General features: G+C 31.5%; 6 protein-coding genes and 1 long non-coding RNA gene across 17 annotated transcripts in view; 6 read left to right on the top strand and 1 right to left on the bottom strand.

Annotated features, from left to right (window-relative positions):
• The window catches only part of LOC123200655 (probable ADP-ribosylation factor GTPase-activating protein AGD14), a 7,988-nt gene extending 3,215 nt beyond the window's left edge, over positions 1-4,773 (bottom strand). For both annotated transcript variants that reach the window (XM_044615966.1, XM_044615967.1), the window contains exons 1-8: positions 4,525-4,773; positions 4,018-4,125; positions 2,543-2,604; positions 2,277-2,364; positions 2,064-2,125; positions 1,890-1,986; positions 1,267-1,728; positions 1-117 (exon numbers count right to left, since the gene is read on the bottom strand). The exon at positions 1-117 is cut by the window's left edge. In XM_044615966.1, the coding sequence (XP_044471901.1) occupies positions 1-117; positions 1,267-1,728; positions 1,890-1,986; positions 2,064-2,125; positions 2,277-2,364; positions 2,543-2,604; positions 4,018-4,116 (987 nt within the window). In that variant the 5' untranslated portion in view covers positions 4,117-4,125; positions 4,525-4,773. The remainder of the gene's footprint in view (positions 118-1,266; positions 1,729-1,889; positions 1,987-2,063; positions 2,126-2,276; positions 2,365-2,542; positions 2,605-4,017; positions 4,126-4,524) is intronic.
• A 7,427-nt stretch (positions 4,774-12,200) lies between these two features.
• Positions 12,201-14,102, top strand: LOC123201001 (protein SODIUM POTASSIUM ROOT DEFECTIVE 2-like). Of its 2 annotated transcripts, none has more exons than XM_044616442.1 (3): positions 12,201-12,849; positions 12,930-13,005; positions 13,106-13,512. In XM_044616442.1, exons 1-3 carry the CDS (start codon positions 12,643-12,645, stop codon positions 13,201-13,203), a joined length of 381 nt encoding a protein of 126 aa, XP_044472377.1. In that variant the 5' UTR covers positions 12,201-12,642; the 3' UTR covers positions 13,204-13,512. The 2 variants fall into 2 exon arrangements, with proteins under 2 accessions (XP_044472377.1, XP_044472376.1); XM_044616441.1 differs by lacking the exon at positions 13,106-13,512 and adding an exon at positions 13,652-14,102 and having other exon boundaries at positions 12,224-12,849.
• Positions 14,103-16,118: 2,016 nt separating this feature from the next.
• LOC123201027 lies at positions 16,119-19,591 on the top strand. Its single transcript, XR_006498698.1, has 2 exons — positions 16,119-16,744; positions 19,289-19,591. It is a non-coding gene; the product is annotated as an uncharacterized LOC123201027 (long non-coding RNA).
• Positions 19,592-23,132: 3,541 nt separating this feature from the next.
• Positions 23,133-30,993, top strand: LOC123200622 (VIN3-like protein 1). Of its 6 annotated transcripts, XM_044615908.1 has the most exons (8): positions 23,133-23,344; positions 24,307-24,374; positions 25,208-25,318; positions 26,212-26,273; positions 27,850-27,958; positions 27,991-28,484; positions 28,992-29,302; positions 29,403-30,993. In XM_044615908.1, exons 6-8 carry the CDS (start codon positions 28,030-28,032, stop codon positions 30,596-30,598), a joined length of 1,962 nt encoding a protein of 653 aa, XP_044471843.1. In that variant the 5' UTR covers positions 23,133-23,344; positions 24,307-24,374; positions 25,208-25,318; positions 26,212-26,273; positions 27,850-27,958; positions 27,991-28,029; the 3' UTR covers positions 30,599-30,993. The 6 variants fall into 6 exon arrangements, with proteins under 6 accessions (XP_044471843.1, XP_044471842.1, XP_044471844.1 ...); XM_044615907.1 differs by lacking the exon at positions 24,307-24,374 and having other exon boundaries at positions 27,850-28,484; XM_044615909.1 differs by lacking the exon at positions 25,208-25,318 and having other exon boundaries at positions 27,850-28,484.
• A 780-nt stretch (positions 30,994-31,773) lies between these two features.
• On the top strand, positions 31,774-38,537 carry LOC123200967 (fe-S cluster assembly factor HCF101, chloroplastic). 4 transcript variants are annotated; one of them, XR_006498694.1, is made up of 15 exons: positions 31,774-31,943; positions 32,045-32,179; positions 32,777-32,919; positions 33,007-33,057; positions 33,368-33,523; positions 33,931-34,074; positions 34,156-34,298; positions 34,515-34,584; positions 34,841-34,936; positions 35,147-35,236; positions 35,372-35,425; positions 35,856-35,979; positions 36,326-36,450; positions 36,802-36,911; positions 37,607-37,665. XR_006498694.1 is itself a non-coding variant. In XM_044616395.1 (15 exons), the coding sequence occupies exons 1-15, from the start codon at positions 31,853-31,855 to the stop codon at positions 38,174-38,176; spliced, it is 1,587 nt and encodes a 528-aa protein (XP_044472330.1). In that variant the 5' UTR covers positions 31,778-31,852; the 3' UTR covers positions 38,177-38,537. The 4 variants fall into 4 exon arrangements, 2 of the variants coding, with proteins under 2 accessions (XP_044472330.1, XP_044472329.1); XR_006498693.1 differs by having other exon boundaries at positions 36,802-36,915; XM_044616395.1 differs by lacking the exon at positions 36,802-36,911 and adding an exon at positions 38,102-38,537 and having other exon boundaries at positions 31,778-31,943; positions 36,326-36,417; positions 37,607-37,729.
• Positions 38,538-49,523: 10,986 nt separating this feature from the next.
• LOC123200191 (strigolactone esterase D14-like) lies at positions 49,524-51,398 on the top strand. Its single transcript, XM_044615337.1, has 2 exons — positions 49,524-49,985; positions 50,708-51,398. The coding sequence occupies exons 1-2, from the start codon at positions 49,603-49,605 to the stop codon at positions 51,165-51,167; spliced, it is 843 nt and encodes a 280-aa protein (XP_044471272.1). The 5' UTR covers positions 49,524-49,602; the 3' UTR covers positions 51,168-51,398.
• Positions 51,399-53,929: 2,531 nt separating this feature from the next.
• Positions 53,930-55,517, top strand: part of LOC123201177 (3-hydroxyisobutyryl-CoA hydrolase-like protein 3, mitochondrial) — a 5,940-nt gene continuing 4,352 nt past the window's right edge. Inside the window, exons 1-2 of the mRNA XM_044616652.1 lie at positions 53,930-54,184; positions 55,310-55,411. Of these exons, the coding sequence (XP_044472587.1) occupies positions 53,986-54,184; positions 55,310-55,411 (301 nt within the window). The 5' untranslated portion in view covers positions 53,930-53,985. The remainder of the gene's footprint in view (positions 54,185-55,309; positions 55,412-55,517) is intronic.

The following is a 55,517-nucleotide window of genomic DNA, read 5'->3' as shown; positions in this document are numbered from 1 at the left end:
AGCAGTCGGAGGAGGTTCAGGATCAGCATCAAAATCAATTAAACTCCCAGTACTCTGCAATTTGATTTCAGCCGCATTCTCATTGGCAGAACCCAAACTGCTAGAAGATGCAGTTCTCTGAAATCAGAGATGACAATATGGTAAGTTGATATCTCTTTCTTATCAGTTCTTCCAGAAAATTTGGAAGAGAAAAGCAAAAGAAAGTGTAAGAGAAGGTGAAAAAAATTCAAATTGAAATTTATGCAGATCTCTAGATTAGTAAAAATTAAGGTATAGAATGTGAATCCTCAAATTCATAAATCTGTCAAAAGACAAATACACATTATGTTCAATTGAAATCACATGAGAGTGAGATAGAGAGAGCCATACAGGATTTATCTGACTAAAAAACATCAAATAAAAACAATAAAGGATAGCAAAGCAGTATATAAACAATATCCAATTTTTATTTATTAGCACAAGTAATCTGATGATAAATTCAAAAATTCACCGTGGAGAGAAAAAAGCTCCCAATATTTGTTGCGTAGAAGATTTGGGGGTGAATCTTGCTATATGAGATCACATAACAGTGCTAGTGACTCAATCAAAGCAACATAACAGCTGAAATATGAACAATTGAAACACAAATTGCCACAAAATAGCACATAAAAGTGATCAGTGTGCAATCCTACCTGAATGTCTATGTTGCGCACTAGTAAGTTTGCAAATACAAGTTACAATTTTCTAAAGATTACGATAAAGTAATACTGGAAGCATTGAAAAATACTGTCATTGCTAGCAAGGTATAAGTTATATTAAATAATTAGAATACATTTATTGGAAAGGGGAAAATAAAAAAATTAAAATATATTGAAGGAAAAATAAATCAAAATATCATTTATGCTGAACCTTTGTTTTCCTTAAAAATTCTCAATTTATTTCCATCCATAGCCATATCACCTTCCACACAAGGAATCTGTGTAAAATGGGGGAAAAAGAAGGAACCTTAATACCACAGATGACAAGAAGCAGTGCTGCACACTTTTACAAAAGGTCATTTCTAGTTTATCACATTGATCACTTCAACAATTAAATAGAAGGTCACAACCAGCTTGATGTCTCAAAAGAATTACTAGTAACTAACTCATGAATAACCACCCATACAGCCAACTACTGGTGGGTTGTTGACATTTCTTTATTAGATTGAGAAACAAGAAGTAGAATCTACAGAATCACTCATGTTAACAAACATGAATCTTATGGAGCTCAAATTAAAAGAAGACCCACCTGTGTATGTGTAGAGCCATCAGCAGCCCTGCCACCATTAGCTTTAGGAGGTTCAGTTATACGAAGAGGCAATACATTTTCTCCTAAAATTTCCCTAACAGGCCGAACCATGGGGGGGCTAGACGACTCTAGATCTTTAGTTCGCTCAGGTGACCTGCCTTCCAGCTTTGAATCTCCACCAGATATTCTACGATCTTCAAATTTCTTGCCATTTCCAAACCTATCATCTCTATGCCAATCATTGACAATCTCTGGACGAGCAGGACTATTTCTCCTGTAATCACCATACTGTCGACTCTCTTGCTCATATCCAGGACTTCGTCTTTCATCATAACCATATCTAAAATTCCTATCATCACTTCCACCACCAGGACTAGACCTGTCATTGTAACGACGCTCAAATGTATCTTCATATGGTGGGCTTCGGGATACTCCTTTCTCGTAGAAGTCTTCCTTGTCACCCTGCATCACATGCCATTATTCATACAAAAACTGAAGACAAATCCATCTTACAATAGAAATAACCAAAACATGGTGAATTCATTTTCAGTTTAATTACACTTACCACATAATACCAGATAATATCTAGAGAGAAATCAAAAAGAGAAAAATTAACATCTTACCATCTTTGCCCTGGGAGGCTTGTCATAATTCCTCTCACCACTGTATCTTCTATCCACATATACATGCTTGATGAATTCTCGAAGTCTCTCAACATTACTGCCAATAAATTACTAAATAAGAAATGGGATAGTTGTGAATACAAATAATTAAACATAATATAAATGAGTAATAACCTGCTATCAGGAGCAGACTGACGCTGTGGATCCCATTCTTTAAAGTAAATTTCTTTTGCACGCTATGTATACCATACATATGATTTCAAAATAAGAAAATGGAAGGATTAGCAATAAATCACTTAGGAACTGGCAGAAGTTAAAATATATATATATATATATATATATATATATATATATATATATATATGAACAAGAAGAAAAGTGCGGTACCTGATTTCCTCCTTCCTGAAGAGCAGCAACTTCTTGCGAAGTAAATTTAGCCATTGATATTGATTTCACTCGGTGTGTGAACTCCCGACTGGAAATATTCAAAGTAGTTAAGCTGGGAAAAAATTATTTAACCCTCTCTCTAGAGACACGGTGATATACGTGTATATTCAAGGAAATAATTTTATTTTACCAATGCATATTAAAGAAACTTACAAACAGAAAAAATTTATATCCCAGATAGTAAGAAAAGCATAGTCCAAACTTACTGTATGCCACTGCAATTGGTGCAAACAAATGTCCAGAAATTTGTGCAAACATATTGTGGTCCCTGCTAGGCAGAAAAGAAAGTTTGCAAATATCATAAGAGGTCACAGAGTTTGCTTCTTCAAATAGGAAGAACAGTTTCACAACAAACTCAGATCCTGTGATATTATATTATAGTAAATGTACATTCAAATTTCAGATATAAGGAGCAGACAGAAAGATCATTAAGTTGATCCTTCAATATATATAAGAAATCTCCAAGGAAAAACTTATTAGAGGTTTAGTTTCATTAGTCAAAATTTGAATTGTGAGATTGAGATGGTATTACTATGAAGTTCGGAGTCCAAACTTTACTCATTCCAGTATGTCGCCACCATTAGTTGGGCCTCAAGAGTTTATATGATGACTTTAAAAACCATTATGTTGCAACACACAAATGCTTCATAGTCTCCCACTCACCAGTAGAATTCTATAGCATCTTATATACTATTAAGCATCAGTCTATATAAAGCCTAACTTGAGAAGTAGTTAAGAATAGTTTGTCAAAGGCGTGGCAAGGCTTACTCAAGGCAATGTAGCCATTGTCTAGAATACGGTCAAGGCAATCAATGGTTTATAGGCAATTGCCTTTAGCGCTTTTTCAATGCTTTTGGGAAGCTTTATGGACTGGAAAAGCTTGCTTTCTTATCACCTAGGCTTTCTCCGACAAGATTTGAGGGTTTCCGGCGATTTTTGGATAGTTTGTGGCATAACCTCAGGCTTTTCGGCAGGTTTTGGACAATTTTCGAATAGAAATGAGGGTTATTGAAAATTTTTTTGGTCTCTAATGAGGTTTAAGATTGTCAGAGATATCATTGACGATTACGAGGTTGTCGAGAGGTAGACAACAAGTTCTACAATTGCCAAAGAGGTTGTTGGCAAATTCTAAGTTTGTCGAAGAGGCTACTGGAAAGATTTAAGATCATCGAATAGGTCGTTAGTCACTGAACTCTTATAGATGGTTGTCAAAGAGGTTTGGGTATGCTAAATAGTTGTCGATTTGATTTAAGACTGCCAGTGAAGTTGCTGGTCAATTTTTTAATGTTGATATAGTAATAAGTTATTTTAAATCTAACAGAATTGGGAAAATTTTAATGGATTTTTTTGATAGCCTTAAGTTAAAAAGTCAAGCCTTTGCCTCGCCTTTTTCACCTAAGCAGTAAAACCTCTCATTGTCTTTTGGTGTTTTTCAACTTTGACAAATATGTTATTAAGATTGTAAAACTCCGTTGGTTCATTTCCCCCAAATACATAGCGTTCCCATGCTAAGCCTAAATAAGTTATGACAGAATTCCTTTCATTACCAGAACAAAAACATTTACTCACCATCTAATTCCGTATATATCCTAATTTCTACAATGATGCTATCATGAAAGGTACAAATCCAGTACTTCATTTAATTAATCAAAACCAAGGATGCAATGGAGAGAAGACATACCAAACTGTTACAATTAATACATCTGCGATTATCAGGAAGTTTAAGGAGACCCCGAATTATTCGCTCATTTTTCTCCTCTTCCTTCACTCGATTCGCCATTCCAGCTTCCTGTAATATAAAACCAATGATATAAACAAAATGGATGAAATTTTCTCCAGAATTGCATAAAAAGATTCGGTCTACTTCAATTTTCTCCAAACGACACCCAACAACATAACAAATTGCCGAACAATCCATCGTCGGATTGCTCAACAGCATGATCAAGCAAAGAATATCTTATAGTGTTTTTATTTCAACATACATAAAAGGAACTGTTTAAATTAGAATAGAAGAGAAAAAGAATCGTAAACTAAAACAAAACATTATTTTTTGTTCCACACAAACACAAAAAAAAAAAGCATGAATTAAAGAAAACACATAACAAAATTGGACTTTACAGAGCAACGGATCTGACAAATCAAAGCTTGTAAAAGCGCAGTAAAGCGTTAAGAAAAGAAGAAAACGAACCTGAATCGGAAGGTGCAAAAGGAAGAAAGCTGGTTGAATTTCGGTTGCTTCTTTTCAGCTGGTGATGATCGTTCCCGATAGAGATCCAGAACTTAGACTTACTTTCTTCAAATAAATAAACTTCAGTCGACACGGCGAAAGAGAAGAAAGGAGTTTCAGATCTTTCAAGGCTTCCTTTGGTAACTATGGCTCCTTTTCTGTACAGCTAAGAGAGTTAACAAAGTCTGTTTTTCCTACGTTTTTTTTTTTTACAGAGAATATAGGGAAAGTAAATAGATATTATTTCCACTGTGTTTTCGGCTTCCACTTGCTGTTGCAATTACCGTTCTGTGTCCTTTCTTTGACTTGTATTTGGTCTACCGCCACACCCAATCAACTGATTCTTTCTCTGCCTTTTCTGAAAGATTTGACTGAAAGTTAATTATCAGGAGCCTACCGTTTTTAAACCTGGGATAAAATTTACACTATTTTTTATCATTTCAAAACCTTTTGCCATAATAAAAGGATCATTGCTATATACATATAGCAATAGAGTATAAGCATGTCAAAATGAAGGCATAAAAGTCCGAAGAAAGTATTTAAAATCCCCGAATGAAAAGGTTTGTGTTTGAGAGTAATTCATAATTCATTAAATTTAAAATTTTACTTGTTTGATGAGAGTCATTAGTATCCATTAGTTATCTAAAACATTTTACATTAGTATTATTATTTGTGTTTGACACGAAGGGAATTAGGTTGAAAAGGTTGTCTATTCGAAAGTTTTTGTCTCATCTTGACGCCAAGCTCGTGCAGGTATATATGTGTTTATTTTAAAAGTTAACTCTTATGTATAATCAAAATTTTATCAAATACTTTCGAAAGAATAGAGTTGTGAATGGTTAATGAAGTAAATTTTTGAAAGAATATCAAAAAAGTCATAGCCTTTCGAAGCTAATTTTAAGAAGTTTGATTGTAATATGACAACATTGCGGGTAAAACCTAAATAGAAAAAATGTTTTGGTTGGGCAAATTGTATGTAAATTACACTTTATATGTGTATAAAATTATAAAATAAAATAAAAAATTCTAACATGTAAGCATATATCAAATATGCGAAAAGAAATTGATTTAGGAATAGTCAAATAACTTCAGTTATATTTATCAATAAAATTATAGGTACCTATTTTAAACATATAAATGAATATACATTTAACATGTAATATCATATAAATGAATTATTTTAAATTAAGTATAAAATAACACTCAATCATATGATAATGTATATAAATGTGTATCAATTTATATACTCAAAATGAGTCACATAATATTGCTCATAAGTTTTTTATAGACATTGCTTGAGTAAAGACGATATAAAGTTTATTTAATTTAACTAGTAATAGAATGAAATCATTTTTCTTGATTGTAATTACAGATGAAAATAAACCCATGAATATAAGCAAAATATTTAAGATATATTCGAATAATTTTTTATTACAAGATTGTCGAATAAGAAAAGATTGTCCACAAAATAAAATATCTTGAAAATTAATGGTTATAAACTGTTATTATTAAGTAAAACTAATATATATAAATAGTTACTTTGTTTTGGTAGCAGTATTAAAAGAAAATTAAAATATAATTTTATTGAGACATTCTAATATTTTAAACTAGATCAAATCAAAGACAAACGATGGAAGAGAAAGGTGAAAATAAAATTATAATAAATGAAAAAATGGTAGAATCGAAAAGTCCAATAGTACTCGCTAGAGTCTATTCACCCACTCTTGATTAACAAAATGTTAGGTGAAGGGAAGGTGGTTATTTAAAGGTGATTGTTTTTAAATTTGACATTTTTATCTCAATCTCGTATGAATCATTTCGCATCTCGATTGTATGATAACAACACTTAATAATCGAAGAATTATCAATTGGTCAATTACCATCAAGTGGTCGTGTGGACAGTGGTCATATGGATGGTGAAAAGATGGTGGTGATGGTATAGATAAATGATGCTGGGTGATGGAAGAATAATTTTACTTTAAAGTTGCAGCATTTTTACCCTAATAATTTTTATTTTTAAAAAATTATAATTAAAATTAACCAAACAACCTTTTTTAATACAAAAGATTCTCTACATTGTTTATTATAATAATATTTTATTATCCAACCTATTCGTCAGCATAATGTCATTAATTATCATAAACAAAAGTTACCCTAAAAGCTGTCTTTTGAAAGAATAGAAATATCTATTAAAATAATAAACCTATAATCAGTTTACAGGTGTCTTGTAAAGTTGTAACCAAATCATTTTATTCAACAATCAGGCCTATTCATGTTTCAGGCTCCAATCAACACTCTATGGAGTGTCTTAGTATCTGGTCAAAGTCGCCCTACAACGTGGGACCCAAGAACAACTCACGACTCTATTTCCGATCTGATGAGCTGGCAAATGCTCGGGAGAGGAAGCCGAGAGGGTTATTACCCCCACTCCCAGTTTTATTCTAATTTTAAAATTTAAAAAATCTAGATATTGTTATTAAAATTTTTGATTAGAGATAAATATAAAATTATTATTTTATTTGTAAATTCTAAAATTTATAATTTTTTTATATTTTATAAACTAATATTTTATTTTATTCTCAAAATTTTAAAAATTTAAATTTTATTTTTAAAGTTTATTTTTCTTTTACGGCCAATACTTTCCATCAAATTTTCACATTTAGCCACATAAAATTGCCACCCATGATGACATTGTCTTTTGTCATATTATCTTTGTTACTTCTTTTTGATATAAATGATAATGAGTTATCTTTTATTAAAAAAGACTATTATTTTTTCTCGATCATTAACTGAATTTTTTAAACCATTTAAGATGAAACGTAAAAAAAGAAAAGTAAAAATAATATAAAGAAAAAATATTTAGTTTTAAAACTAAAAAAAATAAAATTTTAAAGTTTTAGTTTTAGAGTAAAATATTTTATCTCTAATTACAAATTTTAATAATAATTAATATAAAAACGGGTGTTTAGATTTTTTCTAGGATGGACTAACTCTTAGGCGGGAAATTGTCCTTTCCCTGGAGAGGAATTGGTTCTTGCTCGTTTACTTTCGGCGGCGAGTTCGGAATGAAAACGACAAAAATCAAACGATAACTCGCCGATCTATTTTCAGCCTATCGTAGATGCAAAGCCGAAGGTCTAAAACGAGAATAAAAAGGAGAATTAAAAAGCATACACGACGAAATCAAAACCCTATCTATACTTTTTTAATCGTGAAGTTTGACCGTGAATTCTTGACAGTTTAGCATTCTTGCTTGAAGGAGTCAAGATCAATGGTGGAGTTGGGAGAAGAGGACAAGGTAGAAGAAACAGAGTACGACAGCGGATCAAAAGAATCGGTGTTTGCTTTGGCAATGTGGAGAAGAAATGCCAGCGACGATGAATGATGATGATTATGTTAACAACGGTGGAGAGGCGAGAGTGAGGACTGAACATTGCAATTGAAAGGTTCGTGATAGTTACTAAGATGAATCGGATGGTCTACGTGGATACGGCGACGATGAGGAGTTGTCTTGTCATGCTTGGATGAACTGGAAGACCTTTCAGTCTTTCAGATGAGGGATGCGAAGTGTTTGAAGAAGAAGAGGAAAATGTTTGTAAGAAAAGAGAATGTGAATAGAGTTGTTATGAACACGAAGTTTCAGAGGAAGTGACGGTGAAGCAGAGCACAGAAGAGACAGCGGTACTTTCATTGCAATAGAATAAAATTCGAATTATGAGATTAGAACATAGAATATCTCTCATTTTTCTTACAAAAATATACAAGTGATAACAAAATCCAAGATTGTGTGAGAACCGTCAGATAAATAAAGAGATTGATCTTAATATGACATTGATTGGATTTGAATTCATGCTTTCTGTTTGAGGCTATATATATCCTAGATTGTTTTGTTCAAGCAGTTTTTGCAGAGGACCATTTTCAGGTGATTCCCTGCAGATTCGAGAAACGACGGTTATCTTGAAGATCACATTACATGTACAGTATAGATACTCGGTGAGAGCCTAAAACACATAACATATTGAAATGTGCAGAGATGTCTGGCGCTTACCTCTACTTCTCCTTTAATAAAGGTATGGACAAAAGAGAAAAATGAACAATTTATATACAGCTTCTTATTGTGCTGATATTTAGACTGCTTTGACGTGGTCTGTGTCAACTGTTGTTCCGATTTTTTGTTCTTGCTGCTATTGGTTATGACTTATGCATTGCTAAGTTTACTCATTCAGTCGTCCCTTTAGCTGGAAATTTACACCAGTTTCAATCCAATGGCAGAGTATTATAAGAACTGCATGAAGTGAACACACACTTGGTTTGCTAAACTGAGCAAAACCTCATGGATACATCATAATGTCAACAAAAATAATAGGTCAATAATCATTGTGGAGATCCTAATTATCGGTGAAATTTCTAACCATAAACTAACATAAAATCTTATTAATAAACGACGAATAGATAATTGAGACGTAGATCCCGTGTCCAAGGTAAAATTCAGTGCATTTTGGAGCTAGGAAACACAAAGGGTAAGAAAATCGGACATTCTAATTGTTGAATATGGTAACTTGAATTCAAGAACAGACGTTCTGAGTGAAAAATGAGTGTTCCAATAGTAGATCAAGTGTTCAAGTGTTGGAAACATGCGTTTCATATAAACATCTAACTTTTGGCAAAATAGGTTTGACTAGAGAAATGACTTTGTTCTTGGTTTGAATGACTATCACTTAAAATTCTAGAACGGTCGTTCCTTTGAGTTTATAAATTTCTTCTTTTTGCAAATCATAGTAGGTTTTGAGAGATACTTAAATGAGTGGGCAAGGTTTTTGGATTCTGCATTTGATATTCAAGAGAGTTTTCAACCTCTTGTTTTCCCTTGTAATTAAAACTTTGCGGTAGTGATTGTTCTATGTTTTGCCCATTTAACCCATCCAAGCCGGATCACCATATTTGGAACCGAACCAACTTTATCAAGTAGGATAAATTTTGAATCTAATGACCGACCTTACAACTATTGAACTAAATAAGTTATGAGTTAGATCTTGATATGTTGTCAGATGACAACCTGTTGCAAATCATGCTTGCTCACATGCGTGGCATGGCTCAGAGTCCCTTTGACTATACTTTTGTAGTCTCCTTAGCAGACAGAACCATATGTTTTTGTAGAGCAACCCGTTATATTATATATTTTTATATTTAAAATTTATTTTTTAAAATTATCTATTATTTTTTAATAGGTTGTACCGAGTGTTTGCGAGTCTAACACAATCTGCAATTTTGTAGGCCATATCCCTATGGGTTGTCCCAAAAAAGGTAACTTGGACAACATATAATTCGTGTTTGGAGAGCTAAAAATCAGTTGACTTGACCTAATTTCTAGTCTAGTTGAACGTGGTCCTAATAGGGCTAGATTCGATCATAGTCGAGCTCGAGCTCAGCTCAATTTACATAGCTTGAGTTTAGCTCGAGCTTTTAGCTTAACTCATTATTAAAATAATATCATTTTAATGCATATTAGTCGAAACAATATCGTTTTATATCAACAATTTTAAATTTGTGAGCTTGACGAGCTAAACACTCTGATACTTGAACTCAAAAATGTTGAACTTTTAGACTCGAACTCACTTGAATTGAGTTTGTTTTATGCTCGTTTGAACTACGTTTAAGCTCAAACTCAAATAAACTCAATTCGAATCTAACCCTAGTCCTGAGGGTTGTCATTACATATTCTATGAATGTTATGAGTTTCCTTTACAGATAACAGACCAATATATTTTAAAAAGGAAATTCCTAAACAAATCTTAGATTAATCTAATTCTAAAGAGTTGGTGTCCGATTGTATTCTTATCTGAATATACATGTCATGATGCATGTTTTTATCGAGTTAGTTTAAAACCTGCTACAATTTTTTAAGTCCATCGGCGGCGGTGACCCTACTATTCGTTACATTCCAGAATGGCTATTAGCTGGCTGGCTGGCCATTCACTTGTGACTCTACCATATAAAATTGATCGCTTAACCACACCCGTCATAATTTATTTGCTCTGATTTTGAGAGGATTTGATGTCCATTAATTTTATTGTCTAGATTAGAATTTGTGGGTCTGATTACTGTATCAGTGTTGCCACAAAAAAATTATGTAATTAATTCTTGCCCTGCTTTTACCACCGGACAAATCCTTCAAAATTTGAATAATAGCTGTGGGTTCAAGAAGAGAATAGCGTAGAATGTGGGACGAGAACAGGAGATAACATGAAGGGATTAATTTTAGGTTGCGGTGCGCAGAGCGCTACAGCGAACCGCACTAAACTGAGAAGACGGAGCCTGTTGCTCTCTTGCTCCCCCGTAACGATCCAAAATATAAAGAAATCCTTCTCTTTTGCTGGCCTGTCAAACATATTGCTACTGAATCGCCTTTGCTTGTTGGCCTCTTCCACGTCAAAACTCATGTGACTTACACCTGCCGAACATATGGCTTTGTGTCTATCTCTTCATCCAAATTATTCTCTCTGCTATCTGGTATTAATTTGAGATTACAGTGTCCAAATCCATATAAACGACACACCATAAATTCATATTTTTTAATATAAGATATAAGTTTCATACTTTATATTTGAAATCTTAACATACTATAAACTATACAATCAAATATTCATACAGATTAATTGTACGCTATAATAACTCTAATATTAAATAACATAAATATTGAAAAAACTACAATATACCTGCCAATATTAAATTCAAATCTTATTCCTTATAATTATGATCTTCACACTCTAAAAAAAGGAACCATCAATCACATGGACCAACCTGTAGAGAATAGACCCATTTAACTTAAAGTTATTATAATTCTATTCAGTCCTCCAATAATTCATAACTATTCTGACCTCATGGCTGCCAATAATTCAAGGCCTTCTGTGTCATCTCCCACAATAATATTGAGGGCCAAGACAAAGTCTGTCACAGCTTCCACTCTCATAGTGTCTGAATTATTATAGTAAATTTTCTACTCTTGCATTACATTCAGATTCGATCATCCTTATATATTATTCCCTTCTGCATTCTTTGCCACACCATACCATATGACTAACTAATTCATGTGAGTGAAGAAAGTCAAGTGGCGATCGCGAAAGACTATAAAATATACATATAACAGAGCACTTAATGCAACTTCATATATAATTAACATTAAGATCGGCAAGGAATAGCAATAGAGCAATTCTATGTATACACACTTTATATGATTCAGTGTTACTTTATCTTTATTTCAAAATCACCCAATTACCTGATAATACATATTTATATACTCAATTATGTACTTAAAAATATGTACATATAATTTTATTGATAGCATTAAACATTGTTAATGATTCAAAATAGACATATATAATAAGACTTGCTTATCCAGATCCATCAACCAATATATATATATATTTACACACATATTCTTTCTTCCCTGTCATTTAAGACTCAGTCATAGGTTGACACAAGTCATAAAATTTTTTTTAATGATGGGGGAACCTCACTTGATTTCGCTAGATAAATAAATCTTAGGATACAGTGACTAAACCAATAATTACTATATTGAATAAATTAAGAGTGATTTATCGTGTTTGATTACTAGCATAAACTTTTTCATGGATTGATGTTTCTAATTCCTCCTTTTGTAATTAATATCTTTGCTTTACTTGCTTTTTAATTGGCGTAGGGGTTCTCCTATGACTAGGTAACAGTAGTCACATGAGAGGATCACTCACTCTCTTCTAAATTCTCTCACATGAAATTCCTCTTCTGAAGCTTTTAGAGAAGTTAAGGGGTTCATCACAAGAGGATATCCTGTTGTGATTACGGTTAACACTAGTGCCTTTGCCCAATAACCGATTGATCTACACATAAAAATAGGTTTAGTGTCCTCTTTTCTTCTTCAGTATCTTGAAGCTTTCATTGGGTTCTCTAAGCCTTTTTGCTTTCCCAAAAAAAGTTGACCATTTTAGCTTCTCTCTCCCCTATTTTTACACTGCATCACACAGATGGGCATGTTGTAGTTTCCCAAGTAGAAGAGGGCTTGTTTATATTACATTTGTTGACATGGGGAAGCTCAGTTTTGGCAAGATGTTAGATTGTCTTTGTCTCACTACAAGTTCATCATGTTCTTGTTTCTGCCTCAACACCTTGGAGAGTGGAGATGATATATTTGAGAAAAAGCCATTCACCATGAGTGAAGGAGCCCAGTTGCTGAGGTTAAAAGATGTTGTTTCTGATAACCAGACACTGGCTTTTCAATTAAAGCCTAAGGTATGCAAATATTTTCTCCTCAAAAAATTAAGTTTGTATTTGTTTGATGTTTTGTTAATGGATCATTAAGATGAATGCAGATGGTGGTGCTGAGGGTGTCCATGCACTGCCATGGATGTGCAAGAAAAGTTGAGAAACATATATCCAAAATGGAAGGTACATATCTTTAAACTAATCTATGAAGTGGCTTTCTTTTTTCTTTTAAATTTTGAGTTAAGGGGGATCCAACATGTTTTCTGGGTATATGGTTTTCTAGGTAAAGTTCTTCAACTGTTGAAGATGATGCTTAAACATATATCAGAGCTAGTAATGACAACAGGGTGGAATGGAGCGGTTAGGAGCCAAATACTTTAATTTTTGTCTCCGTTCTTGCCCCATCACTGACTTTCTCCATAAAAAAATTTTCTCTCCTTATTCATGTGGGAAAAATTAATTACACTTTTCTCTCTCCATCCTCCTAGAAAAACAATCAAGTGTCAATATTGATTTGTAATAATCTAAAACTTTTGTAAGTTTAATTCAATATGTAAGATTTTAAACAATATGTAAGGTAAGAGACGAACAGAGGAGGCGATGAGTAGGGAAGACTGTTGGGATTTTAGTTATTCTCATTCCTGTCTTTATTGAAAAATTCTCTCCCGGTTCAAAGAAGGGAGCGCCAAAGACTTGGTCTTAGAGCTTGTTGAATGCATACTAATTTTTCTTATCTGTTTTGCTACAATAATTTACAGATCCTGTTGAAGTTTGATTATCTTGCTACGAGTGTAATCGTCTGTATGTTTGATATGTGGCTTAAAATCAGGGGTGACATCATACAAAGTAGACCTGGAAAGCAAGAGGGTGGTGGTGATTGGGGACATAATTCCTTATGAAGTGCTGGAGAGTGTCTCCAAGGTCAAAAATGCAGAGATTTGGAATTCTTAATCAACCCTTTTGATGAAGAATTTCTTGCTCCTGCCCTGCTTGCTCACTTGCCACCAAAATTCATTTTAAAAAGATGTGTCCTTTTTCACTATAATTTATAAAATAATATTATAGGTATCTATTTTAAATATATAAATATTTATACACTTATATTTGTTATCACTTAATTATATATTATTTTATCTTTAATTCAGAATCATTCAATCGTATGAGGACATATATAAGTGTATATATTTATGTATCTAAAATAGATACATATAGTTTTATTATAATTTGTAAGCAACTATTATCATACACTGTACATGGCATGTTCTCATAAATCCACCGTATCTCTTGTGCAGATGAAAATTAAACTTTTACTCTTCCGATTGATTGGGCCAATAATTGGATTTAAAATTTTACCTGGTTGATATAATATGTTCGATTATAAAAAAACGATTCAGCTTAGATAGAGTGTTTTGTTACAAAAAAATAATCAATCCAAATTCAAATATATCAACCTTATCATTCTCATCATACTTTTGTGTAAAGTTGGATTTGAATCGAGCTAGATTTCAAACTTGGCTCGAATGACCAAGCTCAAACGAGCTCGAGCTCGAGCTCGAGCGTGAAATTTCAATATTTTTTAGCTCTAGCTTTAAAGTGTTTAACTCGTCAAACTCGTGAACTAAAAATTTTAATACAAAACGATGTCATTTTGATCAATATATATTAAAACGATGTTGTTTTAATAACAAATTAAAAGTTCGAACTCAAGCTTGACTTTTTTTAAACAAGTTGAAGCTCAAGCCCAAGTTCAATTTTATACAAATTAAAACGAGTTCAAGCTCATACGAACTTAAATTTAATTCGATTCAAATCTAACCTTATTCATGCTATGAACACATCAAAACTTGATAACGATATTAGTATCTAGCTCGAATTTAACTCGGCCAATTTTTCGTTATCAAAATGACGTCGTTTTAATATATATTGATCAAAACGACGTTGTTTTATATTAAAAATTTTAATTAGAAAATCTGACGAATAATTCGAATTTGGCTAAAGTCGACTCGTTTCAGGTTCGATCGAATCAAGCTTGAGTTGACTAGATTCGAATCTAACCCTATTAGTATCTTATCTACATATCGGACATATACTTTTCATTTGGCAGAACGTATAAATGGGAAAAAAAAAAAAAAAAGCAAATAACCAATTGGTCTTTTCGTATGAAACGTGAGAAATAGTTATTTAAACTAAAAATTTATTTAGCATAATGGTTTGAGCTTTGGTTGAAGACCTAACAATTGAGGCCAATGTGGCTTAGGGAATATAAGTTGGGCTAACCCGCCAGATCAACAATTCTGATCCGCCTTGCAGCAAAACAGTGGGGAATCAGAAAGAGAAAGGAAGGGCATTGTCTCCAGCAGACAATTCAATAATTCACATTCAATATTGAATAATTCAAAATTTTACTTCATACCGTATTTTTAATTAAACTCTCTTTGGTACCACTCAAAATACTCCATGCCATTATTGAACCATTTGTCCTAAGTGATGCAGCTAAAGACGTCCTGTAAGTGAGGCCTTCTATTGTTACATCATCTCATTCTCAGCTTTTATTCATTATTGTCCAATCCACCCTCTCTTGTCACAACAATTTGAAATTAGGTAATTATATATATATATATATATATATATATATATATATATATATATATATATATATAAAAATTAAAGATAAAAGAATATTTAATTATATTATGACATATTATTATTTATATATATAATTTAAGTGTTTGAAATTTGCTATCCAAAGATCTCAGTTCATGGGCTCGGTAGTTTGTAAATGAATAAAATTATGTGTATATATTTTTAATTTATAATTTTGTTATATAAATGATATATCATCATACAATTAAATAATTTTGAATTAAAAATAAAGTAATATCAAATAATACAATATCACATATTTTGTATACTTAAATAATCTATTGAAAAATATATATACATACTATTACTCTTTGTATATACGATAACAATAAACTATATATATAATTTTTATATATAATTAATTATATATAATTATATGATTAAATGTTAATATATTTTTTATTTTTATTTATTTAATCACATAATATATAAATACTTGCACATACACACCACACATATACGTGCACATGCATATCCACGCACACCGATACGCCCAATAGTTAAAAATGTCTAACATCTACCAGGAAGGACACAATGGGTAGGGAATTTTTGTTTAAAATGTCTATATCAGGAAGGGCACTAACGTTAGGGATTTTCTTGTTAATTTTAAGGTTTTATATATATATATATATATTTGTTAATTTCGTAAACCATAGTTTACGAAAGTAGGGCGGAAAGAACGTTGCGACTTGCGTGGCGCTAATAGTATTGTCGCGAAGTCAATATATTCTTTTTCATTATCCTAGGCATATTCTTCTTCTCCTCAATTCAACATATACAATTCTCTCACGTAACTAAGCAAAATTCATCGAAAAAACCCGACAATGGCCAAAGCTCTGTTGCTCTTATCTCTCCTTCTCCTCCTCTCAACCCGTCTCTCGTATTCGAGCCTCCATCCTCCAACCCTCGCACATGCGGAGTTAACAAACTACGGCTTCCCAATCGGGCTGCTTCCCTCATCGGTTCAAACCTACACTTTGAACCAGACCTCTGGCGAGTTCTCCGTGCAGCTCGGTGGCGCATGTAGATTGACTCTCCCGCCGGACAACTATTTGGCTAACTATTCTAATAAAATTAGGGGGAAGATCGAGCATGGTCGGATCGCGGAACTGGATGGTATACGGGTCTGGGCTTTCTTCAAGTGGTGGTCCATCACGGGGATCCGGTCCAGCGGGGATAATTTGGTGTTTGAAGTTGGAATGGCCTCCGCTAAGTTTGCCAGTAAAAATTTTGACGAGACTCCCGAATGCGACGGCCAGAAATCAGCCTCTTAATTTAGGTTATGATTTTTTCTTTCTTTGTGGTTTCATTTAAGTAATTATCAGCAAGGCTGGCGCTACGTGGTATGAATTGTTGCTTAGACTTCTATAAAATTTTATGCTTTATTAGAGAGTATTATTTGCCTTTCTTACTTTCCAATTATGCATCTGTTGATGATTTAGGTACTGTTACTAGTTTTTCTATTAATACTAAAGTTCTGGGTTGAGCTCCTCAGTGCCACCCACTCTAAGAAAAGGCAGAAGGTTGAAGACAGAGATGAGCTTAATGAATTAAACTCTTGTTTGATTTGGATAGTTGATATATGAGATTTTCATTAACTCTTGTTTGAATTTTATATACAAGATTCTTAATATGGAGAATTTACTTATGAGTAAAGCTATCTATACCAGTTTTTTAGAAGATAATTAGGTGTAGAAATAAGTGATGATTGGGTTTTATTTATCTTTTATTTAAAATTATTTAATTATATAATGATATATTATTTATATATTTTATTAAGTATTAAAAAATATGAATCCATAATTTTATTAAGTAATTTGTTGTCTTGGCTACTGAGGGATGGTAAAATACTATGTGGGTAAGAGTTGAGCAAGAGTAGCTGTTGTGAAAAACGAGAACTTGGTAGCCGTACCCTATATAGGCTGGAACTGTGTTGGAGTCTCAAGAATGAGTAAATTCTTAGTGTCAGGGAAGATCAATTGGTCCACATAATGGCTCTTTAGAAGATCTTTTCTTTATGCTTTAAAAGTTCTACTGCAGCATGCTTATCAAAACTACTTAAGAGGAAACTATTCTGTTGAATCCCGCTAGAAATCCCATCCTCTATAGTGTTAACTATGATGTGTTCGACTGCTTTACGTTGTGATATAAGCTTTTGGTATTGTTGGTAGTGTTAGACCCAAATTGAGTTGGCTTAAACTTGAAACCGGTTTAGGGTGATTAGGTCCGGTTCGAATTTATTTACTTTGAATATAAATTGAGTTCGAATTAAGAAATTTGATTTGATTCGTTTTAAAACTGAATTGAACTCAAATTAGAGAGAGTTGGACTTGGTTTAACTTGCGAGCTGAATAGATGATACGATTCAATTTGAACTTGACCCGTGACTCGATTCATTAGGTTTGAAAAATCACATTTTCCCCCTTGTTAGGTTTGGCCTTTTTTGACGATTTTTCTCCAGCCCCCTCTTCTTCTGACAACCATCCTGCCTTTCTCCTCTTCTCTGACGAAGACGTCAAAGAAGGGGAGAAGGGCAGGATGGTCAATGGAGGGAGAGAGAGCCAGAAAAAAATAGTTAGAAAACACAAAACCTAACAAGGGGGAAAATGTGATTTTTTAAAGTTTAATTCCGTGAGAGAAATTGTTACTTTTCTAAATCTAGGGAGAAATAAATAATGTTATTATTTTTAATATATTATTTGTTAAATAATGATTTTACCCTTAAAGTTAACTATTTCTATTACATTTAATAGTTTACGAGTGAGAGTTTGAATGTTTAATAGTTAGTGGATAAAAGGTTAGGTTTGCATCAAACCATGGGTGGGATGTCTTTCGGCTTATTTTTTATTCAAAATCACATCATATGTATTCAACTACAACTATGTATTTAAAAGTATGAATACATAGTTTTGTTGTCTTGGCTGCTGAGGGATGGTAAAATACTATGTGGGTAAGAGTTGAGTAAGAGTAGTTGTTGTGAAATATGAGAACTCGGTAGCCGTAACCAATATAGGCTGGAACTGGTTGGAGTCTCAAGAATGAGTAAATTCTTAGTGTCAGTAAAGATCAATTGGTCTGCATAATGGCTCTTTAGAAGATCTTTACTTTATGCTTTAAAGGTTCTACTGCAGCATTCTTATCAAAACTACTTAAGGGGAAACTATTTTGTCGAATCCACTAGAAATCCCATCCTCGATAGTGCTTCCTATGTTGTGTTCGACTGCTTTGCATTGTGATATAAGCTTTTGGTATTGCAGGTAGTGTTGGACCCAAGTTAGCTTGGGTTCAAAACCCAACTCAATTTGATTCGACTTAGTTTAAATTCGTTTTCTTCAATATAAACCTAGTTCAAGTTAAGAGATTTGGTTTATTTTAAAACTAAGCCTAATTCAAATTGGATATATGACTCGATTCAATTTGAATTTAACTTCAGACTTGATTTAAATTATGTTAAATAATTGTTAAACGATGTCGTTTTATCAATAAGTCACAAATTCAAATCGTGAATCTGAGGCATATATTCTAGTCTTGAATTTGAATTAAAAATTCGAGTCAAACTCGAACTGAACCATTTTCATTTGAATCGAACTTGAACTATCCTTAATGTCGGCTCTACGAATTCAAATTGAACTAAAGCTAAAGGGTGTTCGGGTTTGGCTCAATTCCTAACCAATTGCAATTTGCGGGTTGCCAATGTCTATGTGCTACATTACCTTCATTAAGATTTGTGCGTGTGTGATCTTACTCAGTAATGTGCACTGTTGATTTTGAATGTCATCTACACTTGATATGCAAATTTATTAGTTTTTTCCTTTCCTTGCAGAGCTTCCCATCTGCTGAAGAACTTATCTTAGAGAATCTTGGCAAGGGGGCAGTAAACTATTACACGTTTCATGTCATTTGAACCACGGAAAACTCTTTTTTTTTCCTGTTTGCATTTGCATATATAGCTAGAACTTTGACTATGTTTAAATCCTGTGTTGCACAAGGAAATGCTGTTGGATTTAATGTAAATTTGTAATGTTAATGCAGGTCAAATCTTATAGAAATAAGAGACATTCAATGTGAATGAGACTAAATGTATGACATTGAAATAAAATTTAAAGTTTGACATTTGATATTTCAACTAAGAGCGAATGTTCTACAGTTAATGAGATTCTAATTTTTTCAATTTTTGAATAAATCATTTTTAAATAGAGCGATTTGAGATCTCTTGAATGGGATAGGTGGAAGAATCGTTTTCCAAGTTTTTTAACAAAACATTGAATGATCATGTTTTATTAGAAATAAACGAAGATTGAAGTTTCGAACCCTAGCCAAAACCAAATCCAAGACAAAATATTGATACCACCAACATTTCTACCATCAACATGAAGACATTAAAAAATCTCACATCTCATTTGCCCAAAATCTAGAACTGCAAATCACTACAAAAAACATCAAAATTTCTTCAAAAATCTTTCAAATACATGTGAGAACAAGTCAACCATACAAAATTTTCCCATTTCTTCACAACAACAAAAAATTGAAATCCTCCAAAATTTGGATGTCCATGATATTTTTGTGGTATCGCCTTCTACTTGGCGATAACTCCCCCTTCTAGGCTGATAATTTTGACTGGTATGATTGAGAGAAATCAGCAAGAAGAATGAAAAACAGGAGAGAAGAGTGTTTATATAGAGGGCAAAATGGTGAAATATACTCTGTTAGCAAATCTCATCTTACTAACTATCTCCACATGCGTAAAATATGACACAAGATAGCAAGATTATAAAATATATATATACACAAAAGATACCCATGTTTTAGTTTTTTAAATTATAAAATTATAAACCGATTTCAAATCTACAATTATTCAGACCAAAAAGTGATAGATTTGATAGAAATTACAAGCCATCATCTTTTCTCTATTGAGTCAGAAAAGTATTGTACTTGCAAATGGGTGGCGTGGGGCTTTGAATCGGTTCAGCTTTACCTTCGAAAGGCATGGTGATGGTGCTCTGCCAAAAGATTCTAATGGCTGTTTTGTTCAACCACCATGGAACAACTTTCTTGGCCCTATATTTATAGCGGCAGGTAACATAAAAATTTACTTTATGCTTTCAATATCAGCCTTCTCCTTAACAAATTCCAAAGCCTCTGTTAACTTAAATTGTCAGCAACCATTGTCTGCCCCAGTCTATTTCGGAAATTGACAGAATTAATGAAATTGTTAAAATCTCGATTTCATCTCTGTTTTTGCATGATACCCCAGTTGGGTCTGGCTTCATTTTGGGGGAAAACTTACTTTATTTGTAATGTCATGATAAAAACATCTTAATTTTACTGTTGTAATTGATTTGACAGCATAACATTTAATCAACTTTATCATAATATTTTTTATATATATACACATTTTTTACACATAATTTAGTACATAGATAATATATTATTATATTATTAAATATTATTTTATATTTAATTTAAAATCATTTAATTATATAATAATACATTATCTATATATCTAAATTATATATCAAAATATATACGTATAGTTTTTATTGTATATAAAATTGAGACATTTATTTTATCAGCGAAGAGACAATTTTCCACTCAAGATTAATTAAAATTATATATTTTTATTTTTTAAATATCAAATTTTCAGTCATTATTTATTTTTATTAATGAATTATGTTAAGTGAAAGAATAGAATGTCATTTTATATGTATTTTTTCTTTTTTCTTTAATTTTTCTCATTTTTCTATTTTCTGTTTTCTCCTTTATTATTTATTATATTTGTTTTCCTCATTTTTTCTATATTTCCCTTTAAAAATTTAAGGTGAAGTGTAATTTCTAGAAATATTAAGGGTATTTATGAAAAAATTTAAGAGATTTTTAGAAATTTGAAAAAAAAATCAACGGTGTTTTGAAGTGTTTAAAATTTTTCCTTGATAGTTTCAAATAATTATACCTTAAAGAAATGATTAACTGCAACAATTTAAAATTAAGAGTCTAAATGATACATTTTTAAAGTGATAATTTGATATTTATATTAAATATTTAAGGTATATTTGTAATTTTTAAAATAGTTATTTAAAAAAATTAATAAATTTACTAATAAAAATGAATAATAAATAAATATTTAAAATTTTGAAACTTGAAAGTAAGAATTTGTTATTTTATCAACTTGTTGTGTGGAAAATAGTCATTTGACTTACTTTATATTATTACGTCAGAATTTTGTTATCTTATCAACCCTAGGTGGAAATCAGGAGTTAGTTGGAAGTGTATTACTGCAGTAAACAAACTTCCCGTGAATGGTTAAAGCAAAGCAACTGAAAGGCAAATGGTGCCATGTGATCACCATTTATGTACATTCAAAAGCAGTTACATGCGGTTGTTGCAAGGCGCAAAGCAAAAGGACATCGCAATGAAAGCCGCAGTATAGTAGGTTGCGTGTTTAAGCTGGTTAGCCTCTCCATCGGAGGTATGCTGACAAGTTCAAACAGGTAAAACTTCTGATTTAATAATTAAACACATAATCGTTATATAATATTATCAAAAAAATTTAGATATTTATTTTTGTATTCGAATTCCACTTTTTCTATGACCCGACCCCTTAAATTTCATATTAACTCACAAATAAAACTTCATAGAAATTAAGTATACAACTTATTAGATATTAAAGAGTTTCAACTCAGATAAGAATAATATAAGTAAGTGGTATATAAATATAGTAGATTTAATCGCAATGCAAGTTAATTGGGTTTGTATCGTAATATATTTCTATATAAGGTGATATTAATTACTCATATCAGAGTCTAAAATCCTAATGTAGGGTAAAGTGAACCTAATCGTCTAAAGTGATTTTAGATATTTTTATCATAACTTAAAACCCTAATAGGTAGAGTAGACGTAACAATCTAAAATAATCATAGATACTAAGTGACAATAACAGATAAGATGAGTATAATAATCTAAAGTGATCCCAGATATTAAATAGTACTAATTGATGGATTTAACAATTTAAAATACTCATAGATATTAAATGACAATAAATAATAAAATGAATTTAACAATTTAAAGTGTTACTAAATGACACTAATAGACATGATGGGTCTCTAACCTAAAATAATCTTCAATGCTGTGTGACAATGCACCCAATTAAACAACGAACCGAACAGTTAATTACAGTTGCATTTTAATATGGTAGATTTTCTACACAAGCCTGTGGAAAAAACAGTTTCTAGAAAAAGGTGCGAATGAGTCGTAAAAAGTACCAACCTTATGGCTGCTTGCTTAGACTGATTCCGTCAATTACTTTGAAGATTCTACTGACACGTATTACACCAGTGCTTTTCTACGAATCCCACCATATTAAACCTCAGTTAATTTCTTAATTATTTTAATACTCAATTAAATCTTGTAGTCAACAGTCACAAACAAAACTATATTCCCCATCAAAATCAATTTTCCCGATCCGACGGTTGAGATAAGATCATCAGATTCATATTCCCATGCAATGACAGAAAACCATAAACCAGATAAAATAATCATTCAGCATCACCACCACCGGCAGTGTAATATCGCGTGTATCTCACGGACCAGTTATAGAACTCTACATTGCAATTTGCACTTTTTCCTGTTATGCAGAACCAACCCTACTTATGCATTATCCAATTCACCAATCGCGTCGTAATCGCGCGTGGTTCTCCCTCCACGCTCCTCCTAACTTGAATGAAAACGTGAACGCTCGGACAAGCTTTCTCTCACAAACAATTACAAACCAACTAACAACAACGAAGGAGTTTCTCTCAGTTTTGGATTCGTGACTTACGGAAGCTAAAGTTCTTAGGGTCTTGTTCTGTTAAAACCCTAGATTCTTCCCCATTCTTAACAGGTATTTCGTCTCTTAGATTTATTTTTCTTTTCACTGCTTTTTCGGAATAAAGAATCACGTTTTCTGTTTATCTCTTTTTTAGGCGTTCAGATCCGTTTTTCCTTTAGTTTCCGCCTCAGTTTGCTTTTGTTTCTGAATTGCGTTACTGTCTCTTATCTGCAATAGAAAAATTATTCGCTTAATGGCATGTAATTTTTCTTATATTGTTTTATTTTGTTTTCCTGATATATACCTTTTTCTGTATGTTTACCGTTAAATTCACACAATGTATGAACATTTGCTTCTAAGTTATTATTAGGAAGGCTGTATCCTGTTGCTTTTGGTTGTGATTGTGCTTTATCAAGTGTGGTTTAATTTCGATTATTTCAAGTGTACAAGTTTATAAGTGAGTTTCAATGGTGTTTTAAGATGTGTGAAAAGAATTTTATTTTTCATTTATAATTGTTAAGTTTGCTGGTCGTGTTTCCTGTTGAATGATTTTACTGTTTTTTAGGAAGAAAACCAAAAGTTTTTTTTTGCTAGATTGAGCCTTTTTTTTTCTGAAAACATGACAATAATGTTGTCTTCAAGTATTAATCGTTTATTTTACAGCTAAACATTGTAATTTGGTGTCGTTGTTGCCTCATCTTGTTTCATTGAAGCTGCATTGTGGCTGAAGTAAATGAAAAAAAAAAAAAGAACAAAAAGTTCTTTATGCACACAGTGAAACGGTTCAAACTTACATGCTATAATTTTGTTTAATTCATCCACAAGATGAGTAGAAACAGAATTTCAATTTCTGTGTTTATTTAGGTAAAGATCAAAAACTTTAGCTTAATTAACAAAACTTGACTGCATTCTGGTGAACACTGTAATTGGCAGCACTTTAATATAGGAACTCCTTTACTTGTGTAGATTACTCTATTTATGTTCTATCCGAAGTAGGGATATGCTTAGGATTCAATACTTATTCATTGTCACAGGGGAGCCTATTAACTAGCTGTATTCAAGTTTTAAACAGTGAAATTAGAAGAAAAGTTTCTTGCTAAAGGTACTCTTCATCATTACAATGTGGTTCTTGTTGCTTTTATATGCTTTATCCAATAGTGGGTAGAAAAAATATATTATATTTTTAATATGGTTTTGAACTCCTTGTACCCACAACCAGGAGTTGCTGTGCGTTGTACGACTCATGATGTTCCATTAGTGCTTTTTATTTGTTTTTCTCCTGGGTTGGTAAACTAAGATGATTGATGCAGAAATAAATGTGTAGCTACCAAAAGTTTGTGTAAAGCTTTGTTTTTTTCCTGTTCTAATCAATTTGGAACAGTATGAGTTGTTGATTAATTGGTGTAGTTTCACTATGATCTTGTCATTCAAGTCACATAATGACTTTTGCTCAGAGATATTTTTTTACTTTTTACATCTTTACAATATTTTTGTCAAAGTTTTAGTTTATGTGTACTAATTAGTATGAAATTAGATTTATGTTAACTAGATGACTTAGATTGAGCGTCGACAGCCAGGCTAAAAGCTGAAGATGACAAATGTAGCACAGATGAAAACTTATAATGAAGAATATGTGAAATGCAAAGCTGAATTTAATTTAGTGAGCATTCTGTTGACTCATGCTTGGATGGATTAAGTTTTGCTAAAAAGATGCTTGGAAAACCTAATTGGAAGGAAGGCAATCTCCTAGTTGTGAGAAATACTCATACATTACTAGTCTCTAATAGAAAGATTGCAAATTTTCTTAAATATCCATACAAACACTGTAAACAAGATGGGGAGCGTTGGGTTTTTTTAATTCAATTACGTAGACTATTTGTCATAGTGAAATAATTTATTTAATAAATTGTCTAATACTTTAGCCATTGCTTGCAGAAATTTTATTCGTAGCAGAATTCTTTTATGCCAGCTAATTATGACTACAACAATGAAGCTTTCCCTCTTGATAAGTGAAAGAAGAACTTGAATATCATCTGATAGATACAGGTCTTTGGAGCTATATCAGATTACTGCACGATCCATTAAACTGTTCCTTCTCTCCTAATTTTTTCACTTTTTTATAACTGCTGTAGTTCCATAATTTGATTTGATTTTCCTTTCAGAGATGTCCTATTTTTATTAAGTAACAATAAGTTGTCCTTTTAAGAAATAATAAAATTAATCTTTAGCTTTGAGTCAGATTTCTTGTAATTTTAACAAACAAATGCAGCAAGAATTCTATGTTTCAGGAAGAATAAGTAACAATAAGATTTTTTCTTTAGAAATAATAAAATAATCATGAGCTTTGAATCAGATTTCTTGTAATTTTAACAAACAAATACAGCAACAAGTCTATGTTATAGGAAATTATTTTTTAATTTCAGGAAGAAATGATAAAATATTACATCAAATTGGAACTCTATTTCTCCTAGGAGATTTTGTGGATATATAGTCTTAAATATTTAAAGAAATCAAGTATAGAAAACCATGTAAGTGACTACTAAGTGAAAAATGGATATTTCCCTAAACAGGCATTATCAGGTGGGATTGTGTACTAATTTGAAGCAGTTATGTGCTAAAGGAATGTCTTCAGCTCTAAAAAACATGTACCTCAACCTTTTTATGTATTGATTTTTAATATTAATTGTATATTAACCGAAGGCGTCTTAATATTCGTTGTGTTGATGCCATTGCACCTTATGGTAGGCTGGCAAATGGCCAGTTTTCTTTTATTTTACTTTGCGGCTAATTGCCAAATGGATATTACAACCAGCTGCTAGTTTTACCACTTACCATCTATGAACTGGTGAATCAAATCTGCCAGATACGGTCAACATCTGGCGTGATTATATATTCATTAGATGTATATAACCCTAAAAATTTTTATTTCCTGACCTCAGGCTGCTCTGCTAAGCTTCTCAACTGCGGCGCAACATTTGTTACTGCAGTGTCAACATTTTGGGTCATTTTCTATTCTTTTCTTTTTTTGTTATTTCATTTTTAGGATCTGTTAATATCTTCCTTATTTCATTTCATCTATTATCTGTTTGTTTTGTAGAATCTTGGTATATAACTTCTTTCATTAGATGCTCTTTATATGCAGGGCTTCTTCTAAGTTTTGACTAAGTTCATATGATGATTTTATAGAATATTTGTATCTTGGATGACATTAATTTGCTCGAGATGATCAGCTTCTTTTGATTTATGGTAGTTCAATGGACATGACAATAATCTGATTGATTTTTCAGTTTAAAGTTCTGACTTAGTTCATACTACTTGTTATGCTATTGATTGGGTACCTATTGACTTGAATAATTATGCTAAATGTGCTTAACAGAAATTGTGCTGACTATAGGAACAAGTTCCCCCCGTTTATCCAATTTTGCGTCATTGTTGATTTCAGTTGTTAAGCTTTCTACTATTTGAGTCTTGTATCTTCATTTCGCATGATTTGCATCCAATAGAATATGATTCTTTGTTTCTGATTAAATTATTGCTGTTTCTTCCTTTCTACCTGTATTTTTGTGTTTCTTTTTCCTTTTTCTGTCTAGATTTGTAGCTTAAGAAGCCATTAACTGGGTGAAGGGTGAGGCTAAGTTGCTCTATCTTATAATTGCTGTGACTTCACCATATTGCATTACTTTGAAATTTCCAGAGCTGCTTTGCTCAATTAGGCAATCTTGTGCCATGAGTTTTCTGGGGTTTGTGTAGCATCTCCACTCAGCTATAGACGTGGTCAATGGTGTAAATATTGTATATTTCCATTTCAGGATTTTTAGATATTTAACTTTTATTATGGAAAAAGCTGTTTAATAGGTATTGGGTTAAATGTGTTAGTCTCCACCTGTCTCTGTTGATTTAAACATAAATGATGTAGAAGCTCTCTCTCTAATCTCTCTATTCTCTCGCTCCCAGGTACACAACAACATGCAAACAAACACCTCTCTTAATTTGAGGAATCTTCCCTATTTTATTGTGATTCTTATTCATAAATGAATGCTTTCTATTTATTATTATCCTGATGCAAATTTGAAACCCTGTAACAGTTTCACTTTGCTTTGTTGTTCTAGTATATGTGACTGTAGGAAACTGATGTGGATGTCTCCTATAGATCTATAACTAGGTAGCTGGATTGATTTGTGGGATACAACTTACATTTATAAAAACTCTAGTTATATTTTAGAAATTCCCATAAGTCGAAAGTTATGTAAGAACTTGTGGTGGAACCAAATGTTGCAAAATAGATATGATTTCTTGAATAATATCTGTAGTGGATATGAAGTTACAATGGTGTTTGAGTGTAAAGATGAGGAAGATAAGCTTAGAAAGTGCCTTACTGATGTAGACTTTTGATCATGATGCTGGACAGCAATAGATGCTCTAATGATTTTGGTGCCAAAAATACTGTTTTGTGTTTCACCAACTTGTATGTGTTGGCTTTAAGCATGGAATTGAGCTTTGTTTAGTTCAAGCTTCCCTTAAATACCTGTTTCTGCCCATGAATTTCAGAACCTAATTTGGTTTGTTGTTCTGTACAGGTTTTGGTGTTAACAGCCTTTATTCCAGTGTGCAGAGCCCCTGAAAAAATTGAACATTCAGATGATGTTTCAAGAAGTCAAGAGCTCCTCCAGGAGTTTCTGAAATCTGGACCGAAGAAGGAACTTCTTCGAAGTTGCTTTGACAAGGACAGGAAAAACTCAGCTTCACCGAAAAGGAAAATGTCTGAACTTCCTAAGACTAATAACAAGACAATTAAGAAGCATGATTCGAAAAAAGTTTCTTCTAGTCCCACCAATCAGCCTTCTAGGAAGCAACAGAGAAAGGGGGAGAACCCCATACGACTACCTCCTCCTTCTGAGCAGTCTTCAGACTTTGGATGTTCAAACACATGGATGTGTAAAAATTCTGCTTGTAGAGCTGTTCGGTCCATTGATGACACATTTTGCAAGAGGTGTTCATGTTGTATCTGTCACTTATTTGATGACAATAAGGACCCTAGTCTGTGGTTGGTTTGTACATCTGACTCTGGTCAAGAGGACTCATGTGGACTGTCTTGCCACATTGAGTGTGCCCTTCAAAGTGAGAAGGTCGGGGTTGTTGATCTTGGGCAATTGATGCAGTTAGATGGCAGTTATTGTTGTGCTGCTTGTGGTAAAGTTTCAGGAATACTTGGGTAAGTTATTATTGCTCTCCTTGAGTAAAGGATGCAATTATAGCACAGACTTTGACATTTCCACTGTTTCATTTTCCTGTCTTATTAATTGAGTTCTCTTTTCTTGAAGTAGTTGCCTGATTTGGTGAGCTACCTCTTAAATTATGCTAATATGGAATTAATGTGATTGAGAGTGTAGAATCTTTCTGTTGATTGTTTATTCCCTAAACATGTCATCTACTGTTTTTCTATAAAGATTTACCATGTGAAGGAAAAGGTCTTCACTGTTTGTTAGCTTGATTATGTTTTAGTTGCAGCCTTTTTTTTTGTTTTATAAATTTTACAGTCTTTGTGAACAAAATCCTGGTTAAAATGGATGGCTCTTGCTGATCCTGCTAAGACATGGAACCAGAAAAATATTTAGAAATTAGAAACGGGAGGAAGTTGTGGGCTCCTTGTGTTCCTGAAATAGGTCTTTTGAATCTTGGACTGAAGTGAGTTTTGTGTTGTGATTTATTGGTATGGCAGATGTTGGAAGAAGCAGCTAATTGTCGCTAAGGATGCTCGTCGAGTTGATGTACTATGTTATAGGATTTATTTAAGCTATAGGCTCCTGGATGGGACTTCAAGATTCAAAGAACTGCATAATATTATAAAAGATGCAAAGTCCAAGCTAGAAACAGAGGTGGGCCCAGTGGATGGAATTTCTGCCAAGATGGCACGTGGCATTGTCAGCAGACTCTCTGTTGGTGGAGATGTGCAGAAACTATGTTGTCTTGCTATTGAGAAAGCAGATGAATGGCTAGCATCTATTTCTAATGTCAATCCAAATTGCAGAGGTACAACCCATAGTAGCCCTTTTCTTGACATATAATTTTTGTTAATGAAATGTTTGCAATTTTAGCAAAGGAATAATTAAATTTCCTCATTTCCTCGCAGAGGATTCACTTCCTTCTGCTTGCAGGTTTTTATTTGAGGAAGTGACATCTTCATCTGTTGTAATTATTTTGATTGAACTGTCCACCATCTTATCTGATGAAATTAAAGGCTACAAACTCTGGTATTGCAAGAGCAGAGAAGAGGTGCACACAAAAGAGCCTATTTGTGTTTTTCCAAGGGCTCAGAGAAGGATTCTGATATCCAATCTTCAGCCCTGCACAGAATACAGTTTCCGGATTGTTTCTTATACAGATGCTGGTGACATGGGTCATTCAGAGGTTAAGTGTTTCACTAAGAGTGTGGAGATAATTCACAAGAACCCTAATTCAAAAATAACTGTGAATCGTAGGAACTTAAATAACCCTGTTGAAGGAAGTTGTTCTAATGCTGAGAGAGAATCCAAAATGACAATGGGAGTGAGTTCTGGGTTCAAGGTTCAAGACCTTGGAAAGATCTTGCGTCTTGCCTGCGCTCAAGAGCAAGGATGCCTTGAAGGGTTCTGCAGTGCTGACATAGAGAAGTGTTGTGGAGCAAACAAAGTGGTCAATCCTGAAAGTCCAGAAGAAGATCCACTGCCGTCTATTTCACGTGGGCTTGACTTAAATGTTGTTTCGGTGCCTGATTTGAATGAAGAACTAACCCCTCCATTTGAGTCCTCAAGAGATGAAGATAATGGATGCACTGTTGGGCAAGCTGTGGAGGCAGATGATGATGCTGCTTCTCATGACATAGAGAAAAACCGTTTTGTGGGATCACATGGTAGTGGTGACTCCCAAACGACCTGGACCCATAGGCCAGCTGGAGAAGTGCCTGCTGTTGAATCCCGGGCAGAGTTGTGTAAAAAAAGATCGGCGCCTTCAAATGAAGAGCCACATGACTGTGATAGCACTCTGATTAACGGATCTCCATTCCGCATTTCCAATGGTTCAGGTTGCTTAGATGAGAACTTCGAGTCCTGTGTCAAGATAATTCGATGGCTGGAATGTGAAGGTCATATTAACCAAGATTTTAGGTTGAAATTACTAACATGGTTTAGTTTAAGATCAACGGAGCAAGAACGTAGGGTGGTTAATACTTTTATTAAAACTTTGATTGATGATCCAAGTAGCTTAGCTGGACAGTTGGTCGACTCTTTTTCAGATATGGTGTCGAGCAAGAGGCCTCGGAATGGGTTCTGTAGTAAGCTGTGGCATTAGTTTAGGACAGGGCATTCTAATATGCAGGATAACTTTCTACTACATGATTATTTTTTCCCTGCAAGGAAAAAAAAAAATTTACCTCTGATTGTTTCACTGTTCTTTGTACAGGCATTTTTTCATAATCACTGTCAGAAGTGATTAATTTGTCTTATGGACAAAGTTTGTCCAGCCAAAACGATTTGGGTTGCTGATCGCAGAGACAGGGGAGGCCTTTTGAAGTTAAGAAATTACATTCTGGAATTCATTTTCAATTTTCTAATTTGTCGGAAATATATTTGCAGTAATATTTGTCTGGATACCTTTTTGTTGCCTTCTCTAATGCAAAGAAGGTACAAGAAACAGATGTTATTACTTTGTTCCATTCCATTCCGTTTAGCAGTTTCCCTTTTTTAGTTGCCTGTCACTCGGATATATTTTGATGAAGTTCACTTGAATAATTTAATATAAAGATAAATTTATTATCTTTATAATTTTTTAAAAGTAAGGTTTCTTTGGTCTATTAATGGAGTGCCCTTATATCAACTCTTTTTTATTCTTTTAATTAATAGGTTTTGCAAATGAATTTATACAAAAAGGAAGATATAATATATTTGAATAACTTAAATTAAAAGAGATGATATATTATTATATTATAATTGGATAATTTAAAGTCAAAAGTATATAACAATGTTTAGTTTGTACTTATAGTTACCTTCATAGTAATAATGTTACTCTATAGTAATTCAGTAATATTTGATTATTACTTAATTTTTATTTTGTTATAATCCTATCTTTATTTATTTATTAATTTTTTAAGATAAAAATATTTTTATTTTTGATTAATATAAAAAATATTGTAGAATAATTACATTTAAAAATATTTAAATAAAATAATATCTTAATTTTTATTTAATCAAACAAAAAAATTATTTATATTTATTAATTTTTATTTAATATAATAATAATAATAATTTATATTTTGTAAGTAATTGAATTCATGTCAATATTTTATTTTTAAAATAAAAAATTACCTGAAATAAACCATTTCTCAATGTTGAGTCATTAAGGTATATATGATACATGGATTTTTTATAATTTAGTTTGTGAGGTTTACTTTTAAAATATAATGTTTATCAAGCATTTTTGTCAAGAAATAAAAAAAATGTCAAACAAGTCAAAACGACACGTTTTGGTAAAGCGGCTTCGTAGTTCGCGCGATGTTATCTCACAAGAGCTCTGGGAACGTGAGGTTCACAGACTTCTTGCAAAACTATGCTCTGCCTCACTCTTACCATGCAAATTCTTCATTCTCCGTTCTGGTCACATCTCTCCTTTCAAACCTCAAAATCAGCATCAATACCTGGTAATTTTTTCTACTGACTGCTTTCGTTACTTTGCTTTTCATCTTTATTGATTCTACACCTCACTTGGTTTCATTTTTCTTGAATTTTGATATCTTTGTAGCTTTACCTTCACCTGAGAAATGTCTTCAATTACCAGCTAGCAAGTTCTGTTTTCAGCCTCCAAAAATGGAAAGATCTTATTGGAGATCACGTAAACCTTCCATTTTGAGCTATGGAACTACTGCTTCTGTCGAAGGTGAGCTTTTATCTTATCTAAGTTACCGAACAAAGAAAGCTTGTTACTTTGTTCGCTGAAATAAGTTAAAGATGTTTAGACTCTGAACTGTTGATGTACTTCATAATTATCGGCGATGTCTGAGCCTAAATTCTTGGAAAGTTAATCGCAGTGATTAGCCCCTGACTGATTGTTTTTATTATTATATGTTTACATTTTCCAGAATCATATATGTGCATCAGGAGAAATGTTAAGTTTTCATGTTGTTAAAATCTCTTTATAGTTACGTGGTCTATATTGCGCTGGACTAGAATTTTAGATGTGTTTAAGCATGTCTTCTTCCGTGAAGATCAAACTTTCTGGAGGCTAATAGGTTATGCAAAAGAGCTTCTAGATTGCTTTACCACGTATAGAAGTCTTTGGTACACATTAAAAATATTTTCTTCACATCTATATCAACTAAAATGTCGCATTTTAGCCCACACAAAAAGGTGTATGTACTGAGGAAGATGTCTGTTTTGCCTGCCTTAGTTCTGTCTTTGGATAGAATAAGTAATTTCATGTTTTTTTTTTCTGCTTTCTTCTACATATCTTACCTTTTTCTATCCTTATCTTTAGCTGGTGGCTCTGAAGTGTTAACCGGAACAGCTGAGAATGATGTACTGAAAGCCTTGTCTCAAATTATTGATCCAGATTTTGGAACTGATATTGTCTCATGTGGATTTGTTAAGGATCTGCACATAGATGAAGCTTTGGGGGAGGTCATATAGAGCATAAATGTGAAAAATTCCATAACGTACATTTCTAGGATCATGATCTTACCTAAGCATTTTTACTCTGCTTGTCAGGTCTCATTCCGGTTAGAGCTCACAACTCCTGCTTGTCCAATCAAGGACATGGTAAATGATACAATAGCCATTGTTTTGATCAAGAAGTGACATAAGTATGGAGTGGTAGACTGTTTGATTTGTGGTTTGACGATTATTTAGTACTAGAACCGTGGGATGACTCAAAAAAGTGTACAATAGTATTCTCTTTTCTTTCTTCCTCATCCTTCTTGTGGATCATTTTCATGGACATGGTGCAAACTATTTTTTACTGGCCCATGTTTTTTTTGAACTATATGTTCTTTTTATTTAAATAGAGTATGTTGATTGTGTTAATCAACTTATAATGTAGAGGATCTAACATGATTTGATTACAAGTCAGTTTGAGCAGAAAGCAAATGAGGTAGTGGCTGCACTTCCATGGGTCAAGAAAGTCAATGTCACAATGTCAGCACAACCAGCCAGGCCTATATATGCAGATCAACTTCCAGCAGGGTTGCAGAATATTTCTAGTATTGTGGCAGTTTCAAGTTGCAAGGTAGACTTTCTTAAACTTCTTGTTTTGCTTCCTCCATGTGTAACTGTATTGAAGCTTACTATTTATTTGCATGCTTGATAATTTGAGGTTATCCAATAGTTAATTGTTCAAGGTTCAATTGTGTACCGAGAAGATATTTATCATACACTACTGATACAATTTTTCTTTTCCTAGTTTGAATAAAGGTGAAAGGACAATATTATAAGTTATGGACTTCAAGGGAAAGGAACTGCTCATATTCTTATGAAATTTTTTTCATTTTGCAATGTCCATTTCTTACTCTCAAAAGATATTTCCTATGAGAATACTATATCAGCCTTTCCACATTTAAGGAGTTTTTAGATATCTTGCTTTATTTCTTTTCAATCAACACAATTTATTTATTTATTTATTTAAATAACATGCAGGGAGGTGTTGGGAAATCCACCGTAGCAGTAAACCTTGCTTACACTTTGGCTGGTATGGGTGCAAGGGTTGGTATCTTTGATGCTGATGTCTATGGTCCAAGTTTACCAACAATGGTCTCCCCAGAAAACCGACTACTAGAGATGGTAGGATTTGAAATTTTAAACATATTTTAACTGCAGTATGATGAAGTGATGCAATTATGACTTTCTACAAACTTCTTTCAGAATCCAGAGAAGAGAACCATTATCCCACCTGAATACCTGGGAGTCAAGTTGGTATCTTTTGGATTTGCTGGGCAAGGCCGTGCAATAATGAGAGGTCCAATGGTTTCTGGTGTTATCAGTCAACTTCTAACAACCACTGAATGGTATGTTTACTTCAGAGTGTCAATTAGTACTTGCACACAAATATAAAGGCTAGAAAATTATATTTATTACATTTAGGTATGAAGAAGAGTAACAGATCTGAAGGAATCCACATTATGTTTTATGCACTGTATGTGTCCATTTGATTAAGGTCAAAAGTTAGCGTCAAGGCTACTTATGAAATTTCATGGCTACATAACATGAACCTGGTTATACAGGGGAGAGCTGGATTACCTTGTTATTGACATGCCACCTGGAACCGGCGACATCCAACTTACTTTATGTCAGGTTCTGATTTTTAATGAACTTACTTTTTGTTGTCTTAGGTGATTTGATATTGTATTCATTACTCTGATTTTGAAATTTTTATCTTTCCTCAGTCTTCCATTTATCAATCCGTACTTATATTTATTGCTCTTTTTGAAGAATGTTTGTACAGCTAGGATAGTTTTTCAGAAACTCCTTACTGCGTAGCTTCTCTTCTACCCAAAATTTATTAATCTCAATATTCTAGAATTTGTATTGGACATGATGGAAATCTCAGGTTGTTCCATTAACTGCTGCTGTTATTGTTACTACCCCTCAAAAGCTAGCATTCATTGATGTTGCAAAAGGAGTTCGAATGTTTTCAAAGCTTAAGGTGTGAATTTCTGCTACATAATAATTTTTCCTTTCCAAAATGATTGATTAATCTCATCTATGGACAAAATTCTTGACAATTTCAAATATGGATTAAGCCTGCAACTGAACCCTTCTTATGTAGTAGTGATTACTTGAATTTATATATCTCTATTTCAAACATTACTTATTTCTCATATATATTAATTCCATGACCTGGTCATGCAAGTAGGTGCCATGTGTAGCTGTAGTTGAGAATATGTGCCACTTTGATGCTGATGGGAAACGCTATTATCCGTTTGGTAGGGGCTCTGGTTCTCAGGCATGGACACTATCCAACAGTTAATTTTTGCTGATTTGAAGAAATAAAAAAATATTTAAATACTGGAATATTTTTGCAGTTTCACTACTATGTTTAATGAGAAATACTCTGATAAGTCAGCCCACATATTTGCAGGTTGTTCAGCAGTTTGGAATTCCTCATCTGTTTGATCTTCCCATTAGACCAACAGTATGTTGAACTGGGATTGCCTACAAATTTTTACTATTTCTTCTTTTATTTGAAGCATTCATTTTGTTTGGCCTTGTTGTAACTAGATTGTTCTACTTAAATGTATTTTTTTTAAGCAATAAAACTATGTACACATATAATGAGTACCAATTTGGTACCAAAAATGATAAGTCACTGTATGATTGTGTGATTTTGAATTTTTGATCAAATAACATCTAATTACATAGTAACACATAATTATTACTATTCAAATTGGTACTCATTATAAGTACATATAACATCACTTTTTTTAAATTATATTAATGAAGTAACCTCAAAGTTCAGGGTATACTCATGTTTTATTATCAATTTTATGCCTTGTGACATTGATATTCTTGAATCCATTTTGAATCTACAAATTAAGTCTTTTTGATTACATCAAATTTTGTAGCTATCTGCTTCTGGAGATAGTGGAATGCCTGAAGTGGTGGCCGATCCTCTAGGTGAAGTTGCAACAACATTTCAGGGCCTTGGAGTTTGTGTCGTACAGCAGTGTGCCAAGATTCGGCAACAAGGTATCTATCTCTTTTCCATTGCTCTTACGGTAATGATAGGAAAGCTTCCCACCATTCTGCACATATTACCTAGAACTTAAAATCTTACAATCACCTCTGGACCTGTATAAATTGTATGTAATGATATATTCTAAAGAAAAGTTTTCCCAAGTATAAAGTTTTGAAATTCAACTCTTTCTGCATGTACTATCTTTCTTTTTTCCATGCTATTTTCATGGAGGAAGTCCTTCAATATAAAGTTTTGAAATACAAATAGCATATTTTGATTTTCTAGAGTTTTTATTCAAAATCTTCGAGTTACTTTTGGTAGAAACAAATATTTTATTTTGTTGTTGTCTTTCTTTAGTGTCAACAGCTGTTTCCTATGATAAGTCAGTCAAGGCTATCAGAGTTAAAGTACCAAATTCAGATGAAGAGTTCTTTCTGCATCCTGCAACTGTAAGAAGAAATGATCGTTCTGCCCAAAGTGTGGTATATGTGGATTTATTTTGAGCGGTTCTTTCTATTTATTTGTATTTAATAGCCAGGCCTCTAATTCTTAATCTATAATACCCAAACTTAACTGTGGTTGGGGCTTATAAACAAGATAAGCTGACTTAGCTCACTGAAATGGTGTTACCATTCTGCTCAAGAATGGTCAATAGATTCCAATGTTATACTGCAATGTGCTTATAAGTGCCACTGATAAAACTATTTCTTTCAGGCACTATTATAAATGGTTTTAATTTTAACTCATATTTCCAAAGCAAAAACATGATACAAAGAACAGTCCTTTTTTTTGGTTCCTCATTCAGAATGATGGACAGTGTTCTTTCCTTACAGGCTTTTTTCATGTGAATTATTGGTAATTCTTTGAGAGAGAGATAGAAACATGGTGTAACATTTTTTACTGACTCGTACTTTGGGGATGTGCTTGTTGTACAAAAGTCTTGGTAGGTAATGAGAAATTTCTTCTCACAATAATATCATCTATAAAGATCCAATTGGATCTTGGAAGTGATTTATAAGACCAAGAAAAACCCATTCTATAACAAAGCAATGTCTTGCTTTAGTTTCTATTTTAGTTCTGCTATTTCAGTGATTTTCTTCTTTTTTTCCTCGATTTCTGGGGAAAATTATTTTTATGTGTTAATATTCTTATAACAAGAAGAAAAATATAATTTTTTTTTTTTAGTTGTTAAAAAGAACATATAGATTATTTTTTTATTAAGCGTAAAACATAGAGACTTCAAATGATGGTATTTTCATTCACATGAAGAATTAGAAAGTTTTGATTCCTTCAAAACGACTTGGCACTACAGCTGTGACAGTTTTTAAAGCAATCCAGAGATTCTGGAGAATAACTTTATGGATAAATGTAATATTTATAAAGTCTAGAAGGCATTTAATTTAGACTTTTCAGAGAAAGTAGTTGATATAGTAGATAGCAGAAGTTACCAAATTCTTTCTGGCTGCTCTGACTTATGTGACAAAATGACAAAATTATGTTACTTTCTAGGAACAAGAAAAAATTCAGATGAAGTTTTTCTCTGTATTGATTTTAATTATTGTGATGATGATCTCAGAATCTCCTCATATTGTCTAAATTTTCCTTTTTTCTCCTCTTCATTTTTCTGCTTTCAAACAGGATGAATGGACTGGTGATCAAAAGCTGCAGTATTCTGATGTTTCAGAAGACATTGAACCGGAAGAAATTCGACCTATGGGAAACTATGCCGTGTCAATTACTTGGCCTGATGGATTTAGCCAGGTGATATTCCTTACCTTTGATTTATAAGGAAGAAGTAAAAAACTTTAGGATGAGTTAAGTATATGATCATATTACTTTTACGCATGAGGAAAATTTCTGAAAGGGACAAATGTTATACAAGAGAATTGTCAAATTTACAGTAATGAAATTCAACACCTCTGTTTGACCAAATATTTGGTTGATTGTTAATGAATCTATGACCAAATTCAAAACTTATGACAGTAATGTTGACTCTATGCCACCTTGTATTGCCTAATTACTAACACAAATTTAAAAAAAAAAAGTGTTAACATATGAGCCAAAAACAACTTTTATTTTTAGCTATTCGAGTTGTTATTTTAATTTTGATTTTTTCTTGTCATTATGGTACAGATAGCACCCTATGATCAGCTCCAAATGATCGAGCGGTTGGTGGATGTTCCTCAATGTACTCCAGCAAAGGCATGAGATAATTCTTGTTGCAGTCAACTGTTGTGATTTGTGTGGATGGGGATGAGTACCTTGAGGTAAATAATTCTCAGCTTCTCATCTTTTTTGTCTCTACCACCATAGCATGATGACACCAAGTGATTTCTAATAGAAACTAGAATGTGACAGAAGCTTCAAATACTTACCTAAATTGTCAAAGGCTTAAGATTTAAGCTTCTCCCTCGTTTGTCCCGTTTCTTATATTCCTCATCGTTTTGATTTTGAGATATACATGTATAAGAAATCCTAGTGAAGGTTCTAACAAGTAAATGCAATGTTTTACTAGGTTGTAATTTTAATGACACAATAATCAATCAACAGTATCTAAGGTTTATCTCAATGCACGCTCGGTGTCTCTTAGTTGTATTCCTTGTTTATCTTATTGTTGATGAGAATTTTTGTCACCAACTAAAATACGTAATTATGAGTTTTAAGCAAAATAGACTACAATACTGACTATTAAAGTTAAATGAATGACTTTGTTATCAACTATATTGAGAATTAAATATAGTTCAAAGTATGTGAGTGAATAATAAAGATAAAAGAGGTTTTTATCCTGATTCAACCAATGAATTGAATGTCTATGTCCATGGTTGTGTGTTTTATTTTGAGAGAATAACAAGGTTATCTTGTGGGAAGCTTTGTATAGTTTTTTTTTTTTTTTTCCTGTTTCTTTTACCTTTGTTGAATCTTTATGTGTCTTGATGTGTCAACATTAAGCCAATTGATTGTTTAAAGCACTAACAAATTTATAAGGCGTGACTTATGCCATGATCAAAAGGAAAACGCAGGAAAAGGTGCAAAAATTACAAAAAAAAAATTCTACACACGACACTTGCTGCCAAATAGGAAAACCCGTTCCATTTCTCAGGAAGGTTATTCAAAAAGGCACCATTGTCTTGTGGTGTAAACTACACAAAATGAAATATTAGAATGGGACTAAACGTTAGGTCTATATATTACAATTTGTGGAAAGTTATAGAAAAAGGGAAATTGTGTACCTAAAAACCCAGTACTGAGCTTTCCTAATGATGAGGATAAATATACAACCAATGATGAAAAAAACTTAGTTCAAATGACAAAACCAGTAACATTTTGGTTTGTGCTATTAATGTTGCAAAGGTTAATTGGGTATCAACATGTGAATCAGTTAAGTATGAATAATCCTTCAAACTACTTATTAAGGAAAAAGTTAAAGTGGAAGAGTCGAAGATTGAAATGGTCATTAGCAAATATTAGTTGTTTGAGATGAAGAATATCACCAAAATAGAGAATATTTTCAAAATTTTGTAATGAAGTTAAGGGTTTAGAAAAGAAGTTCGAAACCATTGTACTTGTTAATAAAATCTTGAGGTCATCATAGAAAAATTGGAGTATGAAAGTCAAGACAATTGAAAAGTCAATTGATGCATCAGGGATGAATTGATTGAAAGTCTTTTGATATTTAAAATGAAAAGAAAACCAACAATAAGGTGAAAAAGGATATTGCTCTCAAGCTATTCAATAAAGAGAAAGAATGAGATTTTTCACTGGATGAAAGAGAGGTAAATTTTCTTACAATGAAGTTTACAAAATGAGAAATGTTATATGTATAAATAATGTATATAACTTTGTATACATATAATGATATATTATTACGTGATTGAATAGTTTTAAATTAAAAATAAAATAATACTCAATCATAAATTAACACATCATTATTTGTTCATAAAATTGTATATATTATTTACGTCCATAGTTTTATTGTTACAAAATTCCTCTCAGTAAGCGAAAGAAATGGAGGAAGGAACTTTTAAGATAAAATACAGATGATGAAGATAAGGGAAAGCTTTTTAGAAAATTTGCAAGTGCAAAACTTTTTAACAAACCCTATGATCCTTGCATAAAATCAAAAGCTCTATATAGAAAATACTCACATTGCACATATCATAAACATAGCACAAACACTTATGTCTTACTAGGAATTGTAGATCTTTGTCACTAAAAAGTATGAATCCCTAAAGGATTGTTAGAGGCTGAGGCAATTTGGGTACCAAAAAGTCAATAAACATTTTTGTTTTATATGTATAACTTGAATCAAATAAGCAAAAGTCAAATAAATGGTATCTTGATAACAGATGTGCAAGACATATGATAGGAGATAAAGAGCTTGTTCACCACCCTCAAGCCAAAAAATGGAAGAAACATGAACTTTGGAGATAATTCCAAAGGAAAAATCATTGGCATCAGAACAATCAGTAACAAGTCTTAAACCATTAATGATGTTTTGTTTGTTAATGAGTTTAAACATTAATTTAATTAGCATTATTCAACTGTACGATCAAGGTTTTAAAATTATATGTCAATTCATATATTGTGGAATGATTGATTCTAACACAATTACTATTCTTAAACATTTTCGCAACGTTTGGGACATTAGGTGACTTAGCGCACATTGTTGCTCAGTGTCGCACAGGACTTTCACACAAACATAATCCTGTGACAATATACACTCAAATTTGTACATTGTTGATTTATTTAACATTTTATCAAAAAACCTATGACTCATGTTTACCCAAAAAGAAAATATATAGTTGCGGCATAGAAGATTTAGATATGCTAGTTTAGATCTCACTGAAAAGCTTTTGAAAAGAAATTTTGTAAAAGATTTGTTTAGCCTTGCGCTAAAGAAAATATCATATTTGTGATGCATGTGCAAAGGGCAAACAAACCTGTATTTATTTTAGACTCGAAAATAACAAAAATGATGTTTAAACCTTTAGATTTTTACAGTTATCAGACATAGATTTATGTGGTCCATCTAAAACAATAATTCGAGAAGGTAAATATTATTGTTTTATAATTGTTGGTGATTTTTTACATTTTTACTTAGATATTATTTCTTGCATGCAAAAATGATTATTTTAAATCATTGGTGTCTTTTTTTAAAATTACAAAATTGAGTAGGACATGTCGGTCACATGCATTAGGACTATATTTTTCCTCTCAATAACTCTAATCGATCTTTGCCATCATCCAGCCATGCTGTGGTTCTTGAAGATTGGCAGGGCTCTATCAATATTAATAATGTTAGGAACCGTCCTCTTAAATACAGAAAACAATTTGGTACGCCAATTTATTTTGAGTTTTGATAGCACCATTACTAGCACCTAAGATTTGTGGATTTCATGTGAGAATGTTCCATCTTCCATCTTCCATCTTCCATGATCAATAATACCTCACAAAGAAGAGAGTTTTTCTTACAATCTCTTGGATATTGATTTTCTCTGGATTTTTACTGCAATGTTGAAGCATTTCAACAAAAAGAATTAGGATGGCTCAAGAAACAGTCAATGTCGATTGTGTTTATATTTAGGTCAAATAACCATTTTCCATCCAAATTTTAATTTAATCTCCAAAATATATTTACGATAGATAAAAAACCAAAACACTCATTTATGGGTTAACAATTGTTAAAATTTTTAGTTAGAGAAATGGGTAAAAACCCTAAAACTTAAAAATTTATATCATTTTTCTCCTTAATTTATAAAACTAATAATTTTCTCTCATGATTAAACTTTAACAAATTCACTTCCCCCTCATTTCTATGTTTCATCTCTGGGTGACGATCTTTTCAACTTCAGTCGACGATCTTTTTAAATCTAGTTGATGATTTTTTCTGACAAAAGACGATCTTTCATCGTCTAAATTTGGATGATAAAGCGTTGTCTGGATCAGAAAGAAGCGACGAAAGACGATGTTTCGTTGTCACGTTTTCCAGACAAAAGACTATGCTTCATCATCTTTTGTGGTTGGATTTAGAAGATGGGTAAAAAGTGTTAATTGTCAACCAGAATGGTAATGGTCAAAGAATGAAAAACAAAACTTTTTAAATTTTGAGAATGATATAAAATGTTAGTTAAAAAAAAATGATATTAACTTTTAAGTTTTCAAGGTTTATAGATAATATAACGATTTTACTGTTATCATAACTAAAATTTTAATAATAATTATCTTATTAGTGAATATTTAGATTTTTTATTTATTATAAATGATTTTAAAATTAGGGTAAAATTTGAGTGAGCAATGGTTTGGCCTTAAATTTGAAGGGGACCTCGCCTTTATTGCTGCCACTTTCTTCCAACTTTTAGCTTTAATTACTTTAAACCAACTGTGTCACGTAAAATATTCAACGCTGGGACTTTTCGAACGACCTCATTTATTTATCCCACTTGATTACGGCAGAAGACTCCCTTACCGAGGAAATAGGGCCTGATTTTAAGCATAGCTCGATTTGGAGTGTGGTTGTGGTGGAATTCGAAATCATTTTTAAAAAAAATTTAAATTCAGATTCAAATTTAAATCAAGAGTTAAGTTTGGTTTAATATTATAATTAAATAATAAATATTATTTTAATAAATATTAATCAAAATAATATTATTTTAATCATTTCGTATATAATTTTTTTAAATTCATGAGTCTAACGAGACTAATAACTCTAAAAATTTGTATTCAAATTTGATTTGAATCTAATTTTACTTGAAAATAGATTGAAATTTTTATTGGTTAATTAGGAGGTCATCTAGTTTTACATTCTGAAAAATATTGAAAAAGTCATAATATATTAATTATGAAAACCCCCTCTTGAAATATGAAACGAAACGCCCCCTGTATAAACGAAAAACATGAGAAAATTTAATTTTTATTCAGCACGCAACTGGTAGGGCAATTAGAGCGTTACATGCTCAAGTCCAATAACGTGCTTTAGAAAAAACGTTGTGGACCACTTTTAACTTTTTAAAATTAATTGTGAAATCCTTGTAATTAATTACTTTTGAAAGGTTTTTTCGGAGCGCATTGAGCATGCATTCATACAATTGAATGCGGTTGATGTAGGTTAGTGGCCCAGGGCCACATTAATTGCAAAAACTAAAAGGTTTTACCACGCCAATGACTATTATTTGTGTCTGTTTTGGGTAATTTTTTATTATTAAAAATAAAAAATTATTTTAAAAATTATTAAATATATTATTATTATTATTATTATTATTAAAATTTATACTCTTAAATAATAATTGTATTTAGTTGAGAGTAATAAAATAATATTAATATATTATTTTTCTTAAATATCTTTAGATATAATTATTTAAAAATATTTTTAATATTAAATATTATATTAATTAAAAATAGAGTATTTTTACTCTAAAAAATTTATAAGAAATGATATAATTATAATAAAATCAATATTATCTTGATAATTTTTTAATATTTACAGTGAATATGTTAATCATATTACCTTTTATATTACATATCACATTATCACTAGTTATAGAAAATTACTAGAATCTTTCATTATTAGCAAACTAAATAAGGGAATACTAGTAATAAAAGATAGAATATCAAGATAATATTTTATTCTTGCAAACTAAACGACTCTTTATTATTATTATTGTTATTAGTGAGAGAATAATAATTTGTTTTAACGAAATGTGCGATTCTTAAATCACATATTGGAAAATATAGGTTTTTTTTGTCGGGTTTATACTATTTTTCTAATTTTATATACAAATAATAACATATTCTTATATGATTAAATATTATTTTATCTCTAATTTAAAACTACTCAATCAAATAGTAATATATTATTGTTTATGTATAAAATTATATATATTATTTATGTATATAATATTATTTATAAATATAGGAGGATGCAAGCGACTGTGAGAAGGTATCTTAGCTATATACCGACAATGGTTGCATTGGACATGAATAAATATAGGAAAATATAGGTAATTATGATACAATGATCAGACTTTTATAATATTATATTAAATAAATTAAGATTTTATAAATATAAAAAAAATTTAAATCTAAATATTTATCTTAAAAATTTTAATATTTTACTAATTTTGATAACTCTATTGCCACTGCTGAAAGGATTTTGTTGGGTCAATCTAATTGATATATTTTCTTGTGTTGCCGTTCTCAGCCGACAACAATTGTTCACCGCAGCAACGTTGGCGCATTTAAGGCTAAGAAGGGGACCCTATTTTTTGATTAAAAATAAATTGACTCATTCAAATCCTAAACCATAAACAAAACCTGCCAAAACTTCACTTTTTATGAGGTCGTCGTCTTGCGCCCGTTGTTTCGTGGCCTAATTGAAGTTTTCTAACCAAATTTATATAATAAAGCCACAGATATTACTGGCTGTTGTCTACATCTTGCTGGCGTCCACATTAAGAAACTAGAAAAAAATTCTTGCCCCTAAAGCCCAAATCTTTCTGCAATGTTTGACATTTTTGTTCCAACCCTGTTCTTCTTTTAGAGCAAAACATTTGAATCCTTTCTGGGTAAAGTTTCCTTGTTTTGGCCGAATAGATCTATGTCTTAATATTGGTTTATCTTTCCTAATTCTATATCAGAAGTATGCTTCACAATTTTTATATCAGATAATTTTAAAATATTATTTAAAAGAATTTAAATCATTGCTCTCATATTTTAAATCTATCTTCTTTACCATTTAAACTATTATTAATACGGTTTTTATCAATACTTTGTTGATAACTTTTATATTTTGAAAAAAAATAATAATAATATTATATATAAAAACAATTATATAGCAATATCTGATTAAATATTGTTTTATCTTTAATTTAAAATTTTTAATTACATGATGGACAATTATGCATTATACTAGATGGTGAGTCAACCTATTTCATATATGGGCTATTGCTTCGTGTTTTGTTGTTAAGTAATTCAATAACTAAATATTTTGAAAGAAAAGTGAGATGTTTTCTTACGAGATAAACACAAACATGTAACAAGTAAGAGAAAACTTGTTCTTAGAGTTAAAAAAAGGGCAAACTAATCACAATAAGTCTAAAGAGTAGTTGTGTAAGTTTATCAATAGACTCTATTTTCTTTTTATATGATTTTAATAAAAGGGTTGGAAAATTAATTATTATTTATACAAATAATTTTATTGGTACAAATAACATTTTTTAGTTTCCACAAACATAATATATATATATATATATATATATATATATAACACATATAAAAATAATATAATAAAAATAAAAACACATAACATAATTTTGACTCCTAAAATTAGATTTTTAATTTTTTTAACGAAAAATCTTGATATGAGTTGATTTAACCCTTCAGATCTAATAATCAATACAACGATTTAGTGATTATATTCTAATACTTATATATATATATATATATATATATATATATATATATATATATATATATATATATATATATATAATGTTTGCCATTAAAACTACTCATTAGGCTAGACTTCAATCCGAGCCCTACTTTTCTTTAACAAAACTAATGGGAAATATCATTGAATATCTAGTAAAATAAGATTTTATTGTTTGGTATATTACAAAGATGCCTTACTTTGGAAAATAAAATAATTATCATTGTCATATACTCTTTTCTTTAATTAATACTATTTGTCCTTTTCATACCATTTTTTTTATCGAAAAATCCCTCGTGAAATCAAAGTGGCCAAGAAAAAGCCAGCGTCTGTCACGAGCGAAGACCAAGTAAGCTCTCCTTTTACCACAAATAATAAATGATTCCATTATCTGAAAAAATTAAAAAACAAAAAAATCCCTTTGGAAAAGTTGATGAGCCGTCAAAGTTTAACCATATGTCACTAATTCCATATGAACACGGACTCTTCCGTTCCCACGTCACGTCATTTAGTAAATTAAAATTACATTACGCCTTAATTTTTTATTACTTAAGATAAAACTGTAATAATCATGACCCATAAATGTTTCTTTCTAATATTTTTTTAATATATATATTATAGATAATAATCAAAATAATTTATAACAAAAAAAAATTTCATTTAAATTGAATAATTAGTTTATTGAGATCAAATCAGATTAATTAAAAATTTGACTTTGATATATCATTAAATAAGATTTATGTCTGTAATTTTTTAATAGATAAAATCACTTTTTTTATGGCTCAAAATATTTTTGAATAATTTTTCAATAAAACTATGTGTACCCACTTTGGGTACACAAATATGTACACATTTATATGTGTCATCATGTGATTGGATGATTTTGAATTAAGAATAAAACAATAACCAATCATATGATGACACATATGAGTGTGTATATATTTATGTACCTAAAGTGGGTACACATAGTATTGCTCATAATTTTTAACCAAATTAATTATAATTTTAAAAGCATTCAATTCTTTATGTAACTGCCGGGCACCGCTATTGCTGATATTTTTGAACTTCAACGAAAAGCATCCTCTGCTACCTAAAAGTTAATTTTTGAATTTTGTGGTCAAAGTAACCTTTTTTTATTTCACACTTTTATTTTCTGTGCGCCGTCAAATTTAACATTGATGATTCAATAAGACTCAAATTATACTAAAATATATATTAATTTATGTATCAATAATTATATATTATTAAATGATTCAGATAAATTTTAATTGGCCAAAGGATTATTCTCCGCCTAAGACCTAGTGAAAAGGCAAATTTTTATATGGTAATTTTTAAAAATTTAAAAATTTATTCTTTTATTAAAATTTATAATTAGAGTTACAGATAAAAATGTTATTTCACTAAAAATATTTTTAAAAACTATAAATTTATCATATTTTTTTTGTATGTTTAAAAATATAATAATTTTTTTTCATCTAAAGTTTGAAAAAGTAATTATTTTCTCTTAGGGTTTTTTTTTCCTTCTTCGGTGATCACATCAGTTTTGCCCAACAATCGGCTTTCATTGTATCTTTCTCTCCCACTAAAGATTAGGTGACGACATGCATATTCATTAGATAAAAATGATTCGTTTTTTATCTGATAATTTTTGTAAAAGATTGGCATGCTTTGATCGGAGAAGAGCAGACTAGGAAGGCTTGTCATCGAAGGTGGTAACCGGAGAAATAAGAAGAAAAATCTAGAGAAGAAATGACTACTTTTCAAACTTTAGATGAGAAAAGATTATTAGATCAGATGTATCTTTTATTATTTCTAATATTTTAGGGGACTTTAGTTATTATGTCAAACCTCAGGTGAGTGGCGAGAAATCCGAAAGGAAAATGAGGGTGTCAGGAAGCACATGTAAAAGTAACCCAAAAAGCTGATGTTTTAGGGGAGCCAATAACGTGGTCATGAATAATAATAAATTATAATTTAAGGGTGGGGGTGGATCTAACGTAAACGCTAAAGTTCATTAATGGAAAAAAGGTGTAAGTTGGCCTTATCTTCAGAGTGAATTATTAAATATAAATTTAAAAAAAAAAAAAGTAAACAGATCAAGACAAAAGAAATCTTTTTGCGCATGAACACATTAGCCTTTAGATGTCCCCCCTTCACGCCTCTATCCTTTTCGCGTGGTTGAGCTGTCTCCGTTGTCTGTCCCACTCGGTTCCTGCCTCAACTCACCTCTCCGATCACTAAAAACAATACAATTTTATTCATTAAGGTAGAGATCGTAATTTCGTCCGGAAAATCAGGTTTTTAGTTTGCCTATTCTTAAATGGGGAAGAGATTTTCTGAGAAAGATGACATAAGCATGATTCAAATTTTCGTAATTGAAAAAGAAAATGACTAAAATCCCAAGGAAAGGTAAATGTGTCATCCTTTATCTCATTTATATATCGTGCTTTCTCTGATATATTTTTTCAAATATTTAATATTAAATTAATTTTAAAAAATATAAATTATTAAAAATATATTATAATATATAATAAATGAGTAATATTATATATATAATTTTATATATAAATAATAATAAAATAATATTCAATCATACAATAATATATTATTATTTATATATAAAATTATAATAAATATTTTATTATTTTTTTAGTGAAAATGGGTAAAAAAAGTATGGAGAAAGTTTTCTAAGAGATGAAGAGGGAAAGGAAAGAGAAGTTAGCCTCACAGTGAAAGAATAAAAATTGATATAAATGAAAAGATATTTTTCTGTAGAGATGTTATTAAGGTATTTTATCTTTATTCAAATTATTATTATCTAAAATAGATATATAAATAAATAATATATTATATAATTAAATATTATTTTATTTTTAATTTAAAATTATATTAAAATTTATTCGGTAAAATAAAGTTTGAATACTACTGCATAAAGGGGTGTTAATTATTTCGCATGCAGAATTACAGACATTGTTTGTCAGCTCGGGCGAGGCTACCAACGTAAGTCGGGATGGTGGAGGTGGGCCAGTATTATCAATATATCTCAAAAATGGGTGAAGAATAAAGATCCCAACCGTCCCTTTAAATTTTTTATCTGCCCCCTACGTCTACAGTGTCAGCCTGCAGTTTGACTTATTCAACTCCTGCCTCGGTGCCGAGATTGGCTCTTCCGCAATTACTACTAAATCCAAGCAGGAGGAATAATTAATCCTTATCTTTTTCTCTTGTCTTTGCCAATTATCAAGCTTTTCTTGGTGATTATAGTTGTAATTTACTTGTCTTAGCTAGGCAATTTAACTTTCTTATTGTTCATATGCACAATTGACTTACAATTGAGAAACAAAATCCACGTGAATAGCAAGATTAATTCTGTCCACAAGGGATACATCATGGAGTTTGAATAACATAATGGTAAGAGACACTCTTACAAAAAAAATCTAGATGGATTAATTTAAAATCGAATAATTATCATACAAGACAAATTCCTAATAAATTTGGTATAATAATTGTAAATTCAATTATTATATTTTAGGGTTTATCGATCCAATATAAAAAAATGATAGTTTATTTTATAAGTTATTAAAAAATTTATATGTAAACCATCCTATAAATGATTTTTTATCATCATATTATAATAGTTTCAATAAGAGTAATATTATATGTATCTAATTTTAAAAACTCAATTAGTTATATAGATGATGTGTCATTATGTAATTAAGTGTTAATTTTTATAGGTAAAAAAATAAGGAAATCTTAAAAATTGAGCTTTATTTTATCTTATAATTAAAAATCATTTAATCACAGGATAATATCTTATTTATATATTTAATTGAATATTCAAAATTATATACATATAATTTTATTATTTTAATAATATTTATTTACTTAACCAATCATAACATTATATCTTTATAAAAATAAAAATAATGTTATATAAACCTATTTTTAAGTATATAAATGAGTATACATATAATGTATCATTATATAATTAAATGTTATTTTATTATTAATTTATACGTACTCAATTATTCGATGATATATATTAAATATATAATTATTTATATATTTAAAATAAGTATACTCTGTCTAAGTCTCACTGGTTTATTATAAATAAATGATACCAACCAATTACTACAAACCATCCTGAGTAAAGCTTCTCTCAGTCCTACATCTATCTTTTCCAAGTGCTTTAGTTTCTAGGTGAGTTAACATGATGAAGCTAGAGAAAGGTCTCTCAGCGGCGCTGAACGCAAAAATCATCGGTTCCGGGACTGAACCGATGATCCTTGCACATGGGTATGGCGGAGACCAATCTATCTGGGACAAAATTCTTCCCTTTTTGACTCAGCATTACAAGATTCTACTTTTCGACTGGCCCTTTTCAGGATCTGTAAAAGATTCAACCCTTTTCGATCCTGTTAAGTACTCTTCATATGAAGCTTTTGCCAATGATTTGATTACTATTTTGGACGAAAATTCTTTAAAATCAGCAGTTTTTATTGGCCACTCCATGTCTGGTATGATTGGATGCATTGCTTCAACGAAAAGGCCTGAGCTTTTCAACAGGCTCATACTCGTTGGAGCTTCTCCCGGGTACTTCTTCAACCGAAATAAAACAGAAAAGTTCACCTCAATTATCTCACTTTTACTTGCTAGCTAAATTGTTTATTTTTATTTTATTTTTATTTTTTTGCCTTGTTTTTACCTCGTCTTCTTTTACTGGTGATTATCCTTGTTTACAGCATCATCAGTTATACTTAGCCAAGTTAATCAATCTAAACCGCTACTTTTTATGCTAAGCTTTTCAACCAGTTTGCTGAGACTTTATTGGACATATTTTCCTCAAAAATAAATTCCCTGATGCTTTTCTTACTAACTTCCTCAATTTTACTTTTTTCTCTCAGAAAATTTTCTTTTTTAATGTTTTTTCTTACCCAGTTCTGGTGACAAGCCAAGCTTGAGCCTTTTGATGCTACAAAAGGTAAATATGGAGTGATGTAGTAGGTAACTTGAACTAAAGCTGTAATGTCATGCTCTTAGTTCTTTTGATTTCAAACGTGTGGTGATGAGAGACTCAGTTTAAGATTTGGCGTCTTCTCAAATCCCGATCTTACTTAATTTGTGTGGCTCATGAATCTTCTCAAATATATATATCAATAATTTGAGCTGTTTCCATAAAATACTGGAGAACCAATGCAGCCGGCCAAAAGACATTAATAATTGGGTCCAATTTTATATCTTTCTGTTGTCTTTATCGGTCTTAGATGGTTAGATTCATAGTGATTAATTTGTTGAAATCTTATTAATTTATGCAGGTACATAAACACAGATGATTATGAAGGAGGGTTCAAGAGATCAGAGATTGAGGAAATCATTTCCAACGTGGAAACCGACTATTTAAACTGGGCTTCAAGTTTTGCTGCTCTTGTTGTGGATCCAAAGGATCCTCTCTCACTTGAAAAGTTTGAGAAATGCTTGAAATCTATGAGGCCTGAGGTGGCTTTACCCTTGGCCAAAACAGTGTTTTACAGTGACGAAAGAGAAGTTCTTGATAAAGTTACAACTCCATGCACAATCATCCAACCAACCAATGACATTGTTGCGCCAAACTCAGTTGCTCAGTTCATGCAAGAGAAGATCAAGGGAAAATCAACGGTGGAGATGGTAGAGACTAATGGGCATTTCCCTCAGCTCACTGCTCACGAGCAGTTTGTTCAAGTCCTCGGTGGAGTATTAGGGTTTCAATCCTTGATCGATCTTAAGCAGATGATATGATATATTTGTATACACATATATATCTAGTTTTAATGTTCTATATTTGTTTTCTTTAGGAGAAGTAAGTCGTTTGCCTTTACTTTGTTGTGTTCATAAGTTGATAGGAATTATAGGGAGTGGGATGCAGCAGAGTGTGTTCTGTGTAGTAAATTTAGTTGGAATTTCAATAATGTACTAGTTTGGTTGGACTTTGTTTAAAATATTGAGTTGATACTATTGAAATTCAGTACAGCCATTGTTCTAGCTGGATGGTATAATTCCTGGAATTACTCACTGGAGCGGTGGCCAGCTCAAACTAAGAATCACTGCTTATGATAGAAATAAGCCAAAGGACTTGTTCCCACCCAAAGGTTCCTCCTTTCTCAATTTCCAACTATTATCTTTAAAAAATGTAAATACTCACCCATTTATTAAATTTTGTTATTATCATTATTTGGAGATTTTATTTATAGAAAGGATAATTTATCTCAATTTCCTATCTTAATTTTAAAAATTAATAATTTTTTCTCTAACTTAATTTTAAAAAGTTATATTTGCACTCCCACCATTAAATTTTCTAAGGTTTTCATAATTTAGGGTTAACAATCATCTCCTCACAGTTAAAAAGATTGCACTAGCACCCCAAAAATTTATTCATTCTTTCTGGTGATCATTCTTTCCAACAATTTACTCTTAATATTATTAGTGTAATGTCTTAAACTTTGAGGAGACAGTTGTTAACCCTCATTTCCTTCCCTAATGGTTTCTTGACATAAAAACCACAAAAAATCTAGTTGAAATGGCTGAATTTATCATGGCTAAGATGTGCGAATTGCATAGATTCATGCAGAGATGTCAATGGGCCGGGTCGGGTCAGGCCGACTCCAACTCGGCCCGTTGGGCTAATGGGTCGGGTCGAGCCCAAATAGTAATGGGCCTTCGGGCCGGGCCGACCCTTTAAAATATAAAGGCCCAAAGCCCGGCCCATATACTAATGGCCCATATAAAATTTCTTTAAAAAATAAAATAAAAAATTATATATATATATATGAACAGTATCGTGCCGAGCCGGGCCAACTCATGGGTTTAATATTAAAGCCCAAGGCCTGGCCCGACACGCTACAGTACTGGATCGGGCTTTGTCATGCCTAGGCTTTTTTTTGTGCTTCGGGCCAGGCCTCCATTCGACCCGGCCCAATTGACGTGTCTAGATTCATGCGACGATTTGTGTATCAACCAAATGACATCGCATAGACCTAGACACTTACCTTTGAAGAAGAGTTGCATTTACATGTCAAATTTATCCAAGAATGAGATCTATAAAACATTAATTTATATTTGGAGATCACATGCGTTATTATACATTAAAAGTTTTTTTTTTATCATGCATCGGGGTTAATATTTAATGCGAGATCCTTTGACGAGTCAGTCCAGTAAACATAGAGTCAACACACACTTATGTGTTGCACAAGGTTGTGACAAACAACTTTAATATGTGAGAACTAGCCATCACTACTTTTCAATAAGGTCATTCAAGATGATGATATTCTTACTTTATTATTTGTATGAATATTCTAGAATGATCACCGGTATGCATACAGAGTTCTTATGATAAAGATACACATTGTTTACTTTGTTGCAAATCTACCATTCTAATGACATTTATTGTAGCATACATATATAAAAATATGCACTTAGGGGTGTTTGGTTAGGGTCATTGAAAATTATTCTGATAATTTATTTTTTATAACCTACATTACTTTGTTTTATTTATAAGTAATAAAAAATTTCGTTAATGTTTTATTACCAATGGTAATGTAAGAGATAATATAAATGATAATTTGATTACTATATTTACCTTAGGTATTAAAAGATTATCAAAGTAATCTTTATTTTATTATAATTATATCCTTATTTATTAATTTTTTTGGGCAAAAATAATCACATTTTCAATTTATATAATAAATAACATAAAAAATATTTTAGAATAATTATATTCAAGGGTATTTAAGTAAAACAATATATTAATGTTTTTTTATTACCCTCAACTAAATACAATAATTATTTGTATCAACCTATTTTTACCAAATTTTATTAAACATAGTAATAATTTATATTCAGTAATCTTCAAGATAATCTATCTTTAAGGTAATTTTCCAATTTTGATAATAAAACATTTCTCAAATCAAACACCTCCTTAAAGATAAAGGATTCCAGTTGTAGTTGTATATACATGACATAATCATGGACGCACATTGTCAAGAACATCGTTAATTTATCAGTGACATCACAATTGATTCATCAGTACTTTGCAAGTCATCAAACCTTTTTATTGATCAATACTTTGATCGCTTGAGTATATAATTAGATTACATGGTGAGACTATTACTTTATTATCAAAACGACAGTACAACACAACGATACTGAATCAACCAAGCTTGAAATCACAACAAATTCAAAGATGAACTTCATGATCCAATTAACACCCACAAGTGTGTAACAATAGTATTGTATTTTTTTAATTTAATTTAGTTTGATTTGAAACCTAAAATAGTTTTTTATTTTGAAAATTTTTAAATCTTTTTTAATTTGATTTGAAAAAATTTTTAAATCGCATCAAATCAGAAAAAGGATAAAAGGTATGTGAGGTGTAACTTTACCCATGAAAATTTAGCTTGTATCGGTTTTCTAACAACAGACCCAACTATGAACGAAAGTGAGGTACAGGCCCAACGGGCCTCTTTAAAGTGGCGGAATTTCAAATAGGTAAAGAAGAAAATGGAAATACCGGCATTTTAGTCTCCTCCTCACATTTCTACTTTCCTTTTATAAATAAACCATGAGAGGCTTACTCACTGCTTGTCAAATCCTAACAAAATCATCATTCGCTCTCTCCAACTACACTAACTTCACCTGCCGAACATACGCGATCATGGCTACTTCTGGGACCGAGGAGTTTGTCAAAGGAATTGTTCATCCAAACGGCGTCGCTGTCATCACTCTCGATCGTCCCAAAGCTCTCAACGCCATGAATCTAGGTTATTTCTTTATTTTTTTCTCATTTTTATTTCTTTTCTGTTATTGAATTGCTGAATTGCGACACACAGGGCGTCATCTTGTAATTAATATTATTTAGAGTGTGTAGCTGGTAAATTCGTATAATGTTAGATAAGAGTAGGTTAGAAATGGAATTATTTATTTACTTATGACGAATAGATATGGTGTGTCTGAGTGTGTGTGTGTGTGTATTAAATTTTGACAGATTTCTACAGTTTAATGATGTATGAATCTGTAAGACTAAATAATTTGAGTTGACGTCTAACTAATTTGCGTTTCTAATGTTACAAGTTTTTTTTTGGATATGGATAAGGTCCAGCACTGTAGCTATATCCGTCAAAGTTTGATTTGCCACTTTAACGTTTTGATTGCTGTTTCATCTGAGTTGCACTTTTTGTCAGTGCTTGATGATATTGTAGAACTGAAAACGAGAATGAAAATTTGGCAGACAATATGTTTTTTTATCTTTGACTGATTTTTTAATCTAAATTCATTTGCTAGCTGAACTGATATTAACATTTTTTTCTCCCTTTTTTATAGTTTAGGTGGTTCTTAGTGTCATTCTTTGTGGAATGAGAAGTGTGAATGAAGTTGACCGGTTAAATGAATGACATGAATGGCTTAAGATTGTTTGCATGCCTTCTTGTCTAGCTGGAGAACTATTTGATTAAGTCTATTTGCAAGATGGAGCAAAACATCCTTTAGTTTTAATATTTTTGGACTATTCAACATTTTTAAAATCAATCATTTTTGTCAAGCCTGAACATTGAATTTGTTACTGTGTCCATTCAATCATACCAGATAGCTTTTATATGTGTGTATGTATATATATATATATATATATACATATGTATATGTACATGTACATATGTACATGTGTATGTACATATGTACATGTGTATGTACATATGTACATGTGTATGTACATATGTACATGTGTATGTACATATGTACATGTGTATGTACATATGTACATGTATATGTACATATACATATATATATATATATATATATATATATATGCTGACTTCAGTTTGAATTTTCTGATGCTTTTCTTCAGTTGTTGGGTTCTGTTTATACTAACTTGCAGGCCTGTGGTGGTACAGATATGGACATAAAATACAAGAATTTTCTTGATGAATGGGAATCAGACCCAAGGGTCAAGTGTGTGCTGGTTGAGGGTAGCTCACCTCGTGCCTTCTGTGCAGGTAATTAAGGAACAATAGAGTTTCTTTGTTGTTATTCAATAACATCGATCTGCCTTTTATCTCTGGTTTTCTGTCGAAGGACTTTTTCTAAGTTTCATTTGCGTCA

Source organism: Mangifera indica, chromosome 17 (genome assembly GCF_011075055.1).
Source record: "Mangifera indica cultivar Alphonso chromosome 17, CATAS_Mindica_2.1, whole genome shotgun sequence".
Lineage (NCBI taxonomy): Eukaryota > Viridiplantae > Streptophyta > Magnoliopsida > Sapindales > Anacardiaceae > Mangifera > Mangifera indica.
This window is presented reverse-complemented; position numbering and strand designations above follow the sequence as displayed.

Coding starts and splice junctions, on each gene's coding strand:
- LOC123200967 (XM_044616394.1), top strand. CDS start 31,853: ATGCTCTGCCTCACTCTTACCATGCAAATTCTTCATTCTCCGTTCTGG. Junction 36,451..37,606: donor ATCGTTCTGCCCAAAGTGTG/GTATATGTGGAT, acceptor GCTTTCAAACAG/GATGAATGGACTGGTGATCA. Junction 37,730..38,101: donor GGCCTGATGGATTTAGCCAG/GTGATATTCCTT, acceptor ATTATGGTACAG/ATAGCACCCTATGATCAGCT.
- LOC123200191 (XM_044615337.1), top strand. CDS start 49,603: ATGATGAAGCTAGAGAAAGGTCTCTCAGCGGCGCTGAACGCAAAAATC. Junction 49,986..50,707: donor CTCGTTGGAGCTTCTCCCGG/GTACTTCTTCAA, acceptor TAATTTATGCAG/GTACATAAACACAGATGATT.
- LOC123201001 (XM_044616441.1), top strand. CDS start 12,643: ATGGGGAAGCTCAGTTTTGGCAAGATGTTAGATTGTCTTTGTCTCACT. Junction 12,850..12,929: donor CTTTTCAATTAAAGCCTAAG/GTATGCAAATAT, acceptor AGATGAATGCAG/ATGGTGGTGCTGAGGGTGTC. Junction 13,006..13,651: donor ACATATATCCAAAATGGAAG/GTACATATCTTT, acceptor GCTTAAAATCAG/GGGTGACATCATACAAAGTA.
- LOC123200622 (XM_044615906.1), top strand. CDS start 28,030: ATGTCTGAACTTCCTAAGACTAATAACAAGACAATTAAGAAGCATGAT. Junction 28,485..28,991: donor AAAGTTTCAGGAATACTTGG/GTAAGTTATTAT, acceptor TTGGTATGGCAG/ATGTTGGAAGAAGCAGCTAA. Junction 29,303..29,402: donor TGTCAATCCAAATTGCAGAG/GTACAACCCATA, acceptor ATTTCCTCGCAG/AGGATTCACTTCCTTCTGCT.